Raw genomic sequence first — 53,586 nt, forward strand, 5'->3', positions numbered from 1 at the left:
GAAAACGAAAAGTTAAATGGAAGTAGGAGGAACAATCATTATGGTATGGTAAATTTGTTTGATCAATTTTCCCAATTCTCCTTTTAACGGTTGCCTTTTTCTCCTTCTAGACATCATCATTTAATTCCGATAATTTGTCCTGCACGAAAAGAATAATTCATAATAAAACCAAGCATCTAATTATATATATAAAAAAGAAATTTGTCATAGAACGTGACAACCCCGCAATTTCTCTAACAAATGTATATCTTAAAGTCCTTATTACCCCTCTTTGATTAAATCTGAATTATCATATAAGCAAGGGCTGTCAAGTCAATTTAAAGCCGGTCAAAATCCCAAGTTCTAAGACCATCAAACCCTGCAAATCGAAGGCATCAAACCCACTAATTAAGAAAAAAAAAACCCACTAATAAAAAAGGGTTTTAAAAAGGCCTTCGTCTTTAGCTCGAACCCGCCATATCTGACAACAGAACACACAAAAAAAAAAGAGGGAGAATAGACAAAAGAAAATGGCCGGCCGACATTTGTAGAAATAGAACTAAAGGAGTGAAGCTTTGAAGAAAAATGGCGGAGCTAGGGCTTCAAGATCGAAACACAGTGAGATCAGGCTACAGAGCTGGAGCTGCGAGCCCTGACTCCGTTATATTTACTCTGGAATCGAACTTCAGCCTCTTCTCGTCGGCTTCCGCTAGTGTTGATCGTTGCTCTTTTGCTTCCGATGCTCATGACCGCGATTCCATCGCTTCCGAACTCTCTTTAGTAACTTCTCTAATCTTTCAACATTTTATTATCTAAATTTGTGAGTGCAGTAAGCAGAGCAAGCTGTAACTGCGTACATTATGATCGACCATTTTTTATAAACTTGCATGTTTTTTTTCCTTACCTGATTTAAGTTTTCTTTTTCAATTTTTTGAAAAGAGGAAAACAAAAATTGAAATTGAAATGTCAATGTTTTTTGCAGCATATGGCAGGACAAGAAAGTGGAGATCAGAATGAGAGTTTTGGTGGACCAGATCCAGATCCAGATCCAAACAAAGCTATAACAGTCCCCAAGCACATTCGTCTCTCCAGAAAAGGAGAAAAAGTGAAAGGTACTCGAGATTTCTTTCATAAGTAGCTTCTTTTGAAAAAAGTTAAAAAATCGAAATTGCACCGGAAAAGAAAACGAATAAGCCCAATTTTTTTTTTAAATTCACTCACTGTCCTTGTCCTTTTGTCTGCCTACCCCTCGCCTCTCCCTTTTTCCCTTTCGCGACAATACGCAGTAAAAACAGAAGAAAACGGTCCAGCTCATACAGAGGACGAAACTCAACTCAGAGATTCAGCAAGAAACTCGTTTTCCCTAGCTCTTAAAGGTGTCCTTTAGTTACTTTTTAAAGTTGTATTTTTTAGCTTACTATATTTCAAAAAGTAATAATTACGAATTCTGTACATAGAGTGTCAGGACAGGAAGACGAGATCTGACGCTTTGTTGAAGAATCCTGATAGGCGAAGACCAGCTTCATTAGATCTAAATAATATCTCTGGTTTGTCTCCACGGTTGGGGACTGTGAAGAAAAGCTCTGTTGTGACACGGAAATTGGGTGCATTTCCTAGTCCCGGGACACCCAATTATCATCATAATTCGAGTGTTGGGATGCAGAAGGGTTGGAGTTCAGAGCGTGTGCCATTGCACAGCAATGGTGGAAGGAGACAGGGGAATGCTTCTGGGTTGTTGGCTTTTAACAATGGAAGGACTTTACCTTCAAAATGGGAAGATGCTGAGAGGTGGATTTTTAGTCCTGTTTCTGGGGATGCCGGTTCAAAGCAATCTATTGTGCATCCGCAGAGAAGACCAAAATCAAAGAGTGGTCCCCTTGGTCCTCCTGGGATTGCTTACTATTCGTTGTACTCTCCTGCGTTGCAAATGTTCGATGGAGGGCATATGGGGAATTTCATGGCTGGTTCTCCTTTTTCAGCTGGTGTAATTGCAGCTGATGGTTTGGCAGTTCATTCTCGTAGCCATGGTGGAGGATTTGCTGTTCAGACTGAGCCTTGCATGGGCCGTTCTGTTAGCGTACATGGATGCTCTGAGGCAGCGAATCCACCATCGTCTCAAGGTACATTTCCATCTCTATTGTGCAAAATTCCTGGTTTAGTTGATAATATGAGCGTTGGCCTACTCCAGTTATCTCGATATTATGAGTGCCTTTTTAATTTTATGAGATCCATCACGGAAATTTCTTTCTTCATGTTTATTGTCTTGTCATCCAAATTGATAATATTAATATTAAGACTTTATATTTGATGCGTGGTCATAAACTGAAACTTGTCATTTAGTAAAAATTAAAGACCTTGTATTAAATCCTAAATTTTTTTCTTGAGTTATTACCAAGTGCATACCTCTCGATATGGGAACTGTTTAAACGTTAAAGAACGTGAAAGTCAAGGCTGGTGGACATGAACAGAGTAGGCCTTTATTTCTCTACATACGCTTAGATTTATGAAACTGATGCTTCTTTTTCTTAATATGATCCATGAAATATCAAAATGAACATTCACTAAATCTAACCTTGATGTCATATCAAGAGATAGGTTGTCATCATTATGGTAATTACTAAGACTATTGTACTCTGTAAGTCATCTTTCCAATTGTTTTCTCACCAAAGATGCAGAAGAAAACCTTGATGTCGTCAAGGATGCAGCCACTGATATTTCCCAAACGGTTTCAAGAAGAGACATGGCGACCCAAATGAGCCCACAGAGTAGCACCCACTCATCTCCCAAAGGAAGGCCTTCTTTCTCTCCCTCTTCCCCTTCAGCTCTACCTATCATGGAACTGCAGAGCATCCATGGCTCTAAATCAGTACTGAGAGATGTGCCAGTAGATGAAAGGGTGACCCTGACTAGGTGGTCGAAGAAGCATAGAGCTCGAAACACTGGGAAGAGCTCAGAAATTGTTGATGATTGGAGAAAGAAAGTTGTAGATACTTGTACATCAACATGGGATGTTACAGAGACAGGAAAGAGCATTTCCAAGTATGTCTACTTCACTACTACATTGCCTCTATTTATTTTTTTAAAGTACAGATCAACAACTTTGGGAGTGACAATATGCCTTAAGGACTGGAGTAAACATCCTCTGGGTTCATTTCTATAATCAAGCACTAAAAGATACCTTCAGTAGCATGCTAAAAGTTTCCAATCAGACATTTTGTTCTCTGTTCACTCCCAATCACATTCTTCCTTGAGTAACAGCTTTAAATGATTGCAGTATAAGGATTAATTTAGGAGATATTATCAGCCTCCTGTCAGATTGTGTTGGATTTGCCTTTTGTCTTTTCTGTAGATCTTGCCTAAGAAACTGCATCCAACTTATCACTTTAAACAAGTAAATCTTAGTCTGGTTAGGTGAAAGGTTTTTCTGAAGTCTTTCATGTCATCTTCAGATATCAGAAACTGATCAATATGAGAGGACATTGGAAGAAATTGAAAATCCTATAAAACAAGCATGGTAGATATTCAATATCAATTCGTTTCCTCCTCTTTTGCAGGATGAAAAGAGAAGAAGCCAAAATCACTGCCTGGGAAAATCTGCAGAAGGCTAAAGCCGAGGCAGCCATAAGGAAACTAGAGGTTTCTTTTCTCCTGAGTACTATTAACAACTGTAGTAATCTATTTAAGTCAATGATCAACCTTGATACAGAAAAAATAAAAATCCTCTCGCAGTATGATTTAATTATTTCTTTCCGTTTCTTATCTGTCTAGCTTGCTCATTTAGGTATTAAAGCAATCATGTAACATCTTGATGAACTGGAACTGAGTAGATAGTGTCACTTGTTCTTTTTCCGGCACAACTTTTGGTTTTGCTCTTAAATAGAATATACATGACAAAAACATAGACAAAGTGACAAACATGACCACTAAATATGATAATTTGTGGTGAAAATGCAACAGCTCTAGCATGACCAAAAACCTTATTTCTTCATCATTACTGACACAATGATATATTTCAGATGAAGCTGGAAAAGAAGAGATCGTCATCAATGGATAAGATAATGAATAAACTAAGATCAGCTCAGAAGAGAGCCCAAGATATGAGAAATTCGATGCTGGCCAACCAGGCCCATCAGGTTACAAAGACCTCGCATATGGCTATATCTTTCAGAAGAACCCGTCAGATGAGTTCATTGAGTGGTTGCTTCACCTGCCAAGCTTTCTAATGCATTTGCTTATCTATCTGTTACTGGTTGAATCAGGCCTGAAATGCAGGGTAATTTCTGCTTGGAATAGTGATTACTGATTTGTTTTCTTCTTTTTTCATTTGTTTCTTTCTCCCTTTTCGTGTTTGTGTGCGTGTGTGAAGTATAAACATTTATTCACCCTAAGTTTAGACAGTGATAACATATGAAATATCATTACTGAAACAACTGAAATGTCATGAATTAACCGTATGTATGTATTGGATTGATGAGTTCATTGATGTGGAGAGTACTCCAGATTCTATAACAAGTCCCAACTGCAGATCTTGGTAAACATATTAGCTATTCGTGTTGTTTAAACGGGCAGCTTAGCACTTCATGTAAATAGACTGCTTCAAGTTTTGATTATATGGCATCTTGTTCAATAACAAGACACAAGATTACTTGCTTGTTTGACATTTAATTTTTAGTGAATGTAGAAAATGGAAGTGTGTCCACTTAGCAATCAAAAGTTTTACTTATTATATCGGTAGTAGAGTTTTATACTTACATGGTTTCATCTTATCTCTTACCAGTTTGAAGAACAGAGACCACTGGAGACGATGAATATTGCACAGGAAGCAATTGTTACGTGGACATGAAAATGGTGTCGCCATAGTTTTGATTGAATGAAGCACTGCTACCTCCATAAAAATTCCTACGAGTGCAAGACTCCAATTGCCATGCCCCGAGACTTCCCACGGTTTCCTGAATGTTTTGAGTAATAAAATCCTGTATGCATGTATGTATGTAAATCGACCTTTCAAGTTTACATATTTTTTCCGTGACAGCTTGCCATGGAAATGGAAATATCATTCATATCTTTTAAGTTTTACCCAATTATCTCAAGTAATAGTACCGACGATAGATCAGATAGATGCAAAAGCATTGCAACTTTGTCATTAGAATATCTATCGCTGAGCGGAGATGGATTCTTTTGAGAGAAATTTTCAAATAACTGTTCGTCTAGAGTTAATGGATCTCACAATAGATTGATATTGTTTCTCAACTCAATCGAGAATCCGAGTGCTTGACCTTACTTGAGGCAACGGTTCATCTGTGGCACGAGTTTTTTACACAAATAGGGTGAAAAAAAAATCTACTGAAATAGGGTGTTAGAAAAAGTATTTACCAAAATGGGTTACTTTTTTCATTGAAACTAATAGGCGCGAATGAATAAAAAAATTTTAATAATTTTTTTTTATTTTTTTAATAATTTTTTTAAAAAAATACGGGTCAAAATACGGTGAACGGGTCGGGTCGGGTGGCGCCTATCAGGTAGGCGCTAATGAAGGTGTCTCATAGAAAGGCACCAATGGTGGCCTTTTGCCCACCGCTGCACGGCTGCACCAATAGCGTGTCTTGTCCCTTCAATTTTGTTTTTTTTTTTGCCTATAAATAAGGTCCCAAAACATGCAATGGGCACGGTGGAGAAAAAAAAAGAGAGAAAGGAGAAGAAGAGGAGGAGAAGGAGAAGGAGAAGAAGAGAAAAAGAAAAAGAAATAAAAAAAAGAAGGTAATGTATTATTTTAGTAAAAAAATTGTTTATAATTTAAAAAGTTTATAGTTTGTGAATTTTTTAGAAGATATTGTGATTTTTTTTGTTATTAATTATAAATTATCTATATTTAGTGTTTATAGTTTGGATTAGAATTTTGTATGAATATTCTAATTTTTTTTGTATGAATATTGTATTTTTTTTATGAATATTGTAATTATTTTATAATTAAATTTGTATTTATAGTTTTGGATTAGTATTTTGTATGAATGTTGTAATTTTTTGTATGAATATTGTAATATTGTAATTTTGTATGAATATTGTAATGTCGGGATATATTATAATATTGTAATTTTTTGTATGAATATTGTAATTATTTTATAATTAATTTGTTAGTAATTTATATAAATTATTGTGTGTGTAATTATTTAAAATTTAATTTATTAGTAATTTAGGATTAAGCTATAAGTTGTTGTGTTTAGTTTAGTATTTGGTGAGTTTAACATATAAAGTTTATAAAAAAATTAAAAGTCATTATATTAAAAGTTTAATTATAAAAAATTAAAATTTATTTTATTAAAAGTTTAATTATAACTGACTTTTTTAATCATATAGTTATTGTTAACTCATTTAATTTTTATATAATGTAACTTTTATATAATTAAATTTTATTTGATTTTGTATTTATTTAACAGTAATTATTGATTTTTTGAAACAATTTAACTGAATTCATTTTTTTGATTGCAGATTTGCAGGAAATGAGTTCTCTAATTAATAATAATAATCACATATAAAGTACTACTAATGAGATGGTAATAGAATTTTTATTTGATATTCATGTTATTTGTTGAATTAAATTATATTGTATTAACTATTTTGTTAATTTAATAATGTCAGAGTCCGTATCGCGTATTGAGGGGCCGTGTCAATAGTGTAGGGTTTCAGCTAGATGAACGCCTAATACCATACTTAGAGTTAGCCGGGTTCGGATCAACGACATTGATTCGGACTTTTGATCTGCGATACGACTTGATTTCCGCTTTAGTCGAGCGATGGCGTCCGAAGACCCACACATTTCATTTGCCGTGCGGAGAGTGTACCGTCACTCTAGAGGATGTTGCAGTACAGCTCGGGCTTCCCATAGACGGGAATGTGGTCACGGGCGTAAGTTCAATCTCTAGGCCGGCTACCTTTTGCAATGAATTACTTGGACGCTCGCCAAGTCAGGGGAAATTTACCAGTTTGAGATTTTCATGGCTAAAGGCCAATTTTGAGCATTTGCCAAGTACTGCTAATGAATGTAAGGTGATGCAGGCTGTTCGAGCTTACATTCTGCACCTTATAGGGGGTGTACTCATGCCGGATGCAAACGACAGTAAGGTCCACTTGATGTACTTACCCCTATTATCCAACTTGCATAACACTTGTTCATACAGTTGGGGGTCCGAAGTTTTAGCCATGCTGTATCGCGAACTTTGTCGGATAACCTGACAGTTTCAAAATGTAAACAAATTACATAAAAATTATTTTTTATTCAGAAGCTAACAAAATTAATAACCTGACAAAATAACTTTCAAATAATAAAATTACTAATAAGACTCTACATTCTATTTAAAAAGAAATAAACCAAAATACTTTATTTTTTTCTTCTTTTCCTTCCTTCTTTTATTCTGCTTCCTTCCTTCTTATTTCTTCTGTTTCTCTAGTAAAATTTATGTCTGTGTTGGGGGTATTTATAGGGAAAAATCAAAGCATTGGCCCCTCTCAGTATGACACCAATAATGGCGCCTCCCAGATAGGCACCACCATTGGCGCCTCTGAGATAGGCGCCAATACTATATATTATACGGGTTATATACTGACCCGAAAAAATATTTAATTATATTTTATTAAAAAAAATTATTATTTTTTATTCATTGGCGCCTATCTAATAGGCTCTAATGAAAAAGTAACCCATTTTGGTAAATACTTTTTCTGACACCATATTTCAGTAGATTTTTTTTTTCACCCTATTTGTGTAAAAAACCCTCTGTGGCACATATGGACTATCTTGACGAAGCATTCTCGTTTTGATAAACCTGCCATCTCTTCTGATAGCATTAGGCAATCAATTTTTTTACAAAATCGGAAAACAAAACCTCGAAAGAGAACTATACTAACCCGTTGAAAGTTTCATCCCAAGAGATCCCCTCAACGTCTCTGCATAGAGTGTTGGTTGGTGAAACAAATCCAGTTATTCAGATATGCCAATGACGAGGTATATGTCACTGAATCATCTTTGCCTTTAAGTTCGTGTTTATGTATTGGGTCTTGAAGTTGAGGATCCCATTTGGGTAGGTTGCTATAATCTTGTGCAGTAATGAACCGGTCAACTTAAACCTAGCTTTACTGATTTTGGGCCAGAGGCCTAGTTCACATAATGGAAGTTGGGAGCCCAACAAAATATAAAATCATAAATGGGCCTGGAATTTGTTTATCAGTTTGTCAGGAAAAAAGAGATAACAGCATGTTTTACCCCTATAATTTAGCGAAATTGTCACTGTGGTACCTACACATTTTACTGTTGTGACACGTTGGCCAATCTTTCACATTTCAACCTCGACATTTACCATCACAATCGAATCACCACCATCTTATCTTCTACCTTCGTCCCCTCCCATCGACACCATAACCAAACCAAACCCAACCATGATCTACACCCACAAACAGTTGCAACAAACAACACCAGAAAAGAAATGTTATCCTTTTTATAGTTTTATCAGTAAATCAGATAATATACAAAACAAATATATTTTTAATGAGGTGATATCTGACTAATCTGTCAAAGATAAACACTTTCTTCTAATTTCTCATAATCATAATTATTAAATATTAAAAAAACTAAAATGTAAAGGGGAAAAATGGTCCTTTCATTCAAGTTAAATACAGTGGATGGTATCCACCGAAAAGGATGTATAATCTTTGGACCACCGATATTTATTATCGTAGAGTCCATAAATAAGAAGAACAAGGTGATCCAATATAGTTGGCACACGTTTTTTTTTGGGGGTCGGTCCTAGAACTTTTACAGTGACAAACCCATAGCACCCTTCCATCGACATATCTCTCTCTCAAAGCATTCTGCTTTCACATTTCTGGAAAACAACAGAATGGGGACAAACTTTTCCAAGATCCTGCAAGAAATACATCCCACCCCTCAAAAAAGGACAAACTGGAAAAAAGAACATTGTCCCAAGAGATTATATTTGTGTCCTTATCCCAGAGGGACCCCGTTTTTCCTCACTAAAATCTAATCCGACCAACCAACCAACATATTTTAATGTTTTGTTTTCAGTAACACAACCGTCGATTTTCTCTTTTCAGTTGGTGCGTATTTCACTTTGCCATCACGAAAGAAATTCATTTATATCTCCTTGGGCTTATTTTCTTTATTTTTGGGTGTCATTTTCTCTCAAAGATTATAGATTATTATGTTCACGTTTTCCTGTCTGGTGTAAGAATTAAGTTAAGACAAAGACGAAACTAGTAATTTTGCATCAAGTTTAGCAACATTAGTTTTGGTCATAACTCATAACCAGAAAGTCCATGATAAAATGTCTGTACTTGGAGGGCCATATTCCATAGATAAGCAGCCAATTACAATTTTTCAAACGTTTTTGAGCCTCCAGAGATCAAACTCAAACCTAATGCGGTAGGAATCTCTTGTCACTGTACCAAAAAAGAAAGAAAGGGTTTTTCCGGAGCTTTTTACTCTGTGTCACATACAATATGCCCATTTCCGACACATAATCATTCATAGTATTTGCCTCCCTAAGTTATGTGCAGCTCAAATGATAGCCCACTGATTTGGACTTTCAATGTCATAGGCATTGTAACATGGTCAAATCTAGTCAATTTGAACTATTATACTATATACTATAGTAAATGAAATTAAAATTAGGTTCACTTGGTGTATATAAGATGTTATGATTAGAATTCGAATCTCAAACGCTTACAACTTTTCTCACTTAAATATATAAATGTTTTATAATATTAAAAGCATGTCTTGAAAAATAAATTGGATTGGGGGGTTATGCCTGAAATAGAGAGGACAAGGGGGGCTCCCCTTTGCTGAAACCCAGTAATCCCACTATGTGCTAATGTTGGAGTTATAGTGGGATATCTCACATGGGTTTTCTGATAATATCTTTCACCATTTCCTATTATTATGTCTGCCCTCCCTTGCTTTTAAATATTTTTCTCCTTGCTTCAATTGTGGATTTTGGGTAAGGAGGAATAAATGGCTTTCGGGATGACATGCATTTCCTCCATTTTAATATATATATATATTTACAACATAAAATATCATTTTACTCGGCACTCGGATCATTTAAAAAATGCAGATGAAAATTTAGATGCTTTAAGACCCACAATTGATTTGTGAATACATAAATAACATAAAAAGAAAAATATTGAGCCAAAAGAGATCAATCAACAAATTAAATATATTTTTCTTATGTATTATTTGTGTTTGAATATCTATTAAATAAATAAAATAATCAACTTTAAATATAATAATAAAAAAATTCCGTGTGTTGATTTGATAGTTAAGCTGTTCACCGCTTCAAATATAATATGGGTTTGAGTCGCACTAATTGTATTGCCGCTAGAACTTTGTCCTCTTCTTATAATTTATAAAAAATGATAATTTAAAAGATATTAAAAAAATCTTCAATCAATCAAAACAACATCAAAGGGGATACGGGTCAGGAACCCATGGCCATCGTGCTTACTACCAAGGCTTGAAAATCTCCTCTAGATTCAATGGATTCATACTTCAAAGTTCAAATCAAGTATTTATTCTTGAACCCCCTACAGAGAAGATAAAGGAAAATCCACACAAACAACTTAAATAGAAGGCTAAAGCGATATAAGCCCCTAAATTTTGGTGAAAAATGAATTAAGCTCATTTACAAAAAAATTTATTTAATTAAGTCTTCAAATTCTCAAATTACATCAATTAAGATATTTGATCAATGTTTTCTGTTTTTGACCATTATATCACTAATGTGGCTATTAACGGCACTGATGTGGTGGTCCAGCCAGCTACCACGTCAATAAAAAAATAAAAAAAAACTATTTATGTTTGGAATGAACCTGGATAATTGTCTAGTTTCGAACTTGGTTTAAGTCCAAAATGAATTGGGACATACAAATTTCAATTTCAAACTAAATTCGGATATCTGTCGAAATTTATTCTTGATAAATTTTTTAAATTATATAAAATTTTAAATATTAAAAAATATATTTTTAAATATGAGATGCATGTCAATGTTCTGATTCTAATGATACTTTTAGGCTATATAAAAAATAAAAAAAATATAATTTAGAAAATAAATAAATACAATTTTATTAATCAAACTAAAATAGTACTGAACATATACCAATTAAAAAAAATGTGTATCATCTATTTTGTTACATGTGTAATCTAAAAGGTATAAGGTATATCAATTATTTTATTACAAGTATGATTAATAAAATTAATATATATTTATTTTATGGGTTAATATTTGGTACACTAATAGTACATTTTTTTATTTCACAAGCAACCTTAAAAAAATTTCTGTGTCTTTTCTTTTAAATATTTATTTATTTTTAATATTATACTATATCTTGTCAGCCCCGTAATCTTACTTGTGAAGTATAAAAACTCCAAACATTATTCATAGAATAAATAATAATCAAAATGATCTATCAAACGATTTATTTATGAAAAGAAATGAGGAAAATGCTTATATTTGTGTGCAATTCTTTGATTTACCGTCTTAATCAAATTTGTTGATTAGGCAGAAAAGGGTTTGTGAGCGTAGATATGGGTCAGTGGTCCAAAATTCCAAATAATGTTGTATTATATGCATGAAGATGAAGCCCAATCCACGACAAAATTGACATCCATCCTTTTTGTTTGATGCTTACCAATGGCTCACATCCAGAAAATGACATTTTAGTTCCTTTGAACCTTCCCCACTTCTTCAATTGGAAAACCTCTTTTTTATTCACTTGAAAATGATATGTCTGTACCCACCAAATAGAAATGAGTTTTGTTTTCTAATTTTATTCTAAATTGTCACAATCTAAAACTTTCCATTCCTCATCATATTTATAAATAATTTTAAAATAACAATTTTAAACCTCGATGATACAATGAAGGCCAATGACTGTCTACGTTTTGCACTGACGGGAGCAATTCACTGAGCACTAACGGGAGAATAGCAAGGATATCAAATTCTATGAAGAATTTCTGCAATAATTCTTTATAGAACAATCTAAGAATATAAAAGATGGCGAGAGAAATAGAAAGAAACTTTGTTTCTATGTTTTTAGGTGTGTCACGTAAATAAAAGTTCACTCATATTTATAAGAAGTCTGGTGTCTCTTTATAGGGACATAACCATCCAAATAGATAGCCATAACTTTAGCAATAAACATAATTGTTCAATAGATATTTAATTGAATAATTATGATTATTTGTTAATAATCAAGTGACATAACTTTTGAATTTAACAGACATAACTCATCACTATAAATAATGACAATTTTTGGTTAATAACCAAGTGACATAACTTTTCGTTATTTATAACTTTTCATTTGCAACTATTGAACTACCATATATATTTTGAAAATGTTCCAACAATCTCCCCCCATTTTTGAAATACTCTAGATTTTGATAATCTTAGAAATCAATTGCATAAAAAAATGTGTCTTACGGTAGAATGTTCACTTAGTGAAAACATTTTAAAATTAATCGATGGTAGACTATCCTTTGAACCAAATATCCCATTTGATTAACCAAACTATCTCACACAATGATTTTAACACCAGTCAATGCACAATATCCAGGGACACTATTATGGCCATGTGTCTGTAATATCTTTTCATGAGTGCTGTTATAGTCAAGCCTTTGAGCTCCTAGAAGCGGCCACACTTCCACTCACATAGGTAGATCTCATCGAGAGTGTTTCCGTAATTATAACACTCTAACATATTTATGTTATGCATCTATGCATCTATTAAAAGTATAATTCTCATCATTCCCCTTATCATTACGGGTATCTAACACTTTTTTACCTTGAGATGATATATTATATATTATTTTATAATATTGGTTATGTACTTTGTCTCATTTAACTTAAAACTTGACGTTATTGTAACAACTTATATTTCAGTGGTGCTGGAAACAGTGGTTTCAAAACTCTATTTTCTGATGATCAAGCCTGTAAATATTATTATTTAATAGTTACGAGTATATTATAGTATTATATTGAATTGATACTTAACTAAAGTATAAGGATTAAATTGTAAAAATGATAAAAGTTAATCAATATAGATTTTTAATTGCTAAAAGAGCTAAAGAATATTATAATAAGGGTCAAAGTGGGAATTAGACCATATTAAACTATAGTTGACGGTTGGTGCTTAGATTTGGGTGATGTACTTGTTGAAATTTTAATTAAAATACTATTAAATATTAAAATGATAATAATAAACAAAAGAAAAAGTCTATCATCATCATCTTTCTTTCACCAACATCCACCCAATTTTCACCATTGAAGAAGAAATAAAAGCTCCAAATACTTGAAATATTCGGACATTGCATGCAAATCCAAATCAAGTCCTTTTTATTTATTTATTTATGGATTTTATGTTTTTATCATCATTGAAATTTGGTTTAGTTAATCGTGTGTTAATTTTTAAAAGGAGCGTTATAAAAGTTGAATGTCAAAGTCCTCTGTATTGACAGGAAATTTTCAGTTTCTGAAGTAAGCAATCGTGAAAGAAGGTGGGTATGAGACGTTGAAAACAGGGTTGTATAAATTTCGATTGAAGTGTGAAAACAAAACGGGGGCTGTCGGCACGTAACGCATGATACTTTGACGTATAATACCCATTTCCAACAAACAAACAGAGAGAAGATAATTAAAATAATGTAGGATATATTAGGAATAATATTTCACCTGCATCATGTATTTGATTGTAGAAGTGAGTTGCTTTCGGATTGAGAAGTGAGAGAGGTGAGTTGACGAAGGTGGCGTGGAATTAATGGAGCATCATCACGTGAACAGCTGTTGAAGGAAAACGACGTTATCGAATTGCCACATTGCTATTCTACAATTCCCTCCACCGCTTTGTCAGTCTTCACGTGAATTTCCCCATGCATCTCTCTCTCTCTCCGAAAATGACATGGAAAATCATCAAAACACAGGACTCAAATCACCTTAATTCGCACCCAATATGGTTCCACCTTTGACGGGTTAATATTAATTTCAACATGCATTAATTACTGTTTAACTACTACTTGGATTCGGTAGTTTTAGCCCTCCTTTGTTTGCTGGAGAGAATCGATGGTCATGATAAAACAGCTCGCCATTTGGACATATTCTTTTCTACAAATTTATATTATGAGACAGAGACAGAGACAGAGAGATGATCTTGAATGGAAAAATATGGAGTACTATTGATCTAATATGAAGTTTTGATTAATTCTCTGAACATTTGGGAAATATCTATTCAGGGATTTGAACCTGAAATATATATAGCAATACAACATGGCTAAAACATGAAGACACTACTAACAGTCATCCATGATCATGATTATCAATTCGTTTTGCCTTTTGTTTTTTATTTTATACATCCAAATAAGTCTAACATTTGCTAGCCAAAAAAGGAAAAAAAAAAGAAAAGAAAAGGTTTTTGCTAAAGATACTTGTTTTTATTAAGCTAACTTAGCCAAGCATCTCCAAATTCCTGAAGGTTTTGAGTAGGTTGATATGGTTTTCCCATTGGATGAAAACTCCCATTAGACATTGCAACAGGGAACCCTAACCCAGCAGGCCTACTAGTGGCAACTCTCTCCAGTGACTGCACCTGAGTCTTCAAAAACTTGACATAGTGAATTGCCTCATCTAACATGGATGCAGTGTCCATTTTGGTTCCTCCGGGAACAAGCCTTTGAAGTATCCTAATTCTCTCACTTATCCTCTCCCTTCGGTGCCGTGCCGCCACACTTTGAGGGTCCTTTGATATCTTCACGTTTCTTCTCTTTGGTGGCTTCACTGACTCAGGGTCTATATGAATCGGTTGCATAGCGGCTATTCGGAAGATCATCTCCCTCATTGCGGCCATTGAATTCGTCTTTTGGGAAGAGGTGGAAGAAGCATTTGAACCGGATGATAATGCTAATAATTCCCCTGCACTTGCACTGTCTGGGGTAAACGAGAAACTTGGTTCTTGAACCGGGGTTGAACCATTGAATGAAATAGTGGTCGTTGGCAGGTTTGTAAATGGGCCGGGTGAACCAACCTGTGGGTTTTCAACAAAATGCGGCATGCTATTGCCATTGATGCTATAATTGCTAGTATTGGAACTATTGGTAGCGTGATCAGCAAGCTCAGCGTGAGGAAATTCAACGACGTCGTTGTAGTCCCCGTAGAATTCAGGGAGCTTTCCCATCTGCATCATCATCATCCTCGTCTTCATTTCATCTCCTGTTGCAGACTTTAACTGGCCAATTTCCATGGGACTGGGAGAATGTCTGATAAACAGAGTGATGGGGAAGATAAAAAGAGAAGTGTATATCAGAATTTGCAGTGAAGGGATAAGAAAATAGGAGCTAGCTACAGCTTATTATTACAAAGGCAGGGAGAGAAGAAAGGAAAAGGAAAAATAAAATAAAAGAGTAATATATTTGTAACAGGCCATATCAACCTATAGTGGGAATAGATGACTATATATAGCATAAGTGGTTGAATATTATAATATAATATTTCCCCAAAATTGATATTTTCTTTTCCTTTTTTTTTTTAAAGAGTTTTCACAAGGTTGTTAAGGTTTTGTTTGTTTCCTTTTAATTTTGGAACAATAGGATTGCATGCTTTAAAGAGTTGGAGGAGATGGACAAATATTTCTATTTATGAGGATAGCAACATACAATACATCATTGAAGCATTCTTTAATTGACATATTTTATCTGGACAATTTAAAATTATTTGTTGTCATTTTCATGGAGATGGGTGTGGATTCAATGCCAAAATCTGGATGTAATCAATAGGATGAGTAATATTTACTTTATTTGTTTTAAAGAAATTCTTCTCTTCTGTTTTGTTGTTTGATTTATAAACATATATTGTATGAAGCATTGGGAGATTAAATTAAAAAAGAAATTGTGAAAATGAGTAATACAGCCCTAGGGGGAATCTGAAGTAGTGGACTTTGTAAAGGTAAGAATTTTAAAGGACTCCTTTTTCCCTATAAATACATAAATTGTTTTAAAGTGATGTAAATATAATGGGACAGCTGTAACGTGAAATAGAATTATATATCCTGAGGCAGAGACAGTGCAAGGTAAACCCATTTTCACTCTGCTCCCCTTCCGCCCTCCGTTTCCAAAAGGCCAATGCTTTAGAGCTTTCCTTGATTCTCTTCTCTAGGGATATAGTAGATTCTCCAATATTGAAATCGAGAAAATCGTTAAAGAATTCTCCTACTCAAAGCTGAGTTAGATTCACTTGTGACTTGTGAGTCCCCTCTAACTACTTCAAGACTATTTCCCATCTTAATTTAGTACTAATTCTTTTCTAAACATGGAAACACAACTTAACATGCCATGCTAATTAAATTAATACACATTAATTAATAATATCATTGAAAAAAATAATCACCAATGACAAGATTAAAATTTCTTTGCACACCATAAAATTAATATAATTATCCTATTATCTATGGGTTTGAGTGCGTTAACGTGCATTATTTTTCGATTTATGAGTTGGGGAGGGATTATAAATACTTCTGTTTTGTTTAGTATTGCTTCTCAAAAGTATTTCTCAACCTGAAGTAAAAACAGTTTTTTTTAACTTTTACTTTTGGCAAAAGTGCTTTTAAGAATAAATAACAATTTTAACCCTACCTTATAATGTATTTTATATAATATTTATATGGTACATGTAATTATTTCTTATTAAAATTTATTTTATATATAATATTATATATTTAAATTTTTATTAATCATATTTTATTATTTAAAATATAGTTTATATATTTGAATTAAATTTTATGAATAATTAATATTAATTGCTTAAAAAAATTTAAAATTTAAATTTCATATGTTAAAATATTAACAAAAAAATTATAATAAATTGTCTTTTATATTCTTAATAAGATATTATGATATTAACTAATTTGAACATTATTTAAATACATATTTATTATTTATAACACAAGGTCTAAAATAGACATTTTATTTATTAAAAGTACTTTTTGACAGTAATACTAAACATTTAAATCATAAACTAAACTTTTCGAAATCACATTTTCCTAGCACTTTTTAAAAACACTTCTCAAACACGATACTAAACTGACCCTTGTAAAAAATAATAAATATGATTAAAACCTATAATAAAATTATTTAAGAAAAAACCTTAAAATATAATTCAGATTTGATAAAATTATAAAACACATTATTTTTAAAAGAAAAATAAAGTCTAGTAATAGGTACACCGTTGATGGTACTTAAAACCGAGAATTGCCTTTAAAAAACCAAACACTCTACTTTTTAGGGCAAGAGATATTTTTTTGTTTAGAACAATAAAAAAATATTTGTCGCAAAAGGTGTACTTAAAAGGTACACAAAAAATAGCATGATTGTTTCTAAACAGCTTAGAGTTGGCGGATTTTCTTCGGTTTGGTACAGGGACAGCTTTCTCTGTACAGACTTATTATACCAAGTTGATCACTTTTTTTATTCCTCAAAAATTAGAAAAAAAAAATAAAACCAAGTCCAAAATCTCCTTTCAAACCCAGAGTTGGAATCCATGGAAATACAACCATGCCAAAAATGCAGACAAGAAAAAGAGAAATTAAGTTTATCTCTTCGAATTTTAATATTTCAGGGGTTTCTATTTTGCTTACAGGCTACGGATTACTGTAAATCTCATTTTGCTGGTAATTTAGTTTTGAGATACTGATCATCCTTAGGCTGCTGCTCCTGCTGGGCACACGATGATATGATGTAGACGTCCATAAAGGAAAGCTCTATTGAGTGAATTAATAAAGGTTTAATCCTCCAACCAACGACAAAGCTTTGATTTGTGCCATTTTTGTAAGAGACAGACAGTGACTCAATTGCCTTACCGGCATAGTTATGAGAAATGGGTATGAAATTCTGAACAGTGGTTTTGAGAGCTATCCATGCACGTAAAGTACAAAGATATGCTAAATATATTTGAAGCCAAGCATGGATATTTTCACTAATGTTCTGGGATTATATCTTATCTTCTGTCGTATTAAATTGATGTAATTCCACATTGATAATTAGTTGGTTGTTTTCATGCAGAAGCTAATGAAGTTGTGTATGATAAGAGTAGTTATCAAGACCACAGTTGTTGCCGCAAAAGGTGAGGGGTGATGAAAACTTGAAAAATGGAAAAAGAAACCCGGAATTCAGTTAATATGACCACTTCTAGTATATGATATTAAAATATTTGGGCTTCTTTTTGTAAAGAAGAAGGGAAAAGTGAAAAAGAGATTGGAGTTTTGCCTATTATTCTTCAGTCTTCTGCAACAACACCAGTAATCTAAACACACATTAGATCGCCCTGATTCCAAAGCAAAACTGCTTGAGATTGACTAATATATTAACCACACAAGTTGAGAAATTAAAAGCGCCCATATTTCTCTGTGTGAATTAACTTTATTGTGATAATGATAATAAATGAACGTGTTTGTTGATATATGTGAAATTGATTTTATAATAGAGAAAGACATGAACAAAGCGACATGTTCTGTGCAAGAAGAGGTTGGATTGGATAAAAGGAATCCAGAGAAGCAAGATATTGCTGTTGGGTTGGTTTCTTTTACTTTGCATTATCACAGTTGCACCACCACCTTATCTTGTATTCCCCACATCCCATTTTATAATGCTTTTTTTCTTTCTATCTTTATATGATATAATATGAATCCAACATAGCAAACAAAGCCACCATTATTATATTCATTATTCTTCCTTCTTCCTACTTCCTACTTCCTACTTCCTTCACCCTCTCTCCCTCATCGGGAACTGCAGGGTTAGCAGCTCTGTGATGTCAAGCAATGGGAAATATATATATGTATATATAAAATATTACTTTATTCAATAAAGAAAATGGTCCCACTTCTACCATTCCTCTCTATTTCTGCATGATTTTCAACATTTTAGATTGGGACCGTTTTCAAGTTGCCCAATTGAACAAAACAGACAGTGAGCATCTTAGGGAGTGTTTTATTTTTCTCCAACTTGCTTTTCCAGCCTCCCATTTTTCATGAATTGTTGTAAGAGTAAAAGAAAGAGCGGTGAAAGTGGCTCTCTTTGGAAGGAATAAAATAGCCTAGGGTTTTGTAGAGGAAGGAGAAGCAGGGAGAGCAGATTCCCATTTTACTTATGGGCTTCATTTTCTTATTTTCTAAGTGCTAAATAATATTTCATGATATCTACCACTATTAAAATAAAATAGAAAATTGTACACAACTTATACATTAATATTTATTTTAATTATTATATTTCCTGAGTTTAAATTTAAAGTTTATATTGAATTTTGGGTTCTAATTTTAAAACTTGTATTTAAATAAAATTATTAGTATTTATTTATAAATTTTCTATTAATTTTTATTTTACTAGTAATAGGTGTATTTATATTTACTATTTATTAAATGTTTTATTAAGTTGGTGTCACTTTCAACCATCCGGTTAAGAATAATGTCCTTTCATAATTAAATTAAGTGTGAGTCATCGACTCGGTTAGAGAATTACGAAAATCCCCTTCCATATTTAAACTAGGTTATAGCATTGGGGATATTTTAGTCTTTTTCTTTGAAAAATAAATAAAAATATGCCTCCTTTAATAAAAATTTAAGTTTATCACTCAATTAAAGTTTTATTTTAATATTTTTATACATTTTAATTTTTATTATACACACTTTAGCACCTCGATTAACTAGTTCCAAATCACACATTTTATTATTTATTGCATATTATTTGCGGTTTTTAGATTTCTAATTATTTATTATCATACTAAACTTATGTAGTAATAATATAAAAAATATTCACCTCTATTTTAAAAGGGTTGTAAGAATTACGTGGAGATTGAAACGAAAATTAATGTGAGCTTTACCAGACAATTTTCAGATCTTTGAATAACTAAAATTGGAGCTATGGAGTGTACGTGGCTTCCTCCTATCTTGCATGTGTCATTCATGGTTTCCTCAAAACAAAAATTGATAAGGCGTGAAATGAAATCCGTAAACGTGTTACATATGAACATACTTTCTTTTGTTAGATATCTCAAATGAAAACATTAAAAAAAAAAAATTACATGAAAACAAACCATTCCAACTGTTATATTTTTCAAAGCTTTTTACGTTTTACTTGAATTGATGTCTTTTTAATTGTTATAACAGTAATATGTTAATTGAGATAAAATGTAATTGATAATATATAATTATGGATTTTAAAATTAAATTGGTAGAAGATCCGATTAGTTTATCGACCGTTAGTCCGATTCAATTAAATAAGTTTTTAAATTTAAAAAAAAAATTATAAACCAGGTTCAATCGATTTTTATTTTGCTTCAATTGATTCAGAGTAATTCGCGGTCCAACCGATTCAACCCATTTTTCTGTAATGATAAATCGACCAATTCCAAATCTAACTAGTACAGTCCGATTGCAACAACCATGCATTTAAGTATTATTATACAATATCAATCACATGTTAAAATTATAAATAAAAGAACGTATGATTTCCCAACCATCAAAATTCCGTTGTAATTCATTGATAACACAATTCAAACCCTATCTTCTAATAAGATGTAGGTAATATAATAAGATTGAAATGAGTTAAGAGTCTAGAAGCCTCAGAACATTATTGAGAAGTAGTTGATAGACCCTTGCATTATTATTATTATTATCATTAAGAAGCCAACAATGAAATTATTAGTATAATATTGGTTTCTTTGCTGGACCCATGAAAATGCTGGGTTTGATTCCCGCAGGCCTACCACTTGAATCTGATCCAATGAAATAGGAATAGGAAAACATACAATTCCATGATTTCTTTTCTGAAACATATTTAATATTCCATGAATTAATAATTCTTAAGGGGCTAATTAAATATTTCCTTGAGAAATCCAACTTCATCTTTTATATGGTATACTTGGGATTTCCTTTCTTCAGATAAGATACACATCTGATGAAATGTATTAAAATATTTCTTTGATAGCATTCATTGTTTGAATATAATAAATTTCAACAATTTGTCTCTTGGACACGTTTATAATGTCTTGCAGAGCTTGAATAGGAAATTATTGAGAAAAAATAATAAAAAAACATTACGTCCAAAACAGAGACCAGGACATGCAGATTAATACATCTCTTGTTTACTCGGAGAATGTCTATGGTGCATGCCTACATGATTATATTTTAAGACCATGGAAATGGAGGTAAATAGATCACCAACTTTGCAGACACACTAGCATTCCATGTGGTCACAGATTTCTAACTTTGTTGCTAGCTGAATGTGATTGCATAGTAGAAACATTACTCATCAAACTGAACATTTTGCACCCCTGTCCTGAATCTGCATAATCTTTCTAGAATATGTTTCATAATTATGAGGAAAATTTGCATATTTTTGTAGTGGAGGTGGTAATTCTCGACTTCTTGAGGAGCTTGCCCATTTGGTCCTGCCGCCTGACCAAGAGGGAAGATTGGTCACAGGGCCTGAATATGATTGAATATAAGTTAAATGGTTTGCAGGTGCAAAAGAAAGAACATGTGCAAATCTATGGTAGGAAAAAGGAAAAGGAAAAGCACACCAATTAGATGAACAAAATCTTAGCTTTGGCAAAGGAAGAATACTAATTTCCCTCTTATGCTACATTCTTTGGTTTGTTTATCATGAGCATGAAACTATTATGGAAGCACTCCTTTAAAGTATGGGAGATTATTTCTTTTAGCATGATAAACTAAGAGAGTTCTTATTAAGACGGAAACTTAATATGGAGTTCTTGGTTGTTCTGAAAATCTTAGTCAAGTGCCAAGTTCAAGGGACTCATGACTAGTAATCCTTCAGAAACAAGGGATTATATCATAACTAGACTGATTAGTGGTCCAGTTTTTCATTTTTCTTCATGGCTCTCTCGTTGAATGTTCCAGGGCTCTGTTCAATAGACTGTGTTTTAGATTCCCCTACTTTAAGACAGTAGTAATAATATTTTTACCATTTTATGCATGCAGCATGGACTACATGTACAGCACAGAATGTGAAGAAACAAAATCTATGCTTTTTCAAATGAGATCCGTTTTAAAGAAGATGCAAAGCATGCAATCTAATCAAGCCTTTTGAAGAAAACAAGTAAATCTCTTGTTGTTTGGATGAAACCTTTGGCATGTCTAAACATGTGAAAGATGTTTTGGGTTTTCACATCCCAAACTCGAACCATGCAAGTAGCAGCCTTACTGTTCTAAAGTTTTAATGGGGAAAGCACAATATTTATTATAAACTACGAATATTATTAATCCATCTATGAGTCAAATTATGACGTATCATCAACTTCATGTTGGTGTGTGACAACCACAGCACCTTTTTAAGGACTAAAATTAAAATGAGATACCACACCAACCATCATAGACTAACAATGCCAGAATTACTTATTTCAGTAAAGAGAGGAAAAACAAAAACAAAAAACAAAATAACTCCTGTGATCAGATAGTGAACCGATGATGTGCAGCCCATAACTGTTGCTAGGTGAACTTTCAGCATTAAGGGCAGCAATATAGATTTTACCATCTTGAAAGCCAGCGTACAAGACATGTTCACCAGGGTCTAAAGCAATTGCATCAATGATGGAAGGAAACATAATGTTTCTTAATAATCTTCCCCTGGACAAGCTCCAAACCTATCAGAAATGTACAATATATCAGGAAAACTTTATAAAGCAACTAGTAGAACAAAAGGATAGCAACATATATTAGCAAAAAAGGCATCCGAAGCACATCAAGTAATTACAAGAAGAAGTCAAAAGATCTACTATGCAATAAGGTTCTATCACCAGCATGATAGATTTGTCATAAACACACACAAAAAGATGGTGATCTATTCTCTTCTGAGAGAGCATTAGTTGCTCAAGCAACCCGCGTCTTTACAACTATATGACTAATCTTCAATTTATGACTAAGAAAATGCTTTGGCAGATGCCTCAACATCAATCTCACAATCAGAAAAATATCACCTTGATAACAGAACATTTCTTAGCTTTAATATTACCCGCTCAAAAACAGAAACCGAAAAGGACTATAAATAGGTTCAGTTATGGTGCCAATAACTTGCCACCTAAAGATTCTATCTTGATTCTAATGCATAGTCCAGAAGGAAGCTCTAGTTACCAATCTTCCAAGACATTACATGCATTTGGGCTTTCAACTAAAAGCAGAACAAACCTTACATGTGTGATCCTCAGAAGCCGACACCATAATTGCATTGCTTCTACCTTAACCCATAACGATATCAGTTATACGCAGGGTATGTTCTGCAAAACAACGCTCTGTACAGATGCCTTGCCTGCAGCCTTCTAACATCATCAAATACCCTAACATAACAAGCTAATAACCACAATAATCAAATTAACAAGCGCAATCCTGACAGAGTATAATTTAATAAGGATTAGAACATGGAGCATGCATGAAAAGCGACCAAACTCTAACGCATCCATCCTCTGATCTAGAAATGAGGAGTGAATCATCCTTGGAGAAAACCAAGCATGTAACTGCCTCATAATGAGCGTGCCATTTCTTTGATAGCTTACCCGTTACAACCTAAATTGTCAAAAGAAAGTAAAACCTAAAAACCTTAGCTTTAACTAACAAATCAATGGCAAATAAATAAAGCAATTGAATCTTACCTCCCAAAGGTAAACATCACCGGATGAACCTCCAGCAACGATGTATCTACCTTCGCTATTAGCAGCGAGCGGTTTAACAGCTTCCGCGGGAAAGCTTTTAACTTTTGCCTGAGGCTGTGGGGAAGAGAAAGAGTTCAGGCGAAGAGTGGAAGAGCTAGTATGGTTTTTAGAGTAAACCTTGGACCAAGACTAGTATAGGAGGTGGCGGATGTTGAAAAGTCAAAAATGGGAGGTGCAAGTGGCACCGAAAGAAAAAAAGTGATAGGCAAGTTGTTTAAAGTTGAATGGGATAATTGCAATTTTGGTCCCTAATTTTTTAGGCCATTTGCAAGTTAGTCCCTGAACCTCAACTATAAATAGGCCTAACCATTTCTCATTTCAACCATCCCAGCCAATCTTTCTCTCTTAGTTTTCTCTCTTCTCCCATTTGAGAATTCTTAAGGAATTCTATTTGTTTGTAATACTTTGGAGATAGTAAAGTTATCATCTGGTGTTAGTGCCCGAGGACGTAGGTATAATTTACCGAACCTCGTTAAAACTCTTGTGTTCTTTCTTGTCCTATTTTTCTTTCAATATTTGAGGGTATAATAGTAGTATTTAATTGTGCTATTAAATTACTATAGAAGGGATATTTTGTCTAAGGAAAGACTTGGTATTTAAGAGATCCATGTGATCCACCTCTCTTCTCTGGGAATTGAACTTTGTGTGATTTTTTAGTACAATAATTTACACGCTTCCGACCTTATTGGAACAACAAGTGGTATCAAGAGCCGAAGGTTAATCGTAGTATGCTCTGTGGTTGCAGTTTAAACTGATCTTCCACATCAGAAAAGATTTCCTTAGGTATATTGAAAGATTATGGAGAAAACGGTCGGTGTAGGAGCTTCAACATCGTCCATGTGGACAAGACCGACAATTGTAAATGCAAGATTGGCCGTGGAGATCTTTGATGGCACGGGCCATTTTGGTATGTGGCAAAGTGAGGTTCTAGATGCCCTTTTTCAGCAGGGTCTAGACATTGCCATTGATGAAGAGAAACCAGATGATGTACAGGAGAAAGATTGGAAGGCGATCAATCGGTTGGCATGTGGCACAATTCGATCATGCCTTTCTCGAGAGCAGAGGTATGCTTTTTCAAAGGAGACTTCTGCAAATAAGTTGTGGGTGGCACTTGAAGAAAAATTTTTGAAGAAAAACAGTCAAAATAAGCTCCACTTGAAGAAAAGACTGTTTTGCTTCACTTACGTCCCAAGTACCACAATGAATGATCACATCACCAAATTTAATCAGTTAGTCACTGATTTGCTGAATATGGATGAGACATTCAAAGATGAAGATTTGGCTTTGATGCTGTTGGGGTCACTTCCTGAGGAGTTTGAGTTCCTAGAAACTACTCTACTTCATGGCAGGAGTGATATATCTCTGAGCGAAGTCTGTGCGGCCTTATACAGTTATGAACAGAGAAAGAAGGACAAACAGAAAAACTCAATCAGAGATACAGAAGCTTTAGTAGTCCGAGGTCGTTCATACACTCGGAAGAAAACTCAAAAGGGGAGATCAAAGTCAAAGTCCAGACTCGGGAAAGATGAATGTGCTTTTTGTCATGAGAAAGGCCACTGGAAGAAAAATTGTCCAAAGCTGAAGAATAAGGGAAAAGCTGCTGTAGATGCTTGTGTTGCTAAGCATGATACTAGTGACTCTGAACTATCACTGGTTGCATCATCATCGTCGTTCCATTCAGATGAGTGGATATTGGATTCGGGTTGTACCTATCATATGTCCCCTAACCGGGAGTGGTTCTCTGATTTAGTAGAACTAAATGGATGAGTTGTTTATATGGGCAATGACAATGCCTGTAAAACTGTTGGGATAGGTTCAATCCAATTAAAGAATCAAGATGGATCAACCAGAGTTCTGACTGATGTTCGGTACGTACCCAGTTTGAAGAAAAATCTCATCTCATTGGGAGTCTTGGAATCCAATGGTTCAGTTGTTACTATGAGAGATGGGATTTTGAAAGTGACATCTGGCGCACTTATGATATTGAAGGGCATCAGGAAAAATAACTTGTATTACTACCAAGGTAGTACAGTTATTGGAGCAGTCGCTATAGCTTCCGGTAACAAAGAATTGGACTCAATGCAGTTGTGGCATATGAAGTTGGGACATGCCAGCGAAAAATCTTTGCAAATTCTGGCAAAGCAAGGATTGCTGAAAGGTGCAAAGGCTTGCAAATTAAAATTTTGCGAGCATTGTGTTCTGGGAAAGCAAAAGAGAGTGAAATTCGGTACTGCTATCCATAATACAAAAGGTATTTTGGAATATGTTCACTTAGATGTGTGGGGGCCTTCCAAGACACCTTCATTGGGAGGAAAACACTACTTTGTTACTTTTGTTGATGACTTTTCCAGAAGAGTTTGGGTGTATACCATGAGAACTAAGGATGAAGTGCTTAGAGTTTTTCTTAAATAGAAAACTATGATCGAAAACCAGACTGGCAAGAAAATCAAGCGGCTTAGGACGGACAATGGTGGGGAATATAAAAGTGATCCGTTCTTCGATGTGTGCCAAGAGTATGGTATTGTTCGACACTTCACAGTTAGGGATACACCACAGCAGAATGGATTGGCAGAGCGTATGAATCGAACATTGCTGGAGAAAGTTCGATGTATGTTGTCCAATGCTGGGTTGGGCAAGCAATTTTAGGCTGAGGCTGTGACATACGCTGGCCATCTTGTTAATCGTTTGCCATCATCTGCATTAGAAAGAAAAACTCCTATGGAGGTATGGTTTGGAAAACCGGCTACAGATTATGATTCCTTACATGTGTTTGGAACCACTGCATATTACCATGTGAAGGAGTCAAAGTTAGATCCGAGGGCAAAGAAAGCTCTCTTTATGGGAATCACTTCTGGAGTGAAGGGATTTCGTCTTTGGTGCTTAAGCACAAAGAAAATGATCTGTAGCAGAGATGTTACCTTTGATGAATCTGCCACATTGAAAAAGGTAGCAGATAAAGATATTCAGACGAGCAATACTCCACAGCAGGTGGAGTGTACTCCAAAACAGGTGGAGTTTGAGCAGATGGGGATTTGCCCAGTTAATAAGTCTAATTCTCCAGCCACAATGGAGGAATTAGAGGTTGAAGAGGTTCTGACCCAAGAACCACTAAGTACACCAGAACCAGTTGCAGTTGCAAGGCCACGGAGAGAAATTCGTAAACCTGCTCGATTTACTGATATGGTGGCCTACGCCCTTTCCGTTGTTGATGATAATCCTATCACTTATCAAGAAGCAATGCAAAGCTTAGAAAGTGATAAATGGAAAAGCGCCATGGATGAAGAAATGCAGTCTCTCTGGAAGAACAATACTTGGGAGTTGGCGCAATTACCGAAAGGTAAAAGGGCAATCGGATGCAAGTGGGTATTCGCAAAGAAAGATGGATCTCCTAGCAAGAAGGATATTCGCTACAAGGCAAGATTGGTAGCTAAAGGCTACGCTTAGAAGGAGGGAATTGACTACAATGATGTATTTTCCCCTGTTGTGAAGCATTCCTCCATTAGAATTTTGTTGGCCTTGGTAGCACAGTTGAATTTGGAGCTAGCTCAACTTGATGTTAAGACGGCTTTCTTGCATGGTGAGTTAGAAGAGGAGATCTATATGACTCAGCCAGAAGGATACACAGATGCTGGTGGTAGAAATTGGGTTTGTAAGCTTAACAAATCGCTATATGGATTGAAGCAATCCCCGAGGCAGTGGGACAAGCGATTTGATAGCTTTATGAGAAGGCAGAAGTACACAAGAAGCAAATATGACAATTGTGTATATTTGCAGAAGCTGCATGACGGATCTTTCATTTATCTACTATTGTATGTTGATGATATGTTAATCGCTTCGAAGAGCCAAAATGAGATAGATAAGCTGAAGGCTCAGTTGAATCAAGAGTTCGAGATGAAAGATCTAGGTGAGGCCAAGAAGATTCTCGGCATGGAGATAAGTAGAGATAGACCGAGAGGCAAGCTCTGTTTAAATCAGAAGCAATATCTGAAAAAGGTATTACAATGTTTTGGTGTAAATGAAAACACAAAACATGTAAGTACCCCACTTGCTTCTCATTTGAAACTTAGTGCTCAATTATCTCCGAAGATTGAAGATGAAAGAGAATATATGGCGAAAGTCCCATATGCTAATGCAGTTGGGAGTTTGATGTATGCGATGGTGTGTACGAGGCCTGACATTTCACAAGCTGTTGGAGTTGTGAGCAGGTATATGCATGATCCTGGAAAAGGACATTGGCAAGCTGTGAAATGGATTCTACGGTATCTTCGAAAAACCGTAGATGTTGGTTTAATTTTTGAACAGGATGAAGCACTTGGTCAGTTTGTAGTTGGATATGTTGATTCCGACTTTGCTGGTGATTTAGATAAACGTCGTTCAACTACGGGGTATCTGTTTACTCTTGCGAAAGCCCCAGTGAGTTGGAAGTCTACCTTACAGTCTACAGTAGCTGTGTCTACTACAGAGGCAGAATATATGGCAGTTATAGAAGCTATTAAGGAGGCTATTTGGCTTAATGGATTGTTGAAAGACTTAGGAGTTGTTCAAAGTCACATAAGTTTATATTGTGACAGTCAGAGCGCTATTCATTTAGCGAAAAATCAAGTCTATCATTCAAGAACCAAGCATATCGACGTAAGATATCACTTTGTGCGGGAAGTCTTTGAAAAAGGAAAAATTCTACTTCAGAAGATTCCGACAGCAGATAATCCCGCAGATATGATGACCAAGGTGGTAACAACAATCAAGTTTAATCATTGTTTGAACTTGATTAACATCCTGAGAATTTGAGCACCTTTAGGTGTATGGCGCTCGAGAGCGCATTTGGAGGCACTACAAAAGATAGCTTTATCGAATTTGGGGAGTTGAAGGAAGTGTGTGAAGATGTGACTATCCTAATCAAATCTTCAAGGTGGAGATTGTTGAAAAGTCAAAAATGGGAGGTGCAAGTGGCACCGAAAGAAAAAAAGTGATAGGCAAGTTGTTTAAAGTTGAATGGGATAATTGCAATTTTGGTCCCTAATTTTTTAGGCCATTTGCAAGTTAGTCCCTGAACCTCAACTATAAATAGGCCTAACCATTTCTCATTTCAACCATCCCAACCAATCTTTCTCTCTTAGTTTTCTCTCTTCTCCCATTTGAGAATTCTTAAGGAATTCTATTTGTTTGTAATACTTTGGAGATAGTAAAGTTATCATCTGGTGTTAGTGCCCGAGGACGTAGGTATAATTTACCGAACCTCGTTAAAACTCTTGTGTTCTTTCTTGTCCTATTTTTCTTTCAATATTTGAGGGTATAATAGTAGTATTTAATTGTGCTATTAAATTACTATAGAAGGGATATTCTGTCTAAGGAAAGACTTGGTATTTAAGAGATCCATGTGATCCACCTCTCTTCCCTGGGAATTGAACTTTGTGTGATTTTTTAGTACAATAATTTACACGCTTCCGACCCTATTAGAACAACAGCGGAGGGGTGGCAAAGTTGAGAGCAGGCAAGGAAAAGGCAACCTACGGAGGCGAGGCCGTAGGGAGTAGAGGAGCAAGCCTTGTATCGGGGTTGCTTGGGACCCTGTTTGTCGGTCCCGGCAATCAATGCCGATGTCAATTGATGATGGTGCTATTACTACATTCATTGTTGTTTGGACAAATTTGTTACAATTTTTTATTTTATTCGAGAATTGGGTTTTATTCAACAGTACAGACCGGGGGGTTTTGTTGGGGTTTAAGTACTACAGTAGAGAGGTGAATGCTGGACCCTTTCTATATTTATTGGTCATCCTGGGCTGAGCCTTAAATGGGTCTCAAAGCGGAGTCTTCTCTGAGACTGAGAGAACCCTAAACCCCAAACTAAACCAATAAAATAAAACCTAATTTCCTCCCATCATTCCAGCCTAACCTAACCAAATCAAGTAGTATCTATAATATATAAAAACAAATATTAGAAGTCTGCTCTTCTTTTTCTCAGTCACTAAAGGAGACAGTAAATGTTAAAATGAATGCAGGTCTACAACCAAAAGGGACAAAATTGGGGATATTTCACCCAACAAATCTATCTATGACTATATATTCTAAAATTTATATGAGTGCTTAGCCATGTGCATTGCCGCACTCTATGTATTTATATATTTACAGTTCTAATCCAAAGCAGATCACCACATCTGTTTTTTTAAAACTCACATTCTGGTTGAATATATCAGATGAAAACTTATTATTTATCAGTGTATAAAATAAGATAAAGCCAATGGAGTGATGCCCCCCGAAAGCCTTTAAAACTTATGCTGTAGTCCCATAAACAAATATTCAATGTATTATGGAAAATGATTAAAATGATGCTTCAAATTTATCACCAATCCAAATGTACTTTGCTCAACAAAATGGATGAAGGAGAAAAAGTAGCTAAGATGGAGATTAAACAAATGGACACATGCATCTTTGCAGCCTTTTACACATTTCTTTATTTCCTCTCTATACATAAACTTTTTCTTAATGTAGATGTTATTTAATAGTCTTCTCTTTTTCTAAATTGTCAATAAAGTGTTGGACCAAAAGGAATGCAAAAACAAAGTGGATTTCCAAAGTGCAAACAAGAAGAGGAGTAGAAAATAAAAGAGAAAAGACACTTATGTCTTCTTTTTTTTTTTTTAATTTCACATTTCTCTCTTCCTTTTTCTTTTTCTAAACTTTCTGGGGAAAAAAAACAAAATAGAAGAAAATTTTCTTGGTCCAACAGGGCAACTTGAAAAAAAAATACTATGTTAGCAAAATATTAAATTAAAAAAAATCAATGAATATGTTAATAGTAGTACCTTTTCTAGTATTTAATTTCTCCCATGCCATCCTTCTGCATCACACGTACACTTCATTTCTAGGTCACGTGCAATACTACAACATCAACTTGAGAAAAAGGGTAAGAGGCTGGCATAGACATATATAGTGTCAAACTAGCTTATTAGGGTTTAGGGTGTTTCTTTTTTAGAATTTTATTTTTGGTATGATATGGAAAAGAAAGCATGTGCACGACAAAGATACTGTAAGAATTACATATCGATGCATTTATGTCTCTAGGTAGAACTTAAATAGATGTTTCTTAACTTACTCTCATCACTGTCTCACATAGTTTTCTCTGTCTTGGGTAATTAATAACAGCATGAAAAAATATACAGAAAGAAAGAAGCAGATTCAAGAAAAATAGAAAGCAAAGAGCCTGTTGAAATGCCTAGTCAAACTTTATCTGAAACTTTATTTGTATTGGGATTTTAGACAAAGAGACAACAAGTAAAAGACGTAAAAGAGAAAATGGGGTGTTTTTTCTTGGGAAGAAGGAGGGTTGCATTATTTAGCTGTCAGTCAAGCGTTCTATCTTAAGGTTTTTGGTGTGGAAGAAGAGGAAAGAGAGATTGGGATTAGTATAAAGAAAAGAGGGATCCATAGATGGATTTTGAAGACGTTGATCAGATACTTAAAGTAGGAAAAGGCAAAGGTTTTCTGCTCCTCAGAAGAAGTATAGAAGCCTTGATTGCAACATTTCAAACAACATTTTTAGTTATTTTCTCTTATATTTCGCTTTCATCGAATTACTCACTCTTTTGGAATTTGTTTTTTTTTTGTACTCTCTATCTGATTCTCAAATTTAAGACTCGGTATTTGGGGTTTTTCCTTTTTTGCTCGACTGACAGTTGAGAGGAACAAGAAATGATAATGGAGCTGATTATGATTATAAGCTTCATCAAACGATATGATAACCTTCTTTTTTGACAATAATCATAACCATAATCATAATTACACTGATGATGATGAGAAACCAAATGTGAACTGCTGGTTATTTACCCCTCATTTTTAAAGTAAATCTTTTTGAATGGGATTTTTTTAATTTCAGAAGAGGGTATCAATTAAAAGCATGGGTTGTACGTATCATTCATTAATGGAGTAAGCAGAGAAAGCCCTTGAGAAGCTGTCAATGGGGCAGCTATAGCCAGAGACTTTCTCAGGCTCACTTGAAACTGAGGACACTGTCTCTCTGATATCTCTCTCCTGCATTAATGCAAGCATATATGTAACTGGAACATACAGTACAGATATCAGAATCGTGAAGAAAGGGAGCAAGAAAGGGTATGAGCAATAAATTGCACCAATGGAAAACTGAAGAAACATCAAAGAAAAAGATTGCTGTTGAAATTTTGAAATTGATTTTCATCTTCACTCTAACCCAAAACCCACCTGCATTCATGTGGCTAGCTAGGTAGGGGAAAGAAAATAGTACCGGCACTAAAAATTATATACACAGTCACAAACACTCACACACACGCACAATTTCCTCCAACAATATCATCATCAGGCTCTAAGAGATAAACAAAAAGAAAAGAAAAAAAAGATGGAAAAGGAAGCTAGAATATTCTTGAATGGATATTTGAAACTAACATGTGGGAGGCATAAGGTTCAGCCGTAAATCATCTTTTTCCAAGACCAAACGTGCTTTGTTAGTCTCCATGTTAGTTGCACCATACTCGGGGTGCAACCTCTTCTTTGATTGTAAGGGTACACCAAAGAGCTTTGTTTTGCAACTATTGCTGCATGGTTCTTCAAGAATCGTCAAGGAGCTTTGGGATGTAGCCGTTGGAGAGTTCAAAACTTGCACTCGGGGAATCTGACTATTTGGATAGTGCCCAAGAAGCTGGTTGGAAGGCTTTTGCAATAATGAACTATTGGTGGTGGTGGTATTAACAACAGGAGCAGCAGCAGCGGATGAAGGAGGGCCATAAAGAAGCAAAGAAGGGGAGTATGAATTGCTAGGAGTGACAGGCTTCACATGGTTTTGAACAAAATAGATAATATCATTGTAAAGCTTTTTCATATGGGCAAGTTCAGACATCAGCAAGTTGTTGCTTTTTCTCAGCCTCTCATTGTCTTCTGATAAAGCTGTGACCGAGCTGTTATAGCCTCCACCCCGCCGCCACCAGCAACTGAGACTCCAGTACCTCCTCTTGGAGAAGAAAGTGGCGGTGAGTCACACCAGTTGGCTTGTTCGTCTGAGTCTGCTGGAGAAATGCTGACTCGGCTTGGAAACGGAAAGAAACTCGGGGCATTAACCAAAGGAGAATGTGGGTGGTGATGGTGATGATGATGGTTTATCCCCACTTGTGGTTGCGCAGTTTTTCTTCTGTGGATCTCACAAAGCAAGTGTTTTTCTCCTTTCTTGAAGAACTCATTGGCAAACTCCCATCTGTCTGGCACAATCTTCCTAAAACCCTAGTTCCATTAACAAAAGAAAAACGCAGAAAAAACCCAGATCAGTAAAATAACCCCCAAAATGAAAAGAATTTACAAGAAAAAAGAGAAAGGGATAAAGATTGGGTATTTTTATTATTATACATAAGTATTGAGCTGTCTGACAAAGCTGGAGAAGTTGTTGTGCTTGAAGTAATTAGGGAGGAGATCACGAGCAAACTCAGGAGGTCTCCAAACAACGAAAGTAGTGTCATCTTCACCCCATGAAACGATGTGGTCAGTGGCGGGATCATCGACTAGTTGGTAGGTTTTAGTAAGGAATGGAGCTGGCACTGATTTGTGGGAGTCTAGTGATAGTAATATCCCTTCACAGTTATCAAGCATCAGAGCCATTGAAAGATGAAAGCAGGAATGGAATGAAAGAGAGGGACGAGAATGGAGAGAGAGATGGTTGAGGGAGATACAAGGGGTTTAGAGCAGACGATCAGGTCAGGACAGATAGTTTGAGGGGTAGATCCTTGGGTGGGATAAAAATGTTGGGAAAAAGGGGGGGGGGGTTACTGTAAAGAAGCGGTTGTTTTTTTTTTTGGCTTTATTGATGCCTTTTTTTTTCGGTTTGCAAATGTTTACGTGTTATTTTTTTCTGGGTAGGAGGATTAGTATATATTTGTTGCTCTCCTCGGTTATGTAGTGTGCGAGAATATGTGTCTATCTGTCTGTCTAGGACTGTTAAATAAGGGCCTTCCAAGACAAACCCGTGACTCATTCTCTCTCTTTTCTGACAATTGATCCCTCCTTGCACACCCACTTAAAATCAGGCACAGGGGCATGGATGGTTGCAGTGTGTCTCTGGGAATTGACAATGTAACCCCCCCTCCTTCCCTGTTCTTTTTCCTCCCTTGTCACGTTCTATATTTTAATGTTGCTTATCTTAATATAGTCAACAGTTCCTTAATGCAGAAACTTGAACGAGAAGGGTAACCATTGTTCATATTTGATCTTAAAAAAGTCTTTTGCATTTTTGAGTATGTTCGTGCTACTCATAATTAGAAACTAAGGATGAGTATTGGGTAATATGGTCAGAGTGGGCGACTTGTTCTTTTGATGCATGAAAGAAACAAACAAACAAAAAAAAGGAGAGGTGGTTTCACCTCATGTCAAAACGAGGGTCCTCTTTGCCATTTTGTAGCTTTACGTTTGTTGTTTAATATCAAGAAAGCAAAGCAAAGCAAAGCAAACCCAGCCCAGGACACCCTCCTATTTGGAATCCCATGATTTTCATACACCAATATACGACTTTGTAATAGATATACGGTAAACCATATACATCCAACTACGTGGTCTCCACATTTGTTGTTCTTTTTGATAATCCTCATTTTGTTTTTTGTGATTTGCTTTCGTAATGTTCCGAACTTCAACGACGAAAAATAGACATGCCCTGTGGATGTAGCCGCTAGCTACCACCGTTACTGACTAATTAACTTACAATTGTAAAAACCCATATAGCTCTATGTGTTGTAGACCTTTCTCTTTGAGCCTCACAACTATGTATCAGCTTCTTTCTTTGCTCAGGTGATTGAATTATTGGCTCTAAAAGTTTCCATGGATAACTGAAAACATCACACCTTTTCCCTTTCTTTCTTGTAATCTTTCAAGAAATATTTGTTTTGTTTATGTCTCTTCTCTCTCTGAGGGGCCAGGGATAATTTTCTTAAATTTGCGAGTAAAAAATGACGTTCGAAAACAGCAAGCTGAGACAAACATTCAGTCTTGGAATATTTATGGATTCTCTAATAAAATATACTATATAAAAAAGCAATACCAATAATAACATAAAAGAAAAGGGGTCGTCTAAGATTTTACTCCAACAAGTGTCAAAATTAAAACGAGATTGCATGAAAACCATATAAGCAATGAGTGGACAGTGAGGGATCCTATAAAAGCGAGGAATGGATTCATGTTGTGATGAGTGAAGGGTGGAGAAAAAGTAAGGAACATTAGGGACACCAATGGCAAAGGTGAGGTCCAAAGTGAGAAATAAAATAAAAATGATTACTAATTATTTCACATAGATCCTTATGTGATTTTTTTTTTTTGATAATGCCAATGATTCTCATTATTGGAAAAACAAAGTTAAAATCTGATTCCACCTTCGAACCAAAAAAAAGAAGATATAACTTGTTCCACCACCCATTATAATTCCTCTCTTTACATTTACTTTGTGGCAGGAGAGGGTACTTTCCATTCTCAATAAAGGAGTTTTTTTCTCCCAAAGTTAATCACCCTATAATTAACTTTTGAATATTTTTTATTTATTTACACTCACAACAATATCTTTTACTTTTCATCATATTATTAAATTAGCTTTGAAAATAATTATAACTTAATTTAGAATTATAATGTTAAAAATGTTGTGCTAGTTTAAGATAAAATTATATATATAGAAAAAATAATTGATGTAAAAATTTTGCATTAATTTTATTTTTTAAAATTGTGTTTATTGATGTAAAATAGAATTGTTACTTGAATAGAACTCTAAGTATCCTAGTTATCACTTAATTAATATTAGTTATATACCAATTAAAATTTAAGTTTAGCTTGATAAATAGTATTAGGTAATTTAGCATATTCAATCAAGTAGCATTTAAAAAAATTTACTTGGAGATTTTTAGCATTTATAAGTTAAAATTATAAAAAATAATGAAGAATTAAAGTCACGATTCATCAAAGAGGCAATACCGAATTATATTCGAACAACAATGACATCAGAGACTGATTGAAGATTATATTAATTGATGATGAGGTAATATGACCCTATGGTATTTTTTTTTTAAATTTCTATAAATTTATATTATGCGAAGCAAGCACTCTTAAAACCATTTCTTTTTTATTACGTTATTTGTTTAGTATAGGTGAAAACTATTTTGTGGATTTCTTTTTAAAAAAGGTCAAAGTTCAACCATTGTTTTTTAATCATTATTATCAAATATTTTTAGTGATTTAGTTTCAATATATTTCCTATTTATCATGAACTATTATTTTAATTGCTACAAGTTATTTTGCCTATTTTTTAAATTTGTTTTCAAATTATCATTATAGTTTACATTTTTATATATTTCCAAATTTGCATGTTATTTAAAAATTAATAGTAATTTTTATTATCAATAAAGGTAACAATAATTAAAAACAAATTGTTTAAAAATTAATTAAAAAATAAACAGGTAAATTTACATGCAACACATCTAACATTAGAAACTAGTCTAAATAAAAAGGTTAGTAATTAGAATTTTATAAGTTATTGACCGACACTTAAGGTTTCTATAAACAATTCATTCGTTTTACTAGTATATTTGGACACCACAAGATAATTGGATGAAAGTGTAATAAAATTGAAATATTTTATTATTATTGTATAAAAATAACTAGGCTAATATATTATAAAAGCACTTAAACTAGACATGCTTAAGGGTCTAGCTACCCAACTAAGCTCGAAGGCCTACTTGAAATTTGAAAAGGTTTGAGCAAAAATAGTAGGCCCAAAAATGGGTTTTAAAAAAAGCATTTAAAATATGGGTTGGGTCAAGCTTGAACATTTAATACTCAAACCCGACTCGACCCGTTTTATAGTTTTATTATATTACTATATTATGTATTTTATATATGTAATTTATAATACAAAAGAAACTAAATCTGTAGTTATATATAATACTATAATGTAAACATTAAAAAAATGTTAAGTTACCTATATATAAAATTATAATAACTGAAAAAATATAATTATTAAATTCTACATTAAAAATATATTTTGAAATTTGATTACTGTTTTTGAGATCACGATATCAAGCCCTGGATATCACGACACCCACCTAACATATTTTGAAAACTTTTAATTTAGTCCTGATTTGACCCCTGGATGGTACTGAGCTTTCGTAAGCTCGATTTAGACCTAGAAATGATTGTTATCATATTTTGAGTTTGATTAACACTTGATTACATGTATAAATGTTTGTATGTTGATTGAATGACTGTAGTTGTTTCTGCAACAAATGTGGCAACCTGTAGCTTGGACCCAATGATTGGGTCTGGCTCCCCTTAAAACCTTTATAATTTATAAAATTTTAAATTAATAAAGATAAAATTACACTTTTCCTTTTAAAATGATAAAAATTTGATTTAATCATTTAAAATTTATAAAATATAGACTATTAAAATGGTGAAATTACATTTTTATTATTATAAAAATATATAATTTAATTTGTTCCAATTTTTTTTTTCTTGGATGCATACAATAGCTTCCACAACAAATGTCGTAGGTACGTTCATATTCATATGGGTACATGTGGGCATGATCAAACCTTCTTAATTTCTTACCACTACTCCAGACCTTGAAATTTCCTGCTCCCTTCTAAACGTAGTGTCAAAGTTAACTTTGATCGGAGCCTCCTTTGGTGGTACCCAGCTAACGTCTGGGCGAAGAACTAAAGATTCCAGAAATCGTGCAATTGGGCTAAGCTCCAATAAGGGTATGTAACTCTCTATTCTTCCTCTAATGAATATGCTTATTACGAACATATGCCACGATGCATACAATAAAAATAAATATAATATATGTTAATCCACTATCTCAATACATAGCATAATAAGAAATTTAATTATACAGTATAAAATTAAATTAATTTTATACACTTTTGTAATTATTTATATAATTAATATTATGGTCTATTTACATAGATCATGCATGTCAAATATGATATAAATTTAAAATTTTAAACTATTTTTTATATAACAAAATTCAATCGTTAAATATATATTAACATATAGAGTATTTTAGATGAAAAATACAATTACATTGATAAATTAAACAATTGAATTGTTAAAATATTAGTCATATAAAAATTAACTAAATCCCTCTTCATATATGATTTAAACTTATCTTTAATCGGTGTATTATAGGTTTATTGTTTTAATGGTGGAATAGATTTATGAAGGAAAAAAGCGTGCTAAAAAGATTAATTGTCTCTCACATCATATCTTTTTTCTTTGTAAAATATACACCTATTTCTAATTTCACTTTAAAAACCATAATTAGTCGGTGCAAAGTAAATAACCGTGCTAAAGACTAGATTTGATCCCTTTTTGGGGGGGGGGGCTGTTTGTTAGCTCCTTTGTTTCCAATGCATTATCATAACAAGAAAATAAATATAGAGATTTGCTAAAACAATGGCAAGAAGAATCGATGTGAGCTTCCAAGAGAACAGATAATGGTCAATAGTACATTATTTTATACTTTTATATTATTTTAAATAAAATAATTATTATAATTTCGAATATGTAGTATTTACTAAGATATCATATTTATGAGATTAATTACCGAAATGTAGTGCCATAGACAGTGGCATACTAAGCAAGGACGTACCCCAAATCTTGTCCTCATTTTCCCACCAATCATTGTAGAATCAAAATTAAGATAAATAACAAGGTTGCATACTTATTGGTGATGCAACACGATATTTGACAGAACTGAATAATGCATAACGTGACTGCTTGTCACATCTAAGGCCACCGGTACCCCTTTTCCTTCTCCCCCAAAACCAAAATACCTTAACCTTTGTACACATAAGTTTCAATTCCAAATAAGATTAAAAAATAAATTGGAAGGGATAGATTTAATAGTTTCGATTCAAGAATCGTTTCACTTGATCTTGAATAGGTTTGGAGAGATACTATGTTCAGACTTTGATACATTTTTTTGAATGGGTTTGTAGAAATGCTTTGTTAAGAATTTCATCAAATTTAAAATTTCTTTTTACAATTCCACCAATGTACCTAGAATAAACTCTTGCATTGGGGCCTTAGCCCCCCAAAAATGAGAACTTTTCAATTTAGTCCTCTCATAAATAGAGAAACTATAAATTAATATATAGTGAAATTGTATTTTAACCTCTCAAAATAAAAAAAATTCAATTCAATCCTCTTATAAATAAAGAAATTATAAATTAATTTATAGTAAAATTGCACTTTAGCTTCCCTAAAAAAAATATATGTTTAATCCCTTCAACAACAATGAAATTATAAATAAATACATTATAAACTTATATTTTGATTTATGAAAAATTATATGTTTTGCCCTGATTATATGATTTGTCCAAATAATTAAATAGTTTTGCTATAGCCTTTTATTTAGACGCCCAAACTTCAAGATTTGAGAGGGTGTATTTGAATCGAGAATGCATGTCAGCAATCAAGATGAAACTCGAAATTATATGTTTTGCTTTCACCAATGACATTATATAGTTGCAGATTAAGTCACTATCCAGTTTCAATTATCTTGTATAAGTTGTGCAAAAATGCATGTGTGGGGTCCAACTTATTTTTGAATACCCTAAAATAGTTTCCTCTTTATCAATGTTTCCTTAACTCTCCAATTGCACCTTTCCCTAAACCTTCAACACTCCCAACATCGTCATCGATGTCATCAAGTACATCGTGATCATTAAATTCAGTGACATTTACATCGTTGTATGCAACATCATACGAGGCATCCTTCATACTCGACTTGAAAACATTTTTTTGAGTGCAATATTTCCAATTGGAACTTTTGCTAGGGGAGAGCATTCGTTTTTTCAATCGGCTAGACCATTTATTTTGTTAAACCAACTTTGTAACACCTCACATTTGACTCGATTGCCAGATTCGAACGTGTGATGTCACATTACGTTGCCGAAGCAACTCAAGCTACTATAACACAAATGCATTTAATTTAATCATCATATAATTCATATGCATGTATTTATAATCTCAATGACTTCATTTCATCAATTTAAAAGGTATAAGGGTTAATTTAAGAGTTAGGACTCGAATTCCAAATTCATGTCTAAAGGCAAGGATCTTTATGTCTCAAGACAGGTCATAAATTATTATACGATTTTTAGTTTTGAAATTAGCATGTCTCGAGACACTAGACATTGTGTCTCGAGGAAAGGTTCTTTGTAGCACCCCTTACCCGGTCCCTATACCTCATTTTTTGACACCACTAACTTTCGGGATGCACTACTTGTACCTTGACTAACTGACCAATTAATAAAATATATCAAATCATGATTCACTACTATATTATATTTAACTAAAAAATATTAATTAAATATATCTACAGACTCTCTCGTCGTAATTGTGGACCTGATACCACTATTTCCATCACCACTGAAAAACGAGTTGTTACAACTCTCATCCCTTAAGAAATTTCATTATCGAAATTTTTACCTGTGAATAGATTCGGGTAATGTGATCTCATAAATTTTTCGTTTTCCCACGTAACTTCTTCAGTATCATGTCGGTGCCATAAAACCTTCACTAACATTACTCATTAAATTTCGTAGTTCTTCTATTTACAAAGCTAATAGTTTGAATGGTTTTTCTAAATATAATAAGTCAGGCTGTATTTCTCTCTCGTCGGGAGTAATCACGTAAGAGGAATTTGATCTATACCGTCATAGAATCGAAATATGGAAAACATTATGAATCTTTTTGAGCTCCGAAGGTAATACTAGTTTGTAAAGCACATGACTAATTCTCTAAAAAATTTCATACGGCTAAAAAATTCTCGAACTAAGTTACCATTTTCTACTGAATCGAAATACCTTCTTTCATAGGGAGACTTTCAGAAATACTTTATCATCAGTCTGAAACTCAATATCTTTTCTTTTCAGATCAATATATAATTTCTGACAATATCAACCAAATGAGATTTAGACCAAAACACATATATAATTTTATATGGTAAAATACCAACTTCAACTTAAAATACATCATAATTCATTTTCTATTCTATCACCTTGTTCACATTCACCATTCAATTTGCATCATACACCTTTATCATAAACATTCATTAGCCAAAATCAAATTGCATATATTCACATTTCCATTATTTTATTTCTACCCCATGAAACATCGTAAAGAATTCAATACACAGGTGAAAATAATAGTGTCTGGTTACCTGATTGGATTAAACTTACACGAATAATGAGTAATAGTGTCTGGTTACCCATTAGGGTTGAACCTACATGATGAATAGCCTAATTAAGGCTTAGTGTACATGTATTCTCAAGTCCGAAACACATGTTGGAGCTCGGAACCTTCAGACATTAACCCATAACCTCGTATTCGAGACTTTTACTGAGTTCATCGGGATTTAACATCAAATTATACCATAATTCATAATCACAAACAAATAACTATTTCATAATTAAGTATTACACATCAGAAATAGGAATTTAGTTATATTGTATTAAGTTACCTGACAAAACAATAGTGGTTTAGATAACAAGGGCTATTCGACAGTTTTTCCTTTTTCGTGTAAACCCTCTGGTTGTTGTAATTATTGATCTAAATCATAATTCATCTCAATCATCTAATTTAAATATCTTTTAACAATACATTGAAGTTAATTAACAGCTCAATTTCATTTATACAGCAATTCTTCAAGTTTTACATTTATTTCAATTTAGTCCCTAAAACCGAAAATACCATAACTTTCACATTTGAGCTTTGATTTCGAAATCGATATCCATTCTATCATCCTACAATCTAATAGAACTCATAATTACAAAATTTTCTATTGTAAATGTTTCAGAATGGTCCCGATTTTGTATCGAGCTTGTTTAAGGGTTTTCGTAAGCTCGATTAAGACTCGGTTTTGTTGTAATGCATGTTTAACATAGACTTAACTTATTTACATTGAATTATTAAATATTACTGAGTAATTTGTATGTGAATGTTTCTATTTACGATTATGACATCCTATAGCTCAGGTCTGATGATTGGATCGGGTATGGGGTGTTACATTCTTTATGCCTCGAGATTAGGTCTCATGACTAACCTCTCATGTTTTCCTATTTTTGATTCAATGTTTGAATGTCTCAAGATAAGGGGTTCCTGTCTCAAGACTTGGTGCAGGGCAAAATCTATTTAACTTCGATATTCTTCTGTTTTGAGACAAAGGCAATTTGTCTCGAGACCTAGGATCAATTGTCTCGAAACTATACAAATATGTCTCAACACCTCAGGTTCTTAAATGAAAATTTAAATGAAATTTGCTCCAACGATCTTGAGACATGTTCTTTCTGTCTTAAGACTTAATGGTCAAATGACCAAAAATACACATTTTCAAACATTCAAATCTCACCTAATTGTACCAAAAACATACCCCATTACTCCACCAATACAAAATCACCAATTTAACACATATAAACACAACCAAACGTCATTAAATCATTGTATCCAAAACATTAAGACTTAATATACTAATTAACATATTCAAACTTACATAAACAAGCATAGATAATCAGAATTCAAGTGATAGAACTTATTTTTAAAACTTTATAGGTCATAATACCAAAAGTACCAAATATTAACTTAAAACATTCCGACAAAACTAGGTACATGCCATAAGACCTAAAACACTTATATACATGCAAAATAACACGAGATGGCTTCTGAACTGAGTGGGAGAAATTGGATGCTTAACCCCGAATCTACTAAGCTCTTGTATAGGACTTGAGCACGGAAATAAATAAAATTGTACGCTGAGCAACATGGCTTAGTGGTGCTAACGTGATTTAAAACAACAATCAATTATAAGTAAAATAATCAAATACATTTAATATAAAATTCAACTATAATTTAAATCATGATTGCAAATATTGTCTCGTGTATATAATATGATGTTTTACACTTATTATCATGTTATCTGTCAATATTTGAATTCGTCTATCATTGTATATCAATTACATGAAAATTAAGGCATATCACATGAAACATTTCACATTCTCATTATATTTTTGAATCTACTGATTCATTTTATAACCATATCGACCCTCAGGCTTGTAATAATCGTATCGCAAGGTCTTTCACATGCTCTATCTATGTTCTAATTTTCACATACAAATTCAACATGGTCATTCAATATTCATTATCATTTATCAAATTGCATATTTTATAATCTCCATTAATCGGACACAAACTCAAAACGGATACACAGATCATCCAACCATCACACCAATATATTCGACACTCAGTGCCTTATTGATACGTCCGAAGTATAACGCACTCTGCGCCTCATCAGTATAAACCGAAGTAATATATAAATATGCCTAGCACCTCATCTGTACGTCCAAAGTAAAATGTACGTTCTATGCCTCATTGGTATAAATCGAAGTAAAACCTCATACACTAAATCCTATTTGAGATCGTTAATAGGGTATTTAATGTTTCAGAGCATATATGATTCGTATGTTAAAGGATATTATGTAACAATTTCAAGTCATACTCAAATCATTATATACTGTTGCATAAAATCACATAACATTTCCTACTCAAATCTGTGCACCAAAACATCATATCTATATCATCATACATATATTCATCACATTTTCACTATTATCTAAAATGCATATACTTACCAAATAATGAGAAAAGTATCTAAACATTACATTGCTCATTTTAACATCAATCAAATTATATATATTAAAATCAAATCATGAAAGCACAAATCAAAATAGGCTACTCCTCTACAACCTTCGCCTTTTTTATATCTTGAGACTGCCCAACGTCGTCTTTAGCTACGTACGAAAAATTCGATGATAGAAATAATATCAGTTTCACACAAACATATGAAAACATAACAATGTAATATAAATTGTATTCTATTTATTTTAGTCCTTATATCGAAATACTCATATTTTTTTATATTTAGCATCAAATCGAAATCTAATTTTGTAATCTTTCCTAAGGGATCTCGTACTTTTAACCTATAGCATAATTTCTTAGCAGCTTTCACTTTAGTCCCTAATATCATAAATTTAACTATAAAGCTAAACTCAATTTCTAACTTAATCCAGTTATTTCCACCTCCTTCTAACATGATCTTAACATCATCTAAACTTATTATTCATCAATTCATCATTTTCAAGCTTAATCTCATCAATGACAACTTGATATACACTTAGAAACCAAATGATCTAATATATGAGTTAGCTAGATCAAGCTTCAATAATCATAATTCTATAAAAAAATTAAGAAAAATTACAAAATTGGATCGATTAAGCTATAGCAACCTAACCAAATTTCTTTTTTTCTTCTTCTTCTAACGAGGGACAACACTCTGGGGAAAAAGAAGATGTCTCTTCTCTCTCCCACTATCTCATCTTATACTTTTGATCAAGCAAGATTAAACTTAATTAATCATGATTAAATAAATATCATAAAACCATTATACATAATAAATCAGAATAATAATGAGTGGATTTAACCATAACTTTCCACTATTCATAAAGTAATAATGGTTAAATAACCATTAAATCCCTTGCTTAATTGCTAATTAAGTCCTTAATGATTTTCCAAATTAAAATTCAATAGCGATTGCACGTTTACAATTTAGTCGCATACTATAATTAACAATTTTCTCGATTTAATAACTTGGTTGTCCTCTAATATATTTTCATACTATACGTAAATCTTTCTATCCATAATTTCATTGTCTTGGTTTACGAAATTCAGTTCCAAAATCACATTTTTTGACACCAATCAAGATTAGGTCGTTAGAGACTTAACTGACCATAATCCACAAAAACCAACTTGAACAAATTACGGCTTAAGAATTGACATAACTGAATCGAATTTAGGTCAATCGATTAACCCACTTTAATTGTTTAGTTGCATTTTTAGGCTAGGATAGTATATATTTATTTTACATAGTATAAATATATTTTAAATAATTAAAATAATAAATTAAATTAAGTTAGTTTTTTTGGTCGAGTCTATTTCAAAATTCAAAAATCGATAACCTACAGAAATAACCAATAAAACGAGACCCATAATAAAAAAATCGCTCAAACCAAAATCGATTAAATTGATTGGGTCGGTTTAGTCTACTTTCTTAATTTTAACAAAAAAATTTCTCCCCTAACTTCTACACTACCCTCTCAAAATCCTATTCCAAATTCAAACCTAGAGACTAAATGTTGTATTTCTTGATTCAAACTTGGATTATATGCACTATTTAGATTAGGATTTAGGTACAGATTCTAGCTAAATGTTGAAGTCGACCATACTCATATGAATAAATCAAGCTTACATTCAAATCGAAATCCAACCTGCACACAGAAGATTGTCTACCCACAATACATGCAAGTTCTGAACTTTTTCTTATTGATTTATACGAGGGGAATTTTGAGTAGTGGATCTAGGTGAAGTTGGAAGAGTAGCGACACCGTACGCTTGCTCACCCTCATCCAACTCAACATGTAGCTCCATTGCAACATTCTTATTTGAACAATGTGTTGCTATCATTGTTTCCATGCCATTATTATTAACAAATTTAAGCAAACTATATATGTATGGATTTGAAGACATTGGAAATATGTAGAAAAATCTGGATAATACCTTTCCACATAGGGTTGCAATTTTGGGATTAATATTTGATTTATTCCTTCAAGTTTTACGCTCTTCTTAAACCTCATGTTTATTTAATGATTAGACTCAAATACAACACCAATTTTCATGAAGTGAATTTTTCCATAATAATAGACGTATTCAAAGTAGGCTAAACCTACAAAATAAATTGCAATAAAGCAGATATATTTAGTTAAAATTCAATAAATATTTAAGGTAAAATTTAAAATAATAGTAGAAATTAAATACAAGCAGTGTAATTTAATTTTTTTCAATGACATGAATTTTATTATTTTGCGTGCTAAAAAGAGAATTAAAGTCGTATGTAAGACATTAACAAACATTTGGGTGTAATGATAAATTACTAAACACTTTCAATAAACGACATTCTTAGAAAAAATAGTTAGGAACTAAAAAGTTATATTTCGTAAGTAGTTTTTAAATTTATTATAATTATTAATTAAAAAAACTCTCTTCTGTATTCATTGCCTGCACCTGACATGGCGACAGTCATTGTTTTTTGTTTATTGTTGTTGATGAACTTCTTTGTTTGTTGCCATTGTCGTGATTCTTTCCTAGACAACCTAAATACCGCTTCTCTGCATGGTTCATACGCATTTCTGGTCAATATTATTTCCTTTGAACTACGCTAGATATTGTTTGTGTTTCCTAACCTACCACAATAATAATAGATTAACAGTACTTTGGTCTCTCTGCTACACCTTATCCTTTTCAGATTTACAGACCATAATTAGTTCGAAATTAACTAATAACCTACCTCCTTTGATTAACCTAATCATGTAATTAACCCATGGCGGTGGTGAACTGTGAAATTAGAAAAAAAAAAAGAAAAAAAGGGGTCCAATCTCATTGATTAAACTGAACAAATTTGGGGACAAGGAACGGATTTTGAATGAATGATGATGAAATTGAAAAAGGAAGGTGAAAACCGAATGAAAACTTTTTCTTTTATTTTTCTTATTCTTTTATCTACTGGGAATGAAATCAAAATTTGTTTGCATTAAGGCATTCATGATATCTAAGGGTGTGATAGGGTCCCATGAAATGAATCGTATGGAAATCTAGAGAGGAAAGGCTCATCTTTTTCACTTTCCTTCTCTCCAAACAAGTTGTCAGCAACTTGGACACGGATCCTACTGAGCCCACCATTATCACTCCCAATCTCTCTCTCTCTCTCTCTCTCTCTCTCTCTCTCACACACACACACACACTTCTTCCCTATTTCCGTCTCTGCACTTTTGAGGAGCCAAGAAGATTCGATTCTATTTTCTAAAACGCGGTGAAAGTGAAACCCACCACACCCCTGCCCTGACCCCACCTTTCCTCCTCTCTCACATGACCACCGCCGATTCACTTTCCAATATACTGCATTTTAGTATATAATTAATACAACAACCTTACCCTTATTTAAATTTAGTATTGGTGGATATGGGAATTTCAAGGAGAGACAACTTAGAACACAGAGCGAATACGGAAAAAACCCTACTACTATACTTTATATTATTTTAAGGGCTGGCTGATGGCTAAGTGTTGGGTTAAATAAAAACTTAGGGGTAGCTCCTATTATTTTATTTGATCTTCTTCCAACTCTGTTTTCTTATTTCTAAAGTGTTAAAAAGAAAAGAAAAAGAAAGAATCAAAATCAGTATTCTATACGACAACGACAAGCTACAAGGTTCTTCCTTCTGTCTCTTCTTGCACTCTCTTTTGTCTGTTTCACTGTCTCTTTTCCTCAGCAGAAGCGAGGGAGAGAGAAAGACATTGAAGACAAATCTCATTTGCTGATTTTACATTTCAATAAATTAATACTACATATTATATTACACATTACAAACTGGATGATACATACATATATAAATAAAATATAAAGTATACCACTATATGTTATTGTTATGTTCATTTGTTTATAAATGCAAAAGACAAGAGCATTTAATCTGTGAATCGTAGTGAAAGAAAGTTGAGAACATGTAGAAAGGTAAAATTAGGCGAATTAAAGAAAAAGGACTGAAATGCGGGTAAGGAAGAGGGATCACGAGGAAATGGCAGAGTGAAGTAAATGGAGAGAAGACAAGATAGGAAATTGTGTTGACAGTGCAGATATGGAAGGCAGGGGTTTGTCTTTAGAGTTTTTGTTTGTGTGATTGACATCTCTGTTCTTCTAGATGACACACCTCTGCACCAGTCGAAGAGAGCTACACGATCTGCCTGCCCGCTGGGTGCTGGCTGCTCTCTGATAATGCATGCAAAAATGAACAACGTGCTATTCTTTTTCCCTCGGTTGATTAATAGTAACATTTTTTATAATCTTTGAGATTCATTTTTATAACTTTTTCTTATAATTTTAATAATAATATTAATACTTTTGGTAAGTATATTTGTTTAGATATTCAAGCTCTTAATTTACTTCATTTTGATGAGTCAGCCAGGTTAAGCTCAGCATTTAGGTTCACAATTTTCTAGGAACTATGTGAGGAAAATTGTTTTCAATAACTTGGCTATGTCTCAAGTGTAAATTGTAAAGCTTTCGTTTATAAATGCATGATTCTCTTTCTCCGAACTGAATTATCTTCTTCGAATTCTTTAAATGCTGAATGCATATGGTGGTCCACCGTGGTTTCCATTTTCCAACAAAAGGAAGAATTTGACTAATAACATAACTATTTTGTGTTTTTTTCCACAATAATGTATATTTACACTTAAGAGCGTTAACATTGATTTTATGAATGTGTTTCAAATGGGGTTGATTGAAGAAGTTATCGTTTTTATCAATTGATTAAAGGAACTGTTCATGAAAGGTAAGCTATTAGAATAATGGAGGGTTATTAGGTTCCCATGCAAAAGTTGTATTTTTTCCATCTAAAGAAAAAAAGAGGTTAAAAAGCAGCTTCTTTCACGACCAATATCTCTTTAACAATGGGTCCAAAAGAGGTGGTTTCCATATTGAAATTTTAGACTTGCATGGGCTGTTGTTTCTAAAAAAAAAAGCTCATTTTAACAAAAAACACTTTAGAGAGTTTACATTAAAAGGAGAGAACAACAAGAGATATCTTTCCTCCATTATCTTCTCCTTTTCCTTTTCTTTTTCTTCATTCCTTTGTTAAAGACATGAAAATTCAACTTCTCTCTACTATAAAAAGTGTGCAACTTTGTCACGTACAAAGGACAATATATATATATAGATTATGCAAGTATATTCTACCTACGTACTACAGATGAAATGAAGATCAGAATTAATAAAGTTAGTACTTTCCTCCACACGCACAAAAGAAAGAAATAAAGATATCAATCTAGTTGGTATCAGCCAGCTAGGTATGGTTTGATGGGATTTGGCTGTGGTGGTGGCCTCTGAATTCCACTACTACTGAAACAAAAACAATTTTGCTTTTAATCAGTGCATGATGAAAACATGACCGACCTTGCATGTCTAAGTATGGGCCCAAAATTAATTAAGTTTTTCAGAACCAAGAAAAAAAAAACACACATCATTAACATATACATGTAGATCTATATTTATATATATGTGGTATGTTATGTGCTAAACATGGTTAACCAGAAAAGCAGTTAGCAACCGAATGTCAAAAAGTGAGTTCGAAGGAATGTAAAAGGAATGGTGGATTTTGGATGGGATGGAAGAGGGGAACATAAAGGCTGTTGGATCACATGCACATCACATTCTTTTTCTTTCTTCCTCTTCGCTTCTTTTTATACTGTGGGTGATGAACGTTAAAGAAGAAAAAAAAAGGTGATTAAAAACAAAGGTCCCACGATTCAAGGCTGCTGCTTTGCTTCATCCTCCTCCTCAATCCAAGGGATTCTTTGTGTTGATCAACCCAAATTCTGGGTCCCCCCGTCATCATCACCATCATTTCATGCATAAATAATTTATTAATGCATGTATATATGAAAGTCCCACCTCACTTTCTATTTTACTCTTGCCAAACCAAAATGCTTAAAGGTGACCCCTTTTTTTTTTCTCTGTTCACAACCAATAATTTAGGTTACAACATTAAACTTTGCAAGTTCTTGATTTTTTGTTTCATCGAAATTCGACTTGAATTATTGTAATTTGATCTCATTTGGGAAAATGCAGTTAGGCTCGAATCATTTGCCTTGTTTGGTTAATTCGAGCAGTCTAGTTTCCTAGTTCAACTTCTTTTCATATTTTACTACTATATATATATATTATTGGCACCTAACTATCCACTATACCAGGTCAATCATGTCCAACAAAAAGCTTGCAAGTCACTCTGGTCTTCGATCATTCCTCGAAAATGACCATCCATAGATGAAAATGATATAACTCCATTGTTCCACTAGACCCCGGTTAAGAGGTCTTGACATAATATTGCTAAATGCAATTAATTGATGTTGATTGTAGCCACTACGAAAATGATTTAACTTTGGCTACCAAAAGTGAGCAATTAAAAGCTCATCAACTTGATGACAAAGAACTTGCGGCTACTCATTATTAGAGAGGAAAATTCAAATTCAAGGGCTAGTGGCTCTCACGCATGAGAATTAAGGGAACTGAAAAGGATAATTATAAATTACAGTCCTCCAATGAAAAAGCCATATTTGAAGAGAATAGGACAAGGTCGTGAATTTAAGGTGGGTTTTCCTACGTAGGACCACTGTTGCCAAAAGTGAAGCCAACAAGCAATAGAGAGAGGGATAAGACTTCGCTTTTGATTGGTTTCTTCTCTTGTTTAAATAAGCAAAATTCTAGTGCAAGTCCCTCTACTACTGTAAGTTGTTGATTTCCCCTCTATAATTCAATTTGGTCAATTTTAGTCTATGTATTTTTCAAATCTTAAAATACGTTTAGTCTTTGTAATATTTTAATTTTAAAATTTCAATCCTGATATTGGATATGTTTGGTTATGTTATAATTAGTTCTGTACTAAGCTCAAAATTATAGATTTAGTCTATATTTTCTAATTTGATCATTTTTAATCCTTATATTTTTCCAAATTTGAAATTTTAGCCACGACATAAACGACATCTGTTGAATTCATTAACCGGCTTTTTGTGAGTGATATGAGGAAATATCAAGTTGGCATGGCATTGTACATGTAATAATGCGTATGCCATATAAGATTTTAAAAATAGTAGTGCTTAATGAATTTACCCGCTATCATTTGGTCAACATTGAAATTTCAAAATTCAGAAGTGCATAGATTGACAAGGGATAAATCTCAAAATTACACATGAACTTTGGCTTAATGTGCAATCGTAAACATGAACTTTAGTTTGGTGCAATTTTACACGTGAAACTTTGATTGTGTTTCAAATGTATACATGAAACTTTAATTTTAATTCAATCATTCACATTTAAAGAAATAATTGCACATTAAACTATAATCTATGTATAACTTTGAGATTTATTTAAACTAAAATACAAAGATTAAATTCACAACTAGGACTAATAGTATGAAAAGAAACCAAAAAGCTCATTTATACGTAAAATTACAAACATATAGGATTAGGGGACAAAATCTATAATTAAGATGTTGAATGGTGGAGCCAATAAGAGATAAAATTCCAGTCCTGCTTTGTATAGAAAAGCCTACAATGAGCAATTGAAACACCAAGAGAAAATTCATCTTTTCCAATGACAGAAGGTGCGGTTTTTGCATTAATTGTTATATAATATTAGCCGATCGAGGAAATGATAGAGTAATAAACTAAAACTAAACTGATATGTTAATAATGAGATTATAATATGGGGGGAATGGGTGTAAAGAGATTCCACATGATACAAAGACAGTCCAAAAAAAACATTAAGAAAAACGAGGAAAGACAACGCTGGGAACTATGAAAATACAAATATTCCATTTTACATTTGGGGACCCCTTCAGAAACTTAGCAGATTGCAACTCTCGTCATACCCGAGGCTGACGCTGTGGGTATCACAAGATGCATTTTCAGTTTAAAAATGGAATAAATTTGACAGTCTAAGATCACATTGGAGTCCCCCAATATTTATATAATTTTCACGGATGTACAACTACATCTGACGAATAAAAGGAAAGGTTAAAAAAAAAAAGGAAGAGAAAGCAAAGTGGAGGTAAGCCCCTCCATTAGGGATAACTCGAAGACCCCACAATGGAGGGTGGTGGGGGGGGAGAGAAAGAAAAAAAAAACAGCTTTTTGGGGAATAAGGAGGAGGTTGGATGATTGGACTAATATAAAGTGTTACTTCGATAACATTTCAAATTTCATTGATTTTTGAAGGATAAAAGAGAGAATGGAATGGAATAAAAAAGGGGGAAATGTGGGGGTGGTGGGGGCAATGACAAGACTGAGATCGGCTGGGGTTAGCGGTGGGAGGTGCTGGTGGAAGTGGAAGTGGAAGTGAAGGTGGAAATGGAATAATAATAACAGCAATAATGGATAGCAGATAGTTTATAATCATGGGGGCAACCAGATTCACTTTCTTCTTTGTCATCACTTCCAAGGCATGATTAGAAAAAAGTTAATCAATCTTCCACCCCCACTCTTAAAGAAATTAAAAAGCACTCCCTCCACTTTTGTCCATTTCTGCATCAAATTATTATAACCTGTTTTTCTTAATAGACTTGTACAAATATACTAATTACAATATTAGTTAGTAGAGAAAAAGTATGGGGTTTTCGGGTTATTATTCCTTTTTAGGAAGTACTTTGTATAATGCACATCGGCCTTGCAATTTGATTTCTCAGTTGGGACGATGGCAGTTCAACTACTAACAGTACTTGATATGAAATTTTCTTTTTCACAAGTACTGCAGATTTGAACACAAATCCTAAAGTTGAACAGTTGGTTTTTAGAGTAATACAGAATTCAGTCAGAAACAGCAATTAATATTCCCTTAGCTTTAGATCTCACTGATATCTCCCACCATTTTTCTCCATAATGTGTTGCAGTGCATGTGCATTGTGCATGGCCCTTGCGCTATCACTTTCCTTTTCTTTTTTTTTCTCAGTTGCCTTCAAAAGTTTCTGATTTTCTGCAAACTAGGAAGCCGGCCATCTTGTCTAAGTGATATATGGTCAGACTGTTGCCATATATATTCAAGTAGAATGTGTTACTTTTTGTTGAAAAGCAAACGTTATCTTGTAGTATTATTCTTTTCTAAAATAAGACCTTTCGAAATGATGGTGTTACGTTATAATAGTAGAGCAACAACTATCAGAAGAAAAGAAAAGAAAATGTTTCAATCCAAATCCTCTTTATTATACTTATATGAATGTGGTTAAAATTAATGGAAAAGAAAAGAAGGGAGAGGAGTTCAAAGGAACGAGAACAAGATGGAATAGGATTGTGGTGAATAAGCAAACATGGGCATGGGGATTTGTGATATTCAAGGAACTTCACTGAAATGCGAACTACTTCAAAGAGAAAGGGCTCTACACAGAAGTTAGCCCAACCAAGGGAGCAGTCCATATCCTCGAAACAGTGAAAGAGCTAAAGGTCGACTAGTATTTAAATTACTGGGCCATGGTACTAAAGCAGATAGAAGCTAACTAACTAAAGTTCAAACATAGATTCCCAAAATCTCGACAGTGCGTAATGTCAAAAAAAACATGGGGGTTGCTTTTGCTTTGCATCTCTGATACAAATATGAGGCGACTTTATTATTATTTTTTTCAACATTTTTTAGTTTGAGCCGTGCATGGCTTAAATTGTTCCCCTCTCCTCTCCAATTCATATTCCTAAAGTAAACTGTTTTCCTTAAGGATACAGAGATCAAATTCAGGAAGAAAGGGAAGATGACCAAACCAGGCTATATAATAAATAAAAACGCGTCTTTCCAAGGAGAAATGCGAGTTTTACTCAAAGTCTAAACAGAGACCAAGAAAAGAACCTACTAACACTAAATAATAAATAGGACAGTTCAAATATGAACAATTAACAACAAATACGTAATTGTTCTAAATACTCCACAATTGCTTCAAAAACCATGCATCCATGGCTCAATCACCTGTCCTACTACAATTACGTGTCTACAAACCTGTAAACCGCAACCTCCGCTTCCTAAAGTGTGTTTTGCTGGGGGCATTTCACCACCAACAACACGCTGGTGCATCAAACAGATACAGCAATGAACAAATAAGTCATTAGGGAAAAAAGAAACGGGATTCCTTATCATTTTATAAACCCTTCAACCA

The 53,586-nt window shown here is 33.6% G+C and overlaps 4 protein-coding genes across 8 annotated transcripts; 1 reads left to right on the forward strand and 3 right to left on the reverse strand.

The window, feature by feature from the left end:
* Positions 1 to 215: 215 nt before the first annotated feature.
* On the forward strand, positions 216 to 5,055 carry LOC107905579 (uncharacterized). Of its 4 annotated transcripts, none has more exons than XM_016832266.2 (8): positions 216 to 759; positions 962 to 1,091; positions 1,266 to 1,355; positions 1,437 to 2,099; positions 2,649 to 3,018; positions 3,534 to 3,615; positions 3,996 to 4,252; positions 4,757 to 5,055. In XM_016832266.2, exons 1-7 carry the CDS (start codon positions 565 to 567, stop codon positions 4,200 to 4,202), a joined length of 1,737 nt encoding a protein of 578 aa, XP_016687755.1. In that variant the 5' UTR covers positions 216 to 564; the 3' UTR covers positions 4,203 to 4,252; positions 4,757 to 5,055. The 4 variants fall into 4 exon arrangements, with proteins under 4 accessions (XP_016687755.1, XP_016687756.1, XP_040950083.1 ...); XM_016832267.2 differs by having other exon boundaries at positions 379 to 759; positions 2,655 to 3,018; XM_041094149.1 differs by lacking the exon at positions 1,266 to 1,355 and having other exon boundaries at positions 380 to 759; positions 2,655 to 3,018.
* A 9,154-nt stretch (positions 5,056 to 14,209) lies between these two features.
* LOC107958131 (transcription factor HEC2) lies at positions 14,210 to 15,454 on the reverse strand. Its single transcript, XM_016893808.2, has one exon. The coding sequence runs from the start codon at positions 15,271 to 15,273 to the stop codon at positions 14,476 to 14,478; it is 798 nt and encodes a 265-aa protein (XP_016749297.2). The 5' UTR covers positions 15,274 to 15,454; the 3' UTR covers positions 14,210 to 14,475.
* Positions 15,455 to 21,032: 5,578 nt separating this feature from the next.
* On the reverse strand, positions 21,033 to 23,823 carry LOC107903179 (pre-rRNA-processing protein crb3/ipi3-like). Of its 2 annotated transcripts, none has more exons than XM_041094150.1 (4): positions 23,685 to 23,823; positions 23,229 to 23,598; positions 22,571 to 22,682; positions 21,033 to 21,504 (listed from the first exon to the last, which is right to left on the reverse strand). In XM_041094150.1, exons 2-4 carry the CDS (start codon positions 23,262 to 23,264, stop codon positions 21,329 to 21,331), a joined length of 324 nt encoding a protein of 107 aa, XP_040950084.1. In that variant the 5' UTR covers positions 23,265 to 23,598; positions 23,685 to 23,823; the 3' UTR covers positions 21,033 to 21,328. The 2 variants fall into 2 exon arrangements, with proteins under 2 accessions (XP_040950084.1, XP_040950085.1); XM_041094151.1 differs by having other exon boundaries at positions 23,224 to 23,598.
* An 8,333-nt stretch (positions 23,824 to 32,156) lies between these two features.
* LOC107905580 (heat stress transcription factor B-4-like) lies at positions 32,157 to 33,385 on the reverse strand. Its single transcript, NM_001326957.1, is given in 3 exon segments — positions 32,157 to 32,685; positions 32,688 to 32,989; positions 33,113 to 33,385. Coding segments are annotated over 3 exon segments (1,080 nt in total). The 5' UTR covers positions 33,362 to 33,385.
* Positions 33,386 to 53,586: the final 20,201 nt, after the last annotated feature.

Source organism: Gossypium hirsutum, chromosome D05 (genome assembly GCF_007990345.1).
Source record: "Gossypium hirsutum isolate 1008001.06 chromosome D05, Gossypium_hirsutum_v2.1, whole genome shotgun sequence".
Classification (NCBI taxonomy): Eukaryota; Viridiplantae; Streptophyta; class Magnoliopsida; order Malvales; family Malvaceae; genus Gossypium; species Gossypium hirsutum.

Excerpts from the sequence above, each read along its gene's own strand:
- LOC107905579 (XM_016832266.2), top strand. The coding sequence starts at position 565 with ATGGCGGAGCTAGGGCTTCAAGATCGAAACACAGTGAGATCAGGCTAC. Across the intron at positions 1,356-1,436 it reads GTTTTCCCTAGCTCTTAAAG|AGTGTCAGGACAGGAAGACG; the intron begins GTGTCCTTTAGT and ends TTCTGTACATAG. Across the intron at positions 3,616-3,995 it reads CAGCCATAAGGAAACTAGAG|ATGAAGCTGGAAAAGAAGAG; the intron begins GTTTCTTTTCTC and ends GATATATTTCAG.
- LOC107958131 (XM_016893808.2), bottom strand. The coding sequence starts at position 15,273 with ATGGAAATTGGCCAGTTAAAGTCTGCAACAGGAGATGAAATGAAGACG.
- LOC107903179 (XM_041094150.1), bottom strand. The coding sequence starts at position 23,264 with ATGCAATTATGGTGTCGGCTTCTGAGGATCACACAT. Across the intron at positions 22,683-23,228 it reads GGCTTCTGAGGATCACACAT|GTTTGGAGCTTGTCCAGGGG; the intron begins GTAAGGTTTGTT and ends CATTTCTGATAG. Across the intron at positions 21,505-22,570 it reads GTACGCTGGCTTTCAAGATG|GCCCTGTGACCAATCTTCCC; the intron begins GTAAAATCTATA and ends AATCATATTCAG.